Raw genomic sequence first — 72,089 nt, 5'->3', positions numbered from 1 at the left:
TAAAATATACTATACTGTAGTACATACCAACTGTCTTGGGCACATTGGTCCAGTCAGTGGTGGTATTGCAAGGATCTGTAAATAAAATAAGACACGTTTTAAGATGTCAGATGTGAACCATATATAAAAAAAGTCTAAATTAACTTTTTTCCAGATTGCGTCGTAATTGACAGAAAGTGAGTCTGTTCAAATGTAGACTTGAGGACCAAAGTACTGCTGGTTCTCATTCTGTTTAATCAGGAAAATGGCACACCAAGTGTGTGGACACTGGCCAATCAGTGAGCTTGACATCCAGGCAGATGTAATAGCTGGACTAGGGGTTGTTGTACCATCTCTAAAGCCTTGTTCACACTGCAGGCCTTAATGCTCAAATACGTTTTGGAATACTGACTGTCCAAACAGCAAGTTAAAAGTGACCAAAAAGGATGTGTGTGTGTGTTCAGACAGCAGTCATTTTCTGACATGGCTAGGCTAGTTTTAATAGTAATGACGAGTGTGTGCGCAGTGGTGTAGGCTGATTGATAGGGAGCACCAACACCACTCAGAGGTTACGCAGCAGACTCCTTTTGTCATACTGTATTCCATATAGGGCAGCCAGACCTTTATGAAAGTTGCCCAGTATACCCTTAATCTTGTAATAAATCAAATCTAGTGATACATTTCTGCCATCCGTTGTGACATTTTCGGAGGATAACCAAACTTCCAATTAATGGCAATGCATTTCTTGGATGCTTGGTTAAACAGTTGTGTTTGATAAGAGTCTCCAGTATCAGCATTTACAAGCAAACAAAACCAGGGCGAAGGAAGAATCTGTAGTCATGCGGAGATAAAATACATACATAGATGGACTCATCAGAACAGAGGACAGCAATTCAACCATGAAGGCCTGATTCATGCAGTCTCCTCTGAACAGTTGATATTGAGATGTGTCTGTTACTTGAACTCTGAAACATTTGTGCTGCAATCTGAGGTACAGTTACCTTATGAACTTATCCTCTGCAGCAGAGGTAACTCTGGGTCTTTTCCTGAGGTGGTCTTCATGAGAGCCAGTTTTATTATAGCACGTGATGGTTTTTGCAACTGCACTTCAAGAACCATTCAAAGTGCTTGAAATTTTCCAGATTGACTGACCCTCAGGTCTTAAAGTAATGGACTGTCATTTCTCTTTGATTATTTGAGCTGTTCTTGCTAATCTATGGACTTGGTCTTTTACCAAATAGGGCTATGTTCTATATACCACCCCTGCCTTGTCACAACTGATTGGCTCAAACGCATTAAGAAATTCCACAAATGAACTTAAGGCACACCTGTTAATTGAAATGCATTCCAGGTGACTACCTCATGAAGCTGGTTGAGAGAATGCCAAGAGTGTGCAAAGCTATCATCAATGTAAAGGCAGGCTACTTTGAAGAATCTCAAATTTAAAAATAAATATTTGTAATTGTTTTAACACTTTTTTTGGTTAATACATGATTTCATGTGTGTTATTTCATAGGTTTGATGTCTTCACTATTATTCTACAATGTAGAAAAGTCAAAATAAAGAAAAACCCTGGAATAAGCAGGTGTCCAAACCTTTGACTGGTACTGTATGTAAATAGGGTATTTCTATTGTTTTATATTTAATAAACCTTTTTTCGCTTTGCCATTATGGGTAGTGTGTGTAGGTTGATGAGGAAATTGTTTTAATCCATTTTAGAATAAGGCTGTAACTAGAAAAAGTGAAGGGGTCTGAATACTTTCCAAATGCACTGTGAGTGTATAATGGTTATTCTGAAAAAAGGAGCCAAAAAAAGTGAGCAGGTTGAGCACAAGCAGGCAGCAGTGAATGAGATGGAGGGCAGAACAGACAACGTTAAAGTGCAGCGGCAGCAGCAACAGACTTAGCCACAGGTTTGTGCAGGGTTGGTGGTAGCTAGCTAGTCTCCCTCGGCATAAGGGTTGACTAATGCGAATAAGCTAGCGTTAGCACTCAGCATCCTTACGCTATTGCGTTTCATGCAACAGAAAAGATAGACCGCAACAGAAGATTAGATGGAGAGACACCAAACAAGAAGCCGAGACAGCAACAGAAGAGTAGGACATGATTGAGAGAGGTACACCAGACACAGGAGGGATACCTAGTCATTTAACCCAAACCCCTGTGAATCAGAAAGGTGCGGGGACCACCTTAATCAACATCCACGACACCGGGGGTTGTTGTTGGGGTTTAACTGCCTTGCTCAAGGGCATATTTTTCCATCTAGCCGGTTCGGTAATTCGAACCAGCGACCTTTTGGTTATTGGCCCAATGCTCTTAACCACTAGGCTGATGGACATAAAAAGCCTCTGTTGTGCACAAATTTGTATACATCCCTATTAGTGAGCATTTCTCCTTTTCCAAGATAATCCATCCACCTGACAGGTGTGGCATATCAAGAAGCTGATTAAACAGCATGCTCATTACACAGGTGCACCTTGTGCTGGGGACAATAAAAGGCCACTAAAACGTGCCTTTTTGTCACAACACAATTCCACAGATGTCTCAAGTTGAGGGAGCGTGCCATTGGTATGATGACTGCAGGAATGTTCACCAGATCTGTTGCCAGATAATTGAATGTTCATTTCTCTACCGTCATTTTAGAGAATTTGGCAGTACGTCCAACCAGCCTCAACCGCAGACCACGTGTCAACATTGAACAGAGTGCCTATGGTGGCGGTATGATATGGGCAGACAACCTACAGACAAACAATTTTATCGATTGCAATTTGAATGCACAGAGATCCTGTGACGAGATCCTGAGGGCCATTGGTCGTGTCACTCATCTGCCGACCTCATTCAATTTTTCAATTCAATTCAATTCAATTTTATTTTATATAGCCCTTCGTACATCAGCTAATATCTCGAAGTGCTGTACAGACACCCAGCCTAAAACCCCAAACAGCTAGTAATGCAGGTGTAGAAGCACGGTGGCTAGGAAAAACTCCCTAGAAAGGCCAAAACCTAGGAAGAAACCTAGAGAGGAACCAGGCTATGAGGGGTGGCCAGTCCTCTTCTCTGGCTGTGCCGGGTGGAGATTATACAAACTATGCCAAGATGTTCAAAAATGTTCATAAGTGACAAGCATGGTCAAATAATATCATGAATAATTTTCAGTTGCTTTTCATAGCCGATCATCAAGAGTTGAAAAACAACAGGTCGGCGACAAGTGGCGGTTCCATAACCGCAGGCAGAACAGCTGAAACTTGAATAGCAGCAAGGCCAGGCGGACTGGGGACCGCAAGGAGTCACCACGGCGGCAGTCCCACAGCATGGTCCTCGGGCCCAGGTCCTCCGAGAGAAAGAAAGAGAGAAGGAGAAAATTAGAGAGAGCCAAGATTTTCAAAATGTTCATAATGACAAGCATGGTCAAATAATAATCAGGAATAAATCTCAGTTGGCTTTTCATAGCCAATCATTAAGAGTTGAAAACAGCAGGTCTGGGACAGGTAGGGGTTCCATAACCGCAGGCAGAACAGTTGAAACTGAATAGCAGCAAGGCCAGGCGGACTGGGACAGCAAGGAGTCACCACGGCCGGTAGTCCCGACGTATGGTCCTAGTCTCAGGTCCTCCGAAAAAGAAAGAGAGAAGAGAAAATTAGAGAGAGCCAAGATTTTCAAAATTTCATAAATGACAAGCATGGTCAAATAATAATCAGGAATAAATCTCAGTTGGCTTTTCATAGCCGATCATTAAGAGTTGAAAACAGCAGGTCTGGACAGGTAGGGGTTCCTTACCACAACAGAACAGTGAAACTGGAATCAGGCAAGGCCAGGCGGACTGGGGACAGCAAGTGTCCATCATTCCGGTAGTCCTGACGTATGTCCTAGGCTCAGTCTCAGAGAGAACGAGAGAATTAGAGAGAGCATACTTAAATTCACACAGGACACTGGATAAGACAGGAGAAGTACTCCAGGTAACCAACTGACCCTACGCCCCGACACAAAACTACATCAGAAATACTGGAGGCTGAGACAGGAGCGGTCAGGAGACACTGTGGCCCCCATCCGAAGAAACCCCCCGACAGGGCCAAATAGGAAGGATATAACCCCACCCACTTTGCCAAAGCACAGCCCGCCACCACTAGAGGGAAATCCTCAACCACCAACTTACAATCCTGAGACAAGGCCGAGTATAGCCCACAAAGGTCTCCACCACAGCACAAACCAAGGGGGGCGCCAACCCAGACAGGAAGATCACGTCAGTAACTCAACCACTCAAGTGACGCACCCCTCCTAGGGACGGCATGAAAAAGCACCAGCAAGCCAGTGACTCAGCCCCTGTAACAGGGTTAAGAGCAGAGAATCCCAGTTGGAGAGAGGGGAACCGGCCTGGCAGAGACAGCAAGGGCGTTCGTTGCTCCAGAGCCTTTTCCGTTCACCTTCACACTCCTGGGCCAGACTACATCAATCATATATATCCTACTGAAGAATAGTCTTCAGTAAAGACTTAAGTTTGAGACCGAGTCGCGTCTCTCACATGTAGGCAGACCTTTCCATAAAAATGGAGATTATAGGAGAAGCCCTGCCTCCCGCTGTTTGCTTAGAAATTCTAGGACAATTAGAGCCTGCGCTTGTGACCGTAGTACGTATTGGTATGTACGGCAGGACCACTGTCAAATAAGGTAGGAGCAAGCCCATTTAACGCTCTTATAGGTTAACAGTAAAAACCTTGAAATCAGCCTTGCCTTACCAGGGGAGCCAGTGTAGGGAAGGCTAGCACTGGAAATATGATCAAATTTCTTGTTCTAGTCAGTGATTCTAGCAGCCGTTATTTAGCACTAACTGAAGTTATTTTAGTGCTTTATCCGGGTAGCCCGAAAGTAGAGCATATTATGCAGAACCTAGAAGTAACAAAGAATGCATGATAATTTTCTGCATTCATTTTTCGACACAAAATTTCTGATTTTTGCAACCTTACGTAGATGGAAAAAAGCTGTCCTTTGAAACAAGTCTGATATGTTCGTCAAAATGAGAGTATCAGGTCAAGAGTAACGCCGAGGTCTTTCACAGTTTTATTTGAGACTTTTACAACCATCAAATGAATTGTCAGATAACAGAAAATCTCTTTGTTTCTGTGGACCCTAAACAAGCATCTCTGTTTGTCCGAGTTATAAAGTAGAAAGTTTTCAGCCATCCACTTCCTTATGTCTGAAACATCACTGTCTACGCGAGGCAATTTTGGGCTTCACCATGTTTCATTGAAATGTACAGCTGTGTGTCATCCAGCATAGCAGTTGAAAGTTAACATTATGTTTTCGAATAACATCCCCAAGAGGTAAAATATAGGTGAAACAATAGTGCCTAATAACGAAACCTTGAGGAACACCGAAATCATGACAGTTATTTGTCAGAGACGCCACTACAGCTAGACACAAACTATATCTTTCCACAGGTAAGATCTAAACCAGGCCAACAGCTTGTCCGTGTAGACCAATTTGGGTTTCCAGTCTCTCCAAAAGAATGTGGTACTATGGTCCCAAACAGCACACTAAGTCTAGTAGCACGAGACAGATGCAGAGCCTCGGTCTTGACCCATTAAAAGTCATTACCACCTTCACAAAAGTGCAGTCTCAGTGCTATGATGGGTCTAAAACAGACTGAAGCATTTCGTATACATTATTTGTCTTCAGAAAGGCAGTGAGTTGCTGGCGAACAGCTTTTTCTAAAATCTTTGAAGGATGGAAATTCGATATAGGCCGATAGTTTTTTTATATTTTCCGGAGTCAAGTTTGGCTTTTTCAAGAGAGGCTTTATCACTCGCACTTTTAGTGAGTTTGTTACACATCCGGTGGATAGAAGCTTTTATTATTATTTCAACATAGAGGGCCAAGCACAGGAAAGCAGCTCCTTCAGCAGTTAGTAAGAATAGGATCAGTAGCAGCTTAAGGTTTAGAGGCCATGATTATTTTCATTATCTGTGTCAAGAGATTATAGACTTAAAACACTTAAGTGTCTCTCCCGATCCCAGGCCCTCGCAGAGCGTGCAATCCAGGACAGCTAAGCCCTGGAGGAATACGCAGATTCAAAGAAGAGTCCGTAATTTGCCTTTCTAAATGGTCATGATCTTTTCCTCAAAAGACGTTCAATGAATTATTACTGCTGAAGTGAAACCATCCTCTTGGGGAATGCTGCTTTTTAGTTAGTTTCCAACAGTATCAAAAAAAATTTGGATTGTTCTTATTTCCTCATTAAGTTGGAAAAGTAGGATCGATCGAGCAGCAGTGAGCGGCTCTCGTACTGCACGGTACTGTCTTTCCAAGTAGTCGGAAGACTTCCAGTTGGTGTGCGCCATTTCCGTTCCAAATTCCTGGAAGCTTGCTTCAAACTCGGGATATTTCTGTATACCTAGGAGCTAGTTTCTTATGACAAATTTTTTTTCGCGTTTTAGGGTGCAACTGCATCTAGGGTATTGCGCAAGGTTAAATTGAGTTTCCTCAGTTAGTGGTTAACTGATTTTTGTCCTCTGACGTCTTGGTAGGCAGAAGCGATCTGGATAGGGCATCAGAGATATTTTTTGTCTGATGGAATTTATAGCACGACTTTTGATGCTCCGTTGGTTGGGGTCTGAGCACGATTATTTGTTGCAATTGCAAACGTATAAAATGGTGGTCCGATAGTCCAGGATTATGTGGAAAACATTAAGATCTACAACATTTATTCCATGGACAAACTAGGTCCAGAGTATGACTTGTGCAGTGAGTAGTCCAGAGACACATGTTGGACAAAACCCACTGAGTCGATAATGGCTCCAAAGACTTTTGAGTGGTCTGTGGACTTCTCCATGATATTAAAATCACCAAAAATTAAATATATCTGCTATACTACAATGCTGATAGGAATTCAGGAACACTCAGAGAGGAACGCTGTATATGGCCCAGGAGGCCTGTAAACAGTAGCTATAAAAAGTATTGAGTAGCTGATAGATTTCATGACTAGAAGCTCAAAGACGAAAAGCCATTTTTTTTTGTAAATTGAAATTTGCTATCGTAAATGTTAGCAACACCTCCGCCTTTCTGGATTGCACGGGGATATGGTCACTAGTGTAACCAGGAGTGAGCCTCATTTAACACAGTAAATTCTATCAGGCTTAACCATGTTTCAGCCACATCACATCAAGATTATGATTCAGTGATTAGTTCATGACTATGACTGCCTTTGAGTGAGGGATCTAACATAAAAACCCTATTTTGAGATGTGAGGATCACGATCTCTTTCAATGATGGCAGAAGGAAGGTCTTTATCCTTATAAGATTGCTAAGCAACACCGCCATGTTAGTTTTGCCCAACCTAGGTCGAGGCACAGACACAGTCTCATGGGTATGGCTAGCTAACTACACTGACTGTGCTATTGGCAGACTCCACTAAGCTGGCAGGTTGCTAACAGCCTGCTGCCTGGCCTGCACCCTATTTCATTGTGGGCTAGAGGAGTTAGAGCCCTATCTATGTTGGTAGATAAGATGAGAGCACCCCTCCAGCTAGATGGATAGTCCGTCACTCCTCAGCACAGTCAGGCTTGGTCCTGTTGTGTGGGTGAAGTCCCAGAAGAGCCAATTATCTACAAATTCTATCTTTTGGGAGGGCAGAAAACAGTTTCAACCAGCGATTGATGCTGAGACTCTGCTGTAAGCTCGTCACTCCCCCTAACTGCGAGGCCAGAGACAATTACTCGATGCCGACACATCTTTCTAGCTGATTTACACGCTGAAGCTATGTTGCACTTGGTGACCTCTGACTGTTTCATCCTAACATCGTTGGTGCCGACGTGGATAACAATATCTCTATACTCTCTACACTCGCCAGATTTAGCTTTAGCCAGCACCATCTTTAGATTAGCCTTAACGTCGGTAGCCCTGCCCCCTGGTAAACAGTGTATGATCGCTGGGTGATTCGCTTTAAGTCTAATACTGCGGGTAATGGAGTCGCCAATGACTAGGGTTTTCAATTTGTCAGAGCTAATGGTGGGAGCCTTCGGCGTCACAGACCCCGTAACGGGAGGAGTAGAGACAAGAGAAGACTCAGACTCAGACTCGCTACATAATGGGGAGAACCGGTTGAAAGTTTCTGTCGGCTGAATGAGCGACACCGGTTGAGCATTCCAACAGCATTTCCCTCCAGAAGCCATGAGAAAGTTGTCCGGCTGCGGGGACTGTGCGGGGGGATTTATACTAACGTTATACTAACGTCATGTTTCACCATAATGCACGCCCCACGTCGCAATGATCTGTACACAATTACTGGAAGCTAAAAACGTCCCAGTTATTACATGGCCTGCATACCCAGACATGTCACCCATTGAGCATGTTTGGGATGCTCTGGATCGACGTGTATGACAGCGTGTTCCAGTTCCCGCTGATATCCAGCAACTTCACACAGCCATTGAAGAGGAGTGGAACAACATTCTACAGGCCACAATCAGCCTGATCAACTCTATGTGAAGGAGATGTGTCGTGCTGTGATGTGTCGTGCTGCATGAAGCAAATGATGGTCAAACCAGAGACTGACGCGTACTGATTCACACCCCTACCTTTCTTATTTAAGTATCTGTGACCAACAGATGCATATCTGGACTCTCATGTGAAATCCACAGATTAGGGTCTAACGAATTCATTTAAATTGACTGATTTCCTTATACCAACTCAGTAAAATCTTCAAAATTGTTGCATTTATATTTGTGTTCAGTATAATTAAAATCACAATGGATTCATTTTGAATGAAGCAGCTGCCTGTTAGCTGTCGAGAGTCAGTGGAGTAGCTAGCTAGATATTTTGTGCTAACAAGCAAACTGGAAGTATGGGAAGTGAATTAGATTTCTTCATCTTGCCAGGTAGCTAAGCATTTAGTGTTGTTTGCATTGTGCTGCACTTCCCACCCCATTTGTTTCATATGAAATGTACCGAAGTTACTTTTTCGTAGCAGTTTAGGAGACTGAGGTTAAGGTTAGGAGAAATGATCTAACCTGCTATGAAAATCCCTTTGTGACAAGTCCCCCCCTGCCTGGCTCCATTAGCTAGCGAACTAATGAGCAGGTGCACATTATCAAACTGAACCTAAAAGTTCCTTCAAGCGCAAAACTCCATCCCTAGATGTAAATGGTCAAGAGTATTCTTATTGCCAGATCTGTTTTCCGTGTCAGCCACTGCATGTGCTTCTTCAACAATTAAGTAAAAAAATAGAGGGCTTCCCGAGTGGTGCAGCGGTCTAGAGCCGTCACTACAGATCCAGGTTCGATCCCGGGCTGTATCACAACTGGCTGTAATCGGGAGTCCCATTGGGAGGCGCACAATTGACCCAGCATCGTCTGGGTTAGGGGAGGGTTTGGCCAGGGTAGGCCGTCATTGTAAGTAACAATTTGTTCTCAACTACCTGGTTAAAAAAAAATGTAACAAAATATAAAAAGTCATTTTCCCGATAAATATTTATTTAATGGGATCAAGTGACAGTATCGATCACATCTTTCATCTTTTCCAAAGACAGCTCAGTTAAATATTAACAAATTTACAATCATGAGGAATGTAAAAAAAATAATAATAATATCCCATCCCATCAGGACCTTCCCGAGTGAGTGAAAGGTGGCCAATGGCCATCAATGTCTTAACTTAGCCTGATCTGTTGGACAAGACCACACAAACAGATCTGGGACCCGGCTAGTCTTCACTGACCGTTGGTGACTCTTGGCCAGCTGGTGGTGGTCTTGGCTATCCAGACTGAATCACACCGTTTCACTGTCGCAATGACTAATTCGTAGATAATGGAGTGAAACATACAGAATTAAGCTAAATGCAGTCGGAATTTCAAGGCTAGGACTTGGTTGGCCATAGGTGGTCTTGGTTGTGGCTCAGCCCCAGGATAGGTCCATCATGACACCCACACTCATTTAGTGCTTTATAATTCATCTTTATCTGTTACCTGTATGGGAAAGAGGAAGGAAAAAGGTTAGTAACAGGACTTAGTGTGGATACTGGCCTAAACATAGTTGTTGTACTTAGAAAACATACCACTTCATCCTCATCTTGAATTTCCTCTTCTTCCTCAGCCTCCGCTGCCTCTTCAGGCTCCTCCTCTGGCTCCTCAACCTGTTCGTTGAGGTCTACGTTCATACTGAGCCGCAGCATGCGTTCAATCCTGTCTCCATAGGCCTTGGTGTCTTGAAGCTGGTAGCCTGAACGCAGCGTGGCCGTCTCAAACAACACCATGGCCAGGTCTGAGGCAGTCTGGTCCTCGGCGTCAGTCTACAGGGAGAGGAATACAAATAAGTTATGTTTACAGTTCGAGTCATTTAGTAGCAGTGTTAGGGAAGCTATTCTATAGAGTTTACCAAGCTACCAATTACTTCACACTGAAAGTTTAGCTTAATTAAAGCTAACCTTAAAAAGTAAACTATTTACCTGAAATTCTCTTTGAAAAAAGCAGTTTACGACATCCAAACGACTAAATTTTTAACCATCATATGTATATCGGAAATGTCAAGACTACAAATTGTCACTTTGGGGTCATATGTTAACAGAACGTGTAACAACCTAAACACCAAAAACAAATGGACTAAGTGAGAATTAGACAGGGCCCGGTTTCCCAGATAGTGATGGAACTTAGGCTTACGAGTGTTTTAAAGACTAATCGTTCCTACAACGTCCGAAGACTTAACATGCGTTTCCCTAAACACCACGCAGATAGAAAAGTCACTAAGTGAGTCATTGGAGCATGTGTCGATATTGATAGGTTCGGGAAAAAAGGGAACGCTGCCCTCTGATCCGCTTTCTCCATTAAAATCTTACCCTTACATTATTTCACAATACTGACGAGGGATCAGCTCCTAGAGAAAAACAACCACTATTAAAGTGGCTTATTACAATACAACAAAAAAAAAAGCACTAAATCACAGATTTGGCACATGTTCGGCTACACATGAAATATATTGGAGACAAATTACACAGACGTAGCTAAATAGAACATGAAATGCATTTCAATATGACTGAAATAGGCCTATATTCTAGCGTTTATATTTTAATTCAGCCATCTCAGTAAATTTGAATAATCTTTTTATAGGTTGGTTGTATTAAGACAGACAACTTTGTTTTCTAGTCAATTTTGTTCTGAAGTTAAGCAGACAGAGACATAGTATCACATGGTTTATGTTCGATTACGAGCATTTTCAAGCACAACGTTAATAACGATGATTTTGGGAAACCGCTCTGAGATTTAACGATGCTACTACGAAGGTTCTAACGACCAACTTAGCCTTAAATATGCTTTTGGGAAACTGGGCCCAGGTCTGATGCCAAAAAGGAAATTGCCTACTTCACAACTTTTTTAGCAAAAATTAAATATGGGTGTAGTTTGCTACACTGTTACATGGAGAGAAAAAAAATGAACTACTGAAAACACTACCTAGATATGAATTATGTTCAACTACCACCAAGCTACTGCAAAATTAAGTTAAATTACATGTAGTTCACTACTCCAACACTATTATCAGACACTTGTCGAGGGTGACACCCAGTTAGTGTATTGAACTAAAAACAGTAATGACTGCCCACAGATCACCAGACTGACAGCAACATGTACCATTTCAGTTGTCAGTGTCTATCAGTGAGCTCCCAAAAGTTTTGGGAGAGTGACATGTAATGGAAGGATAAAATGAGGTTAAAGCGCAGACTCCGCTTTAAAATTGGAGGCCATTCATATCGGTTGAACCATTTAGAAATTACAGCACTTTTTGAACCTAGTCAGCATTTTAGGGGACCAAAAAGTATTGGGACAATTTTACTTGTGTACTAAAGTAATAAACCATTGAGTATTTGGTCCCATAGTCATAGCACACAATGACAAGATCAAGCTTGTGAGTACAAATTTGTTGGATGCTTTTTGTCGTTTCAGATTTTGTGCCCAAATAGAAATTAATGGTCAATAATGTATTGTGTCATTTTGGAGTCACTTATTGTAAAGAATATATGTTTCCAAACACTTCTACATTAATGTTGATGCTACTATGATTATGGATAATCCTGAATGAGTGAGAGTGCGACGCACAACAAAAACGGTATCCTCCCCTGTTGTTGTAATGGTGAGATGTTAGCATTTCTTGGGGGGGTATGATGTGTTAAACTTTCTCACCTCATCATTATTCACGATTCAGTTAGGATTATCCGTAATCATGGTAGCATCCACATTGATGTAGAAGTGTTTAGAAACATCCTATTCCCAATAGAAGTGACTCCAAAATGAATACATTTACCGTTTATTTCTAAATCGTGCACAAAATCAAACAACCAAAACAAACACATTTGTAGAGTCAAAAGCTTAATTTAGTCATTGCATGTTATGAACATGGGACCAAACACTGAACTTTAATCCACATAAATGAAATTGTTCCAATACTTTGTCCCCTAAAATGGGGGGGGGGGGGGGCAATTATTTACAAAAAGTGCTGTAATCTAAGCGTTTCACCTAATCTGGATGAAAATACCCTCAGATGAATACTGAGTCTGCACTTTAACCTCAGTCATAACATCATTTCAAATTCAAAGTGCTGGAGTACAAAGAAAAAAAAAAAAAAAAAAGGGTACAGTCCCAATACCTTTGGAGCTCTGTATAATGGATCAATAATATTGTGTTATTACAGACATCACTCAACTGATGAGATACGTTCTCTGGCTTGGACCACATTGGCGCCACTCAATAATCAGGTTGAGATGCAGTATTATGAACACAGCTTCACAAGGTTGTGTGTACGTGGTACTTACAGAAATGCGTTTCAGCATTTCCTTGATGAGAGGGTGCTTTGGGTTGATCTCTAATGTTTTCTTCTGGCTTGCGTAATAACTGGAAATACAAAGCAGAACACAACATAAGAGATCAAGAAGGGTCACAAAACAAAGGGTGGTATTTAAAGTGAGATCCAGGTTTAACTCAAATATTCATGCAAGTCTCCCATTGACAGATTGAGCTTTTGTGTAACATCAACACTTCAGAACGCTACCCGAAGTGCATAGTGATCACTCACTTTGTGGACACGTCTTTCCCTGTCTGGTAGGCCTGTGCCTTCATGATCCTCTCCATGTTACCGGACCAGCCGTACTGGCTGGCTACCAGGGCACAGGGAGACTTGGTCAGCCTCTGGGACAGGATAGCCTTCTCAATCTAAAGAAAAAATAAAATTGGCAAATATGAAACAGTTTCCCACAATATATGACAAGTAGCCTAGTGGTTAGAGTGTTGGGCCAGTAACCAAACGTTTGCTAGATCGAATCCCCAAGCTGACAAGGTAAAAATCTGTCCTTCTCCCCCTGAAGGCAGTTAACCCACTGTTCCTAGGCAGTCATTGTAAATTAGAGTTTGTACTTAAGACTTGCCTACTAAAAAAAAAAAAATTACAATTAAACATTTCATCCCAAAACATTTAGGGCCGGCTTCACCATTGAGCATGTTTTTAATCATGACAAGGGCTGTTGCGGTGACCATATTACTGCCACACTGGCAGTCATGAGTCATATGTCTTCGGAAAGTATTCAGACCTTGACTTTTTCCACATTTTGTTACATTACAGCCTTATTCTAAAATGGATTAAATGAATACAAATCTTCAGTAACTACACAAAACCCCATAGACAGAGCAAAAGCAGGTTTAGAAAAAAACCTGAAATACCTTCACATAAGTATTCAGACGATTGGCTATGAGACTCAATTGAGCTCAGGTGCATCCTGTTTCCATTGATCCTTGAGATGTCTACACCTTGGAGACTACCTGTGGTAAATGCAATTGCTTGGACATGATTTGGAAAGGCACACCTGTCTATATAAAAAAGGTCCTACAGTTGGCAGCGCATGTCAGAGCAAAAACCAAGCCATGAGGTCGAAGGAATTGTCCGTAGAGCGCTGAGACAAGATAATGTCAGATAACAAATATGGGGAACGGTAGCAATACATTTCTGCAGCATTGAAGGTCCCAAGAACAGTGGCCTGCATTCTTAAATGGAAGAAGTTTGAAACCACCAAAATGCCTAGAGCTGGCAGCCTAGCCAAACTGAGCAAACGGGGGAGATGGGCCTTTGTCAGGGAGGTGACCAAGAACCTGATGATCAATGACAGCTCTAGAGTTCCTCTGTGGAGATGGGAGAACCTTCCATAAGTACAAACGTCTCTGCAGCACTCCACCAATCAGGCCTTTTACTGAGGAGTGGCTTCCGTCTGGCCACTCTACCATAAAGGCAAATGACAGTTTTCCACAAGGCAACGAAAGACTCCGACAATGAGAAACAAGATTCTCTGGTCTGATGAAACCAAGATTGAACTCTTTGGCCTGAATGCCAAGCATCACATCTGGAGGAAACCTGGCACCATCCCTACAATGAAGCATGGTGGTGGCAGCATCATGCTGTGAGGATATTTTTCAGTGGCAGTGACTGGAAGACTAGACAGGATTGAGGGAAAGAGGAACGGAGTAAAGTGCAGAGAACCTGCTCCAGACATCAGACCGGGGTGAAGGTTCACCACCTTCACACAGCCAAGACAACGCAGGAGTGGCTTTGGGATAAGTCTCTGAATGTCCTTGAGTTTCCCAGCCAGAGCCCGGACTTGAACCCGATCGAACATCTCTGGAGAGACCTGAAAATAGCTGTGCAGCGACGCTCACCATCCAACCTGAGCTGGAGAGGGTCTGCAGAGAAGAATGGGAGAACCTCCCAAAATACAGGTGTGCCAAGCTTGTAGCGTCATACCCAAGACGCTCGGCTGTAATCGCTACCAAAGGTGATTCAACAGAGTACTTAGTAAAGGGTCTGAATAATTATGTACATTTAATATTTCCATTTTCTTAACCTGTTTTTGCTTTGTCATTATGGGGTATTGAGTGTAGGTTGATGAGGAAAAAACAATACATTTTTGAAAAACACTGTAACCTAACAAAATGTGTAAGTCATGGGGTCTGAATACTTTCCCTATGCACCAACTGCAGTAAAATCCCACGTGACCGTTGAGTCACAGTAATGTATTTTTATGCACTCTGCACATGATTTGGTAGTACCCATCCTGCTAACGACCATCAGGTCCTTATGGCCTGGTACGTCGGGCTCTATTGTCCTAACCACCGACGTCAGTGCAAATAAAATCTAAACGTCTATCCACGAGTCAGAAGCTCTAGGGGCTGCTGTTGGTTCATTGTGCAGGGCGGCTTTTGGAGCTTAAGCAAAAATGTGAATTTGAATAACCTAGCAATTGTTTTTTAATAAATATATTAAGTGACATTACCTTCAGCTATACAGAAACTCACTGAGTTTCCATCTCCTCCCGCTCCTTTATTCCCTTATACAAAGCGCAAAGGGGCTCTCAGCAGTTTAGTGAAATATGTTACTGTCGTGATTCAAAATAAACGCAGCAAAACAATAAACGGCCTCACTGGCAACTGCGTATATTTCAGCAAACTCAACATGTGGAAAAATTTGTATGAACATAATTCAGCAATAGATCCAACAGGTCCCAGGAGTGCTCAATGGGAATGAGATCCGGGCTCTTCGCTGGCCATGGCAGAACACTGACATTCCGGTCTTGCAGGAAATCATGCACAGAACGAGCAGTATGGCTGGTGGAATTGTCATGCTGGAGGGTCATGTCAGGATGAGCCTGCAGGAAGGGTACCACATGAGGAGGATGTCTTCCCTGTAACGCACAGTGTTGAGATTGCCTACAATGACAAACTCAGTCCGATGATGCTGTGACACACCGTCCCAGACCATGACGGACCCTCCACCTCGATCCAGCTCCAGAGTACAGGCCTCGGCGTAACGCTCATTCCTTCGATGATAAATGCAAATCCGACCATCACCCCTGGTGAGAAAACCGCCGACTCGTCAGTGAAGAGCACCTTTTGCCAGTCCTGTCTGGTCCAGCGACGGTGGGTTTTTGTGCCCATAGGCGACGTTGTTGCCGTTGATTTCTGGTGAGGACCTGCCTTACAACAGGCCTACAAGCCCTCAGTCCAGCCTCTTTCAGCCTACTGTGGACAGTCTGAGCGCTGATGGAGGGATTGTGCGTTCCTGGTGTAACTCGGGCAGTTGTTGCCATCCTGTACCTGTCCCGCAGGTGTGATGTTCGGATGTACCGATCCTGTGCAGGTGTTGTTACACCTGGTCTGCCACTGCAAGGACGATCAGCTGTCCTTCCTGTAGCGCTGTCTTAGGCGTCTCAGTACGGACATTGCAATTCATTGCCCTAACCACATCTGCAGTCCTCATGCCTCATTGCAGCATGCCTAAGGCACGTTCACACAGATTAGCAGGGACACTGGGCATCTTTCTTTTGGTGTTTTTCAGAGTCAGTAGAAAGGCCTCTTTAGTGTCCTAAGTTTTCATAACTGACCTTAATTGCCTACCGTCTGTAAGCGTTAGTGGTCTTAACGACCGTTCCACAGGTGCATGTTCATTCATTGAACAAGCATGGGAAACAGTGTTTAAACCCTTTACAAATGAAGATCTGTGAAGTTATTTGGATTTTTACAAATGATCTTTTAAAGACAGGGTCCTGAAAAAGGGATGTTACTTTTTTTGCTGAGTTTATTTAATTTTCCAAATTAAGCACTGGCTAGCTGCAAGAACAGGGTTAGAGAGCCCATGGCATACAGTTTGGGCAGAATATCACCTGTCACAGGGAGAGCATGCTCCACAAACAGTTGTTGATGCATGGAGTGAAAATGTTTTTATTTCTCAGCTGCCTACCCGGCATCATTGAAACACACCGGCGGGAAAGAGTGCAGCCTCCATGTCTTCTTTCCCCTGCCCATTTGATAAATGGGCCAGTCTAAATCTAAACTCATTTTACATAATATAGAAGACAAAATTAAATTGAGATCAATCTGATTGGTGAAAAGATGATCACTTGCGAGAACAGCCCGAGGCAAGGAACAATGGTCTAGTCGCATCATGCAACCCATATACATTTTGATGAAGTTTGTATCATTCACAACTCAATTCACCAAATAACCAAATCTAGCCTATAGGACCCGTTTCGGATGATCACTTTTCCACTCAACATAGCCACTTCATATGCACACTCCACAGGAGGCTGGTGAGGGAAGAACAGCTCAATGTCTGGAATAGAGTGGTAGCAATTACTATGAGTCCATCCTCCCCACTTAAGGGGGGAGCTCCGGAATGTGAAACATACCCCTTCTATTTTATCCGGCTAAGTTCAATTATATGTGTGGAGGCCTGGAAATGCTAAACATGTTCATGAGAAGGTAAATTACTGTGAGATCGGCAGTCTTTTGCATGACAACCGGCTGACAAAACGTCATGACCGCCACAGCTCTAATCATGACTAAACAGTCTGGAAAAAAAAAAAAAAGAAGTTGTCTGAAGTCTGGTCTTTCGCATTCATGATCTGCATGTTACCTTGTCCTTGAGGGCGCTGTCCTTCATCCAGGTTGTGAGGGGTTCGTACTCCTTCTCCAGGACCTCCCTGGTCTCCTTTGCCTTGTCGCTCTCGTCAAACTTGATGCCCTCCTTGGCCACGTTCTGGAAGCGCTTACCGTCGAACTCTGGCAAGGCCTGGACACAGTACTCATCCACTGGCTCGGTCAGGTAGATCACCTCATAACCCTTCTTCAACAGACTCTCCACGAAGGGAGAAGACTCAGCCTGGGGAGAGGACATTCCACAAGGGAAGACGAGGTTAATGTTCCTAACCCTCGACTATATTACTCCTTACAGAGCTGCAAAACAAAAGGCCAAGGGGAAGGAGTCGTGAGCGAATTGGGACCAGCCGAGAGTGGTTGATTCAGATTTTCGGAGACAGGACTTTCTTCCTTACCCTCTGTTGAAAATGTCAGAATTCGAGGTAAGGGAGGAAAAGTCAAGGGAAAAGTTAGAGGCTAGCGTTTTAATTCATCCAGTTTATGGTCCACCCTCTACCCACTTCCGTGTAGCTGGTCCCACTTCTTCATCTGTTATACATACCATTACATCAGAGTCACATATACCTACAGTACACTCCCCTCTGTATGTACTTGGACAGTGAAGCAAAAACCTTTAAATTTGGCTCTATACTATATGGAGGGGAGTGTTCAAAGTCAAACTCTACCCACCTCCTTGCGGCTGGTCCCGGCCATGAAGTAGATCTTGTCCTGCTTGTCCTTCATCCGCTCCACGTACTGCTCCAGGCTGGCCAGCACCGTGTCGCTGTTGGAGGTCTGGAAACGTAGCAGTTTGGCCAGACGAGTCCGGTTGGAGTGGTCCTCGATCACGCCCAGTTTAATGTTGGTGCCAAACTCCTTCCAGAACTTCTCATTGTACTGCTCCTCTGCAATCTTCTTTATCATGTCCAGGGTCTTACGCACCAGCTTCTTACGGATGACCTGGATGGGAGGGGAAACGTAAGGGAGGAAGGGGCTTTACTTATGAAGCTCACATCATTAACCAATGTAGTGAATGATAAGTCATTTTATGTTCAAATCATCATCTTCTGTAAGCACCAAAGAGAAGAGATCTGACCAAAACATGTCAGTTAACAGTCTGAACCTGCTCATTTGAGATCGGAGAGGCTCACCTTGAGCAACTTGTGTTGCTGCAGGGTTTCTCTTGACACATTCAGGGGCAGATCATCAGAGTCCACCTAACCAAACAATCACATTATCATAAAATCAGAGAAACTTAAGTGTTAAATGAACTAGCATTAAACTGTACAGCAGGGTTAAATACATTTCTATCCAGTCAATTCAGATCGTAAACAAACGTTTTCAATTTCCTTTATTAAGCCAAGCCTCCATAGGCCCTAGAAGCTCCGTCACTCACCACTCCCCTGACAAAGTTCAGGTATTTGGGCATCATGTCATTGAAATCATCAGTGATGAAGACTCGACGGACAAACAGCTTGATGAAGTCGTTCTTCTTGGTTCCGTACTCGTCGAACATGCCCCTGGGGGCGGCAGCGGGTACAAACAGGATGGACTTGAAGGTGACCTCACCCTCGGCTGTGAAGTGGATGTGGGAGAGGGGCTCATCTGTGTCCTGGAGGGAAGATTGACATTTACATTTAAGTCATTTAGCAGACGCTCTTATCCAGAGCGACTTACAAATTGGAAAGTTCATACATATTCATCCTGGTCCCCCCGTGGGGAATGAACCCACAACCCTGGCGTTGCAAGCGCCATGCTCTACCAACTGAGCCACACGATTGTATTGACAAAATCAATACAATCCAAACACCAATCAAATGTATTGATTTATAAAGCCCTTTTTATATCAGCAGTTGTCAATGTTTTACAGTAAAATAAGACAAGACCCCAAAGAGAAAAAAATAAATGCGCATTAGCTAAGAAACTCAGTGGAAGGAAGAAATGTCAAAAGGAGGTTCAGACTGCATACCTTAGAGAAAGTCTTGTAGAAGGCTTTGTACTCGTCCTCCTCTACTTCTTTGGCTGGTCTCGTCCAGATAGGCTTGATGTCGTTCATCAGCTCCCAGTCCCACACGGTCTTCTCAACCTGGACGAAAGGAATGAAGTTGCTTCGGTATTTAAAAAAAGTCACTAATCAAAATCAAGTTGATGGCTTAGGTGTGCTAGTATTGGGATGGATCAAATACACTGAAGGAGAGTTTTGGGAAACAAAATAAAAACTCATGTTTTAACCTTCTTGGGCTTGTGCTCCTCTTCCTCCACTTCTACCTCTACCTCATCTTCAGTGTCATCTTTCTCCACCTCAGTGTCCTCAATGGGCTCCTCAACAGTCTCTGTCTGGGTAGAGAGAGAAGGGAACACGGCAATTTTATTTCTACAGCTCACTGCTATAAAAACACCATGGGTTGTGCCATTGACAACGAACTATGACGCCCTCAATTGTCTCAAATCCATCCTCTCCATCTGCACTGATCTGAAAACAGACCACATGAAAGCCAGTCTAATGATGAGCAACTACCATCAATGTTTCCAATCAGTGCAGATGAGGACAGGATATCATGTACAGTAAATTATAGTATAGTTCCACTCCTATACCTTGCTGGCCCAGATGTAGATGGGGAAGTTGATGAACTGTGAGTATTTCTTGACCAGGTTCTTGATGGTTTCCAGCTCCAGGTAGTCTGTAGCCTCCTCCTTCATCACCAACCTGGAAGAGTAAAACAAATGCTAAATGCAAGGCTTTGTACATCGATTTCATTAAGCTTCTGTCCCGTATGATCTTATCTTTCAATGCTACATAAGTAGTTCATTGGAATCATGGCCGCTGTATGAATACCATCACCTAGTATTCAAAACTGAAATACTTGGCGCACTGCCAGATGGGCGGGGTTTTCACTTTTGGGAGTATGCCATTGGAGGCACTTACGTGATGGTGGTGCCCCTGCCGAGCGTATCCCCGCGAGGGTCCTCAATGACAGAAAACTCATTGGAGTCAGACTCCCAGATGTGCTGTGTGCCGTTGTTGTGCTTTGAAGACACGATCACCTTGTCGGCAACCAGGAAGGTGGAGTAAAAGCCCACGCCGAACTGGCCAATAAGCTCAGAGGTGGACTGGCCCTCGGTTTCAATCTCCGTCATCTTGTTGAGGAACTCGCTGGTGCCCGACTTGGCGATGGTACCCAGGTTCTTAACCAAGTCCTCTTTGGTCATGCCGATGCCCGTGTCAGTGATGTGGAGCATGTTCTTCTCTTTGTCCATCTGGGGAGGAGAAAATTAAGAAGAAAGCTCAAGCTCAGAAGTCCTAATAGTATTCATCTTACGATTCCCAAGTCTTGTGGAATGGATCAGTCAAAAACATTGACAAAGTTAAGGCGTTTGGCTCCTCAATTCAGCTTTACTTGATTCCGTGCATCCTCTAACAGTCTCAAAACCCACTGGAGAAGGTCTGAAAGGAGGAACTTTGGACATTCTCCAGTACGGATTGTGAGTTGAGATTGAACCTGTGAAGACCATGAAAATCACCTTGATCTTGATGGTGAGCTCCTCATTGGCTGCCAGTGCATCCTCGTTGGTCAGAGACATCAGTCTGATCTTATCCAGAGCATCAGAGGCGTTGGATATCAACTCCCTCAAGAAGATCTACAACACACAAGGATTAAAGGATGGTTATGGTTGACTTATACCCATTTGCCCCCTTGGTTTAATTAAATCCACAATCTGTATTTAGGGACCGCTCTTTCAAAAGGATAGCCTACACAGTTCATATCAGGCAGGTGTGCCATTAGCGATACACATTATTCTGTAGGCTTACTGATGTAGCATAGTAGTTAGGCCAGTGGCTTCCAAACTAGGGCTTGGGTTACCTGATATAAGAAGTCTTAAATCATTGTAATGTGGTTAACCTTCATTTAAAATGATTCCAATCTAAAAATTAAAATTCAGCTTGTGAGCACCGTTAGATCATGGGGAAAGGCTACACTTGAATCATTCCCACGGTGAATGGCTAAACCCACTACGCTATGAAACCACACACTAATTGCAGAGACTGATATTACCGGCCGCAGTTGATTAGGGATGGTCATATGACCTTTGACTGTTCCAAGTACTGGCATGATTTTTTTGGAGGGCTACAAAATAAAATTTATATAAGCCATTTTTAGAAACGTAACATTTCACTACACGCCAACAATGCCTAATTTATCATAACAATTACAGATAACGAATCCTAATTGCCTCATTTTCAGTCAATAAAGTGTTATTTAAAATTAATTTATTGAAACTAATATCAACTGGCTATATTGTGGAACACGATCTTCAAAAAAGGCAGTAACGTCAGCAGTGTACCACTTGTAGAAGCCTATGGTTGTGCAATGGCATGGCCTTGTTTTGTAAATTTAACAGACAATCCGCTCTTATTTCCCGAGCCCTTATCACACCCAAGACACATTTTTTGGTGAAAAAAAATATGTTATACAGAATAAAATAGGTCAGACTAGACCGAAGTGATTCACATCTCATGTCAAGAACAGTTAATCAAAGAGTAATCATTTGAAACAGGGCTCAATTTGGAAAGTTGAAAGAAATCTCATGGTTACAAACCAAAAATCGGTCTTTCCAACATACAGACGATCGATTTAGTTAATTAAGCCTGTTCTGAATTTTCTAAATGGATTAACGATTCTACATTGAACACTATGGGGATGAATTATGGCCAGGACATCTGTTTGGTGATTAGGCCTAGGCTTAATGATTCTGATGAAAAATAGACTGTCTTTATCAAACTAATGTTTTAGCATATTTTCAGTGTGGAACCGGTCTGTCTAGTGGGGGGGTAATAGCCTAGGTTAACCAATTTGAAAATACCACTAGTAGTTGCAAAGTAGGGTCGCCACTAACATTAGTTACCACAGCCACGAAGTCATAAACCCTGTCCATTTCTACAATGTAGCTTCTTAACTTAACCACAGTGTTAACCTTAAGACCAAAACGCACATTATTGCATTTATAAATTTTTGGTGGCTGTGGTAACTAGTGACAACCGCAAAGTAGCCTAATGCCTCGATCACGCCGACAGAGTCATTGGCTGTGTTTGAATACCCACACTAACATACAGTATACTACATACTTAATGAGAACACACTACTGTTAATTCTTTAGTATACTGTAAACAAACGGTATCGTTTCAGTTGAGCATACTAGAGCGTCGCCTGTCTACCGGAAGTTGATGCTGTTGCTATGCAACCTCTGCTAACTTTTTAGCATAACAAATGACTAGCAAACATTTGACAATTTCAGGTGTGTACGTAAAGTCAATCTGTAGTGCTAGAGCGCGTTCTGGGCATTCGTTAATCCAGAGCGTTCAGAGCGCACACTGGCCGAGGAGTAGGGTCGGGCAGAGCATCCAACTGCAGTCAAGCACCCAAGCTAACTGGCTAACGTTGGCTAGCTACTTCCAGACAGAGAACACTGACCATTTTACACGCCATAGCAGAGCTGGTTAGGCTGTTTATGTTATCCAGAGCGTTGGTGACTTACTGTGCTACTGGCAACAATTACGCTTTTTTGCTGACGTTTACTGACACCAGTCATATTCAGAGTAGATGCTCTGAAACCGGAGTAGATGGCCAGAATTAACAATGTCCATCGAAACGGACAACGACTATACCACTTGTGAATAATCAAGTCAATAAAAATTGGTTAGTTAATATACTGCCTGGCAAGTTGATGTATTAGTATCCATCTAACGTTAGGTAACTAGCTAACATACCTGTACATACTGCTGTAGTGCTATGCGGTTCGTAAGGATAGTTTAGCTAACAAATTGTAAGCCAACATAACATTTGAAAATCAAGTCAATGAATTTGTAGTCGCTCAGACTTCAGCAGCATACTTCGTCATTTTCATCAAATCTGAAAACATTACATAAGTACAGACAGTGTCCTCTGTGTATAATTCGTATTTAGTACGACACCCGGAAACTTTTAACATACTATATCCATACTATGACCACTGTGCATACTAAAAACAAAAAACAAACGTCCTCTCCCTGTCAACGGCGTTTATTTTCAGCAAACTTAACATGTATTTGTATGAACATAACAAGATTCAACAACTGGAGCCAAACTGAACAAGTTCCAGACGTGTGACTAACAGAAACGGAATGTGTACCTGAACAAGGGGGGGGGGGGGGGGGAAAACAAAAAGAAAGTTTCTGCAATGCATCTCCTCATGGACTGCACTAGATTTGCCAGTTCTTGCTGTGAGATGTTACCCCACTCTTCCACCAAGGCACCTGCAAGTTCCCAAACATTGGGGGGGGGGGGGGGGGAAATGGCCCTAGCCCTCCGACCCAACATGTCCCAGACGTGCTCAATTGGATTGAGATCCGGACTCTTCGCTGGCCATGGCAGAACTGATAATAAGTCTGCCAGAGCAGAGGCAGTAGGTATGATCACGCGTTATATTGATAGGTACGTGAATTGGACCATATTGTCGCCCTGCCGGAGCATTCGAAAAATAACTAGTGCTTTTGGGTGTACGGGAAATGTGAGTAAAAAGTAGATTTTCTTCAGGAATGTAGCGGAGTAAAAGTAAAAGTTGCCAATAGTCAAGTACAGCTACCCCAAAACACTACTTAACAAGTACCAACGTATTTTTACTTAGTTACTTTACACCACTACAAATGACTGATTGGCTGAGAGAAAAGCATGATAAGATTGTGGGGGCTGTTTTGTTAAACTTCAGTGCAGCTTTCGACATCAATCATAGTCTGCTGCTGGAAAAACATGTGTTATGGCTTTACACCCCCTGCTATATTGTGGACAAAAAGTTACCTGTCTCACAGAACATGTTCTTTAATAAAAGCATCCAACATAATCCAGGTGAAATCAGGAATACCCCAGGTCAGCTGTCTAGGCCCCTTACTTTTTTCAATCTTTACTAATGACATGCCACTGGCTTTTTTGTAAAGCCAATGTGTATGTATGCGGATGACTCAACACTATACAAGTCAGCTACTACAGCAACTGAAATGACTGCAAAACTTAGAGCTGCAGTTAGTGTCAGATTGGGTAAAAATAAGTTCTGAAATATTTAAACTAAAAGCATCGTATTCAGGACAAAATCATTCATTAAACCTCAACTAAACCTAGTAATGAATGTGGAAATTGAGCAAGTTGAGGTGACTAAACTGCTTGGAGTAATCCTGGATTGTAAACAGTCATGGTCAAAACATGTTGATACAACAGTATCTAAAAACAGAAGTCTTTCCATATAAAGCACTGCTCTGCCTTAACACTATCAACAAAGCAGGTCCTAGTTGTGTCACGGGGGGTCATAGAAAAATTACAATTGGCTCAGAACAGGGCAGCACGGCTGCCTCTTAAAAGTACACAGGGCGCTAACGAAAATATGCATGCCAATCTCGCATGGCTCAGTGGAAACGAGATTGACTTAATCACTACTTGTTTTTGTAAGAAGTAGTGACACCCATGCATACCCCACAAGACATGCCACCAGAGGTCTCTTCACAATCCTTAAGTCCAGAACAGACTATTGGAGGCGCATAGTACTACATGGTCCTATTCCACATCAGGTAACTGATGCAAGCAGTAGAATCAGGTTTAAAAAACAAAAATACAGCTTGTGGAGCAGCGGGAACTGAAGACACAAAGGTACAGACACATACGCACACAAGCGCTACACACACGTACATTGTAATATTGTTGTGTGGTAGATATGTAGTGGTGTAATATTGTTATATGTACGGATTTCTCTTTTAGTGTTTGGACCCCAGGAAGAGTAGTTGCTGCCTTGGCAACAGCTAATAGGCATCCCTAATAAATACAAATCGGCATGCCAGACATGAGGATAACAGACTTCAACGTTTGACCAAAATCATTTAATAACTAATTAGTTAACAAGCTAGCTAACCAGTCAAACCACAAGCAATGTTTAGAATAGGCCACCTATTTAGTGTCCTTGTCTATCAAATTTTGTAGGCTACCTTACTTGCTCCTCCACCCCATCTGGCAACGGTCCGATTCGCATTGGCACAAGCCTCATGTGCGCAGAGTGGCACATATGGAGCTCTCTAGCATCTTGGAAGTGCACCTCAGTAGGAGTACCATTTGATGTTAAAAAATTGTTTGCCATGGTGGCAACAATTAAGCAGCTGCATTATAGAGGAAACAAATCTCCGGTCACATTTTAGACACTAAAATGTAATACATTTGAATGCCTTTAACTTATAACAATATCTAAAACACACAGGACGGCAGGTTAGTTAGCTCCTCCTCAAATAACATTAAATGGCTTCAGGATAAGGCTGCAAAATTCCTGAAATGACAGTTGGAGGATTACCAGAATCAGGAGGGAATAATCAGGAAGGGAACCCTTCAGCGGGGAATCCTCCAATTTTGGGGATGTTTTCATTATCTTTCAAGTCTACTTCACGATAAGGGCTGTTCCCCAGCCTGTTTGTGCGTGAGTGTTTGTCCCCAGCCACCGCCACTCACCTCCTTGTTCTTGTAGAGGGAGTTGATGATAAGTTTCATCATGCGGTTGACCTCTGCCTGGAAGACATGTTTCTCAGATTTCTCTCTGATCTCTTTTATCTGAGCTGCGTTCAGCCCGTCCAGCTGGATAGACTCCTCCTCCCTGGAGGAGGAGTAGAAAATTAGTGATATTGAAAGGATTAATTAAGCACTTAAGTCAATGACCACTGTCAACACATTTCTGTTCCCTAGATAATGCTTTCAACATTGCTGACAAGAATTTGATTTAAAGGGCTGATTCACAGTCAGCAATGTAGACCATGGGCATGACTCCTGGTCAAGAATCTACCACCAGGGGTATTTCTTAAATTTAACCTATATTTACCTAGGCAAGTCAGTTAACAAATTCTTATTTACAGTGAAGGCTGACCCCAGCCAAACCGTCAACTAACCCAAAAGACACAGGTTCAATTGTGCACCGCCCTATAGGATTCCTGATCACAGCCAGTTGTGATACAGCCCAGGATCAAACCCAGGTCTGTAGTGACACCTCTAGCACTGAGATGCAGTGCCTTAGAACGCTGAGCCACTCAGGGCCTTCTGAGGCCTAGTCCAAAAGGTCAAAGCATAGTGACATGTCAAAGTGTACGGTGTCATTTTCTGTCATCTGTTCAAATACTGTACACAGATCAAGGTTGAGTTCATTAGGGCACAAAACAGAAAAAGTTGTAAAGCATACACTTGTCAGTTTCCTTTCGGTGCCTAATGAATACAACCCAGCTGTGAGATGCTATGACCTCCCCTATGAATCTAGTTCCTCAAGTTTCTGACCTACCTCTGCACCACTTCGTCATCTGTTTTGGAACCATCTCTGCTTTTTCCCAGATCATCTTCCACAGTACCATCAATGTCAAGTCCATCCTCTGCTCTCACAGATGCTGAAATTAGAACAGAGTAGTTAAGAAAACACTTAAGTTAATGGACTTACCTTAAGGGCCAGCTATTCAGAGGCTGAATGTGTATCTAGTTACCTGTATCTAAGTATTTTTCAATCCAGCAAACTAATTGCATGCAATCTATAACTAAACAGCTTTATTACTTAGATGCATTTCCTGTATTCTGGTTACAACAAACTGAGATAACTAGGATGAACAAACCAAGACTAGCAGGAAATAAATACTGTAATCAGAGAGGGTGTAGCGCTATGGGGTTACTAGCTAACCAACTATAAAGCTAGGAAGAGGAGCGATGTTTGCTTGTACCTGTAAGGATACTTTCAGAAACACGTGTGAAGTGAACACATCTCCTTGAATCAATTCCAATGAATAAAAACGTTAATTCATACAAACAAAAAGCCCAAATGATATCCATATCTAGGTACCTATTCGTTTGAATTGCAAGGTTGCATTTTAGCTAGCCAGCCATCTAGTTTACCTGGCTACAAATGAAGGAACTCGAGTTCAAGAGCTAGACAGCTCATGTGGATGAATGCAGTTAATAACACAACATATTCCTCAGATACTCACCGAATGCTAAATGTGCACAGAGCAGCCCAATGAACCAAATCCGCTTCATTTTGTGAAATATGATTCAAAGAAGCCCAGCTCTTCAGAAAAAAGCCGGGATCAACACAATCAACGATGCCTTGAAAGGGAAGAATGACAAACTCGCACTCCCACCAAAAGCGCTCCGTTTAATACCCCCATAACGGACCAATCACAGGACAACACGCACAAACCTCAGCCAATAGCAGCAGGACATTTCACTATCTACAGGACATTTTTTCTCCCAATAAATGTCTTCCATGTACAATTTAACACGTGTCTTGTAACCATTAGCAAAATAATTATTTTTGTGGTTCTAGTTGAGGCAGCAAAGATTATTGCTCAACAATGTCTACGCATGTTGCTCAATCAGTGGTTGTAGATAATAACTTGTATTGTAATGATGGTTATTGATCAATGTTCTATTTATTCACTATAATGATGTTTTGTTCACTTACGGAAGCTCATAGCCTACCAAACATTCATAATGCAAAACATAAGAAACATTCATTCACGCAATAAAGAAAAGCAGAGCGATAGGATATTTTAGGGACATAAATCTATGCATATGCAGGAGGTATGAGCAGACATGTTTACCACAGTCAGCTCAGTAGCATCTAGGTTTCTGGGATAACCTGACATTTTTGATATGATTAATGGATAGATCATTGTATCTGCAGTAGACTGTCGGTTGTCTGCAGCTTCAACATCCAACCACAGGTGGTGGTCAGGAATAATTTTTATTAAGTGGTGATAATGCTGTGTGTTTGTGTGTGTGTGTGTGTGTGTGTGTGTGTGCATGTGTGCTTGCGTGTGTTTGTAGCCTATTTTGAGGAACATGAGCTGTATATATCCCTTCAATTACAACTTCTGAATTTTCTGCATGTCATGCCGTTCAATATTTTAGAAAATTGAAAATTGGTTAAATAGCTCTTACACAGCCTGGAGGTGTGTTGGGTCATTGTCCTGTTGAAAAACAAATTATGGTTCTTCTAAGGGCAAACCAAATGGGATGGCGTATCGTTACAGAATGCTGTGGTAGCCATGCTGGTTAAGTGTGCCTTGAATTCTAAATAAATCACTGACAGTGTCACCAGCAAAGCACCCCCACACCATCACAAATCCTCCTCCGTGCTTCACGGTGGGAACTACACATTCGGAGATCATCCGATTTCCACCAGTCTAATGTCCATTGCTTGTGTTTCTTGGCCCAAGCAAGTCTCTTCTTATTGGTGTCCTTTAGTAGTGGTTTCTTTGCAGCAATTCGACCATGAAGGCCTGATTCACACAGTCTCCGCTGAACAGTGGATGTTGAGATATGTATGTTACTTGAACTCTGTGAAGCATTTATTTGGGCTGCAATTTCTGAGTCTAATAACTCTAAGGAATTTATCCTCTTCAGCAGATGTAACTCTGGGTCTTCCTTTCCTGGGGCGGTCCTCATGAGAGCCAGTTTCATCATAGCGCTTGATGGTTTTTGCGACTGCACTTTTCAGTATTGACTGACCTTCATGTCTTAAAGTAATGATGGACTGTCGTTTCTCTTTGATTATTTGAGCTGTTCTTGCCATAATATGGACTTGCTCTTTTACCAAATAGGGCTATCTTCTGTCTACCACCCCTACCTTGTGTAACAGTATAACTTTACGTCCGTCCCCTCGCCCCGACCCGGGCGCGAACCAGGGACCCTCTGCACACATCAACAACAGTCACCCACGAAGCATCGTTACCCATCGCTCCACAAAAGCCGCGGCCCTTGCAGAGCAGGGGGAACCACTACTTCAGGGTCTCAAAGCGAGTGACGTCACCGATTGAAATGCTATTAGCGCGCAGCACCGCTAACTAACTAGCCATTTCACATCCGTTACACTCACCCCCCTTTCGACCTCCTCCTTTTCCGCAGCAACCAGTGATCCGGGTCAACAGCATCAATGTACAGTATAACTTTAGACCGTCCCATCGCCCCAGGCGCGAACCAGGGACCCTCTGCACACATCAACAACAGTCACCCACGAAGCATCGTTACCCATCGCTCCACAAAAGCCGCGGTCCTTGCAGAGCAAGGGGAACCACTACTTCAGGGTCTCAAAGCGAGTGACGTCACCGATTGAAATGCTATTAGCGTGCAGCACCGCTAACTAACTAGCCATTTCACATCCGTTACACATCCGTTACACCGTTACTCACAACACAACTAATTGGCTCAAACGCATTAAGAAGGAAAGAAATTCCACAAATACATTTTTACAAGATACACCTGTTAATTGCAATTCATTCCAGGTGACTACTTCATGAAGCTGGTTGAGAGAATGCCAAGCGTGTGCAAAGCTGTCATCAAGGCAAATTTGAAGAATCTCAAATCTAAAATATATTTTGATGTGTTTAACACTTTTTTGGTTACTACATGATTCTATATGTGTTATTTCATAGTTTTGATGTTTTCACTATTATTCTACCATGTAGAAAATAGTAAAAATAAAGAAAAACCATGGAATGAGTAGGTGTGTCAAAACTTTTGACTGGTACTGTACGTCTCGTGTCTGAGCCGTTGAATTGCAACTCCGCTTTGTCTCTTTACTGACGTTTTGCATGTTTGATTGCCTTACGGAGGGAATAACTACACTGTTTGTATTCAACCGTATTCCCAGTCACCTTGCCATGGTTAAATGCGGGTGTTCGCTGTGATGCCCCTCAGCCTGCAGTGAATGTCATTCATCAGAGGGATCCTGAGATACTATTAGTGAAGAAGGTAGACTTTGTTGCGTTTATTGCGCAAATTATAAATTATACTGGACAAACTAAAACATTTTTTTTAAATAATAGAAATCATTGTGAAGGTGGCAAAAATATTTTGGGATCTTCAGGACTTCACGGAGGAAACGTTACAGGGAATAATGAATGAAGAGTTTCCCCCCTCTCAGGTTCCGGAACCTGTGTTGGTATCTGAGTAAACATTTGAATCCGCTTCAAGGAGGAAAGCTTTAATTTTTGTTCCCCCTTCTCCTTCCCCTATTATTCCTGCATTAAAGTTGATCCGTTGTCACCCCATCCAATAGGTGGCGGCACGCACCTATAACGTTTGTTTGCAAAACGCTATAATACTTTTTAAGAAGAAGAATAAGAAGGTCTGTCATTTTGAGTGTTGACCATAGAGAATGATAGAAGCCTCTAAGTGGCCAAAATGCTATTTATGAGAATGGGTAGCGCCATTGAGGGCTTCCACCATTTTCACGTAGTCAACTGGGTGGTACTTCCAACTTCATTGGCTGACCCCTCCTGGTGACCCTGTTGGAATAATGTCCACCTGGGTCATCAGGAGGGATCAGCCAATCGTGAAGAAGAAACATTACTACACCATGGAGTCAGCCTCAATGGCTCTGCCCATGCCGTCGCAGACGCTATAATGACACAGATACAACAATTCGTCCTCTATCTATATCTACGGTGTTGTGAGTGGAACCAAGGAAGTGACGTTGCCACGGAAGAGCATGGACCGATTCGGTTTCTGTTATTACAGAAGAGTGCTCTAACCGAGAAAATTTACCTAGAGCCCACGACCTACACGCTGGTTACTGACAAACCGAAGGCGACTAGTCATGACGCCGTTGTCACTGTCCTTGTGTAGTCTGCTAAAAAATAATAAGTTGTTAATTTGCTACAACTACTTACATACGCACGGAACATCACTACACCTCGTCGATCGGGCGCCGCAGAAGACTCGACTCGCTCGGTTATTGGAAAGGAATTTCCGTGCAGTGTTCCGTGGTAGGGTCACCGGGAAGATTTTGGCGCAACAATCCGGTGCCAAAAACTATAGAGAGGCTACTATGTGTACCAGTTCCGCAAGTGGCCAGGACATGACCAACTGGTTGTGGTCTATTTACAACGAAACCAAAAAACAGACCGAAGGTAGGGCAAGCATTTGTTGAATTCAATGAAAACAAGTGTGGTTTAGGATGCAAAACAATATTGTCCAATAACTCATTACTCTATAGCATATTCCTTTGAAAGACGTTGTGTAACTTTCACTTAGCTAGCTACTGTACCAGGGGTGTCATGTCAATAATAAGTACTTATTGTATGCCAGTTATTGTACCAGTTAAAAACGGGTGCCTATTATTGTAGCTACCACTTACAAGTACTTATTATTGTACCAGAGACACTGGACATTTCACCTGCTGCTGACCACTGTCAATGGCACACTGTCAAAGGCATCCTGAACTGTTGTTGACTGACTGAATGGACATAGACTGTGACACTGGCATGTTGTTTTACACTGTGATTGCTTGCTGTCCCTCCCGTAGTCTCTGGAATACAGGCTTTTGAGACCCAGCAAATGGGCAGTGGACTCATCATGTCCAACATAGAAGGGGCCAGGGGTCACCAAGCTCTTGAAAACCCTTCTCTGTATGTTGGGTTTTTAGCCGTTACATTCACCGACATTTGGCTCCATGTGAACCACTTTTCCAACAATGTGTTTTAAAGTTTAGAAAAGTAAATGATAATCACTTTCAAACCGGTTTTGCACAGATCCTCAAGCTGTGTGCCACCAGTTGACAAACTACACCTCCCCAGTTACGCATACACACACAGGTGTTTGGAGCACACTATATAGTGCAGGTGGCCGCCTATGTCTTCCGTCTGTCTTCCGTAAACAAGTGATGTAACATGGAGATATGGCCATATGGGGACACTAACCCTAACCATATAAATGTGTGTAGTAATTTTAACCTTTTTTGTTTTTAATAATTTATTGCTTATATGAAAGTTTTGTTCCTTATGCTTCCAAAAACATACCTCAAGCGATACGTGTTAAAGTTTATAGCAAGCGTCGGGGTTCTTAATTATTCCTTGCCCACGAACAGTCGACCACCCATCAGAGATGATTGCAATACAATCTGCCTTCTCTATGATTTGCTTGACCTTCACTTGAACTCTGTTGAACTCTGCATCCGGCAAATGAGTAGATAAAGCATGTCTGGTTGGAGAGGTGTATGATGGGCGAAGAACATTTAGAAATCCTTTCTAATACACATTGCCTGTGAGCATCAGAGGTGAACCAGTTGCATACACAGCTGGAGAAAGACATTCATCAGCATTTCTCTGACTACGTTCCTCCGTCGAGTCAAAAAAACTTCTGATTCCAGAAGGACCATGAGCTGTTGCTATCGATAAGGTGTCTGATTCATAATTTTCACCTTGAATAGAGGTAGAGGGACTTTTGTCAGAGGTTGCTTGTTGTGAGCGCTGGGGGAACTTTATGCACTTGGCCAGATTCTGCAGCTTTGTTGCATTCTTCACATATGATTTGGCACAGCATTTGCAAATGTACACAGCTTTTCCTTCTACATTAGCTGCAGTGAAATATCCACACACATCAGATAGTGCCTGTTGCATTTTCATGTAAAGATGGAAAAAATTAGTAAAAAAACACATACAATTTCAGCAGTTAGATTAAACAACTCTTTTGTAAGATAAATGTTTTAAAATGAAACACTCCTCAGTTTGCAGGCTCAAGCAAGCTAAAACCCACATGGTAGCAAAAAACTAACTAGCAGAAATTGTTAACAAGTTAGAAAGGATTTAAACACACTTTGCTGTAGGCTACAATTTACTAGTTAACAAAAAAAATTATGTATGTCATAAAAAATATTCACCCCACCCAGTATTGTAATCAAAACTTACCAGAAAGCATGCAGTCCTTGGCTCAGACAGTGTAGTAGTGGGCTCAATAGCATCTCATTAGTGTGCAAGATCTTGAGAATCAGCTGTACATGTGATGGGAGAATATACTGTGCATGCAGAGGGTTGCAATTCCATTGAATTAGGGATAGTTTAACCAAAATATGCCACAGACCTAGAACTGCCTTATGTGTAAGCCCACAAAAAAAGGTTAACTGTTATAAGCTAACTTTTTTTGATGAATTTAAGCAAAATTTAAGCTTAACTTCCCACGGAAATTTACCGTAAGGTTTCTGACCCTTTGCAACTCTAGTCATGAAGGGCATTGGAAAGAGAGGCCTGTATTAATTTGCAGAGTCAGTGGAAATAGATTTAGCTTACATTGATACAACACAACTAGCAAGAAAGGTTGAGTATGCAATGTAAAAATGCATGTGTTCCTCTTCTTCACCCTTTTCTTCCTTCTATTTTAGCCTTGATCCCAGTGATATCTAAGAACAGTGTGAACCCCAACACTATCTTTGCCAATAATGAGATGAGTCTGCACGATATAGAGATCTATGGGTTTGACTATGACTACACCCTGGCTTTCTACTCCAGACACCTCCACACCCTCATCTTCAACATCGCACGGGACATCCTCATCCAGGATCACAGGGTACGTAGTCTGTTCCTCCAGTCTAGGCTGAACTCAGATCTGTAGCAGAGGGGTCTTTCATGTGACAGGGATGAAGAGGTAGAGCAGAGGAACAGTAGCCTGATCCCGGATCTGTTAGTGTTCTCTTGACAACACTTATGTTAATTGTCATACCAAGTTTGTGCCATATTGCCAATTGCTCACTGGGGCCAAGGTTGGCTTGACAATGAATGGCAAGATAGCACAAACTGATCTGGGACCAGAGTCTGTTCCTCTAGCATGCTGTCCCAGATATGTTTGCGCTGTCTTATCAGTAGGACTTGGCAAGACAGCAGATACAAAATAGCCAAATGTTATGGTCATTGTCATGCCAAATCTATTTGTGCTGTGTAGCCATCTCCTACAGTCATTGTCATGCCAAACTGCCACTGGCATGACAATAACCATATGTGACTTGTTTCAGGAAACTAGGCATATTTTCGCAGGAGAGCCATTTGAATGCGTTTTTTGGCAGAAATGCCTTTCGAACATGTGAACTTTCATGTGCCTTAATAACAAACATGTATGCCTTCTGTAAATATGAATGAATTGTTCAATTACGACCCTAGTTGGTTTAGCCACAGAAAAAGGCAGCAACCTTCCCGCTAGCCATGATTGGCTGATATAACGAGTGGGCTGGACATGCCGAGAGATGAGTTCGGATTGGTCTGCCATGTAGAACCCTTCTGTCTATTTGAGGTGGTCATGTGTAGGTAATCCTGTCTAACGCAGCTTTTAAAAACATATATTGCACAGTAGAACTGCATACGTGTTGCTCTCCACTTTCTGGAGGACCGAGTTTTGAAATCAGTGGAATTAGAGTATGATAGCTAAGGAGATAAAGAAAACGCCTGTCTCTGGATTACATCTTCAAACTAAGGGCAACCATGGCATCCGTGGCAGAGAGGGAAGTGTCCATCCATGTATACGGATAAGATTTTCAGATAATACACGTTTCTAATTTTGTCAGTCGTTTTCATTTCATGTTAGTGTACTGTTAGTTAGCTAGCTGGTTGGCTGGCTGGCTCGCTAGCTAACGTGTATGATCTGTGTAGCAATATTATTTGTATCTCAAAGCCATTTGCTTTGCTAGTTATAGACTGTTAGCTAGCTAACATTGAACTTGGTTGTTTAGCTACCTGCAGATTCATGCAGGGGAGTAACGTCATGATTTGGAATTATGGTTAATTGTTTAGCTAGCTAGCAACACGTCTTAACAAAAGACTACGCTATGCAAGTAGAATGTTAATGATGTCACTGCAACAACTGTTGATAGACTTAGCCAGAGCGAATTTACCAGATATTTACTACGATTTCAGAGCACTCTCATCTGAGTGTACCAGAGCACAGAATAACTGACAAATTTACGAACGCTTACCACCCTTTGAATATGGCCGGTGTCAGTAAACGTTGGCAAAAAAGCTTGAATTGTTGCCAGCAGCACAGTTGCAGTCACCAACGCTCTGGATAGCATAAAAACTGCCTAACCAGCTCTGCTAGGGCAAGTTAAATGGTCAGTGAGCTCTTCTCTTATTTGTGTCTGGAAGTAGCTAGCCAACGTTAGCCAGTTAGCTTGGTGCTTGACTGCTGTTAGGACAGAACGCTCAGATCAACCCTTAAAGAGATGGGTGGGGATAAAGCTTAAGCGGGTGTGAACAATGCTGAATGAGTGTAGACAAAGAAGAGCTCTCCTGTAGGTGTACCAAAACATTCAAAGGACATTTTCTCAAAAGTGAGGTTACAACTTTCAAAGCAGAATTACCTTCCCATTGTTCCTTAACTGTAGTGTATGATATACCATTGTGTAGCTCTGAGTCTCTACTTTTATCAAATGTAAAATAAAAAATAAAAAAACATATTTTGCTACATAAGACCAAATTGAGCCGGTTGGTCACATATGAGTTGGTAAGAAGGCAGAAACAGCTCCTCTAGTCCTTGGCATGCAAGATCATAGGAGTTGACAAGACAGCATTAACATATCTGACCAGGTTTCTTTTTCTCTGCTTTTCCTCTGCTCTTTCATGTGACGATGAAATCTGCTCCAGATACATAATAATCATAGTAACAGAAAGCTATTTTATTAGTAACAGAAAGCTATTTTATTCTGTTGTACTTGACAGACCACAGTCAGGCCGCGTCTTGTTCGTAACCTTGACAATTCTCCCCCTCCATTTGATTCAACACTCACAACTTTTCTTCCACAGTGAGATATTCTATTTGGTGTCGGTGTCACCCTATTCAAGTTGACAAATAATTTTTTTGTAGTCGTGGGAAGTTCTCTGGAGTCTCTTACCTTTCAATTCCTTTCAAGGTCTTCTATGATGAGTTTTTCTTCAATGATTGAATGACACTGACTTTTTCAGTAGACTCTGCACACTTCTCAATTAGTTGATATGAGACATTTGTGTTCCACTCAAAGCTCTGATAACATCTATTTTCATTCCTCTTTAGTACCCTGAGGGCCTGCGTGAGTACGAGTACATCCCAAACTTTGTTGTCAGGGGACTGCACTATGATGTCCAAAAGGTGAGCATGGTTGATGTTATAACATGTTATGTATAATGAGCGACTGGGCATTTTTACATATGACTCTGGTGGGATGTTAATTACTTAACTCACGGACCAGACCTGTGTGGAAGCACCTGTTTTCAATATATAGTACATATACACAAAAGTATGTGGACAACCTTTTCAAATGAGTGGATTCAGCTATTTCAGCCACACCTGTTGCTGGCAGGTGTATAAAAGCGAGCACATAGCCATGCAATCTCCATAGACAAACATTGGCAGTAGAATGGCCTTGCTGAAGAGCTCAGCTACTTTCAACGTAGCATGCCATCTTTCCAACAAGACAGTTTGTAAAATTTCTGCCCTGCTAGAGCTGCCCCAGTCAACTGTAAGTGCTGTTATTGCTGTTACTGTTATTGAAACGTCTAGGAGCAACAACGGCTCAGCCAGTGAAGTGGTAGGCCACACAAGTTCACAGAGCGGGGCCGCGTAGCGCATAAAAATCGTCTGTCCTCGGATGCAACACTCACTACCGAGTTCCAAACTACCTCTGGAAGCAACGTCAGCACAATAACTGTTCGTCGGGTGCTTCATGAAATGGGTTTCCATGGCCGAGCAGCCACACACAAGCCTAAGATCACCATGCGCAATGCCAAGCATCTGCAGGAGTGGTGTAAAGCTTGCCGCCATTGGACTCTGGAGCAGTGGAAACATGTTCTCTGGCGTGATGAATCACGCTTCACCATCTGGCAAGTCCGACGGTCGAATCTGGGTTCGGCAGATGCCAGAACCCTATCTGCCCGAATGCATAGTGCCATCTGTAAAGTTTGATGGAGGAGGACTAATTGTCTGGGGCTGTTTTTCAAGGTTTGGGCTAGGCCCCTTAGTTCCAGTGAAGGGAAATCTTAACGCCACAGCATACAATGACATTCTAGACGATTCTTGAATGGCCTTCAAATGACCCCTGACTTCAACCCCATCGAACAACTTTGGGATGATTTGGAACGCCAGCTGTGAGCCGGGCCTAATCGCCCAACAGTGCCCGAACTTACTAATGCTCTTTTGGCTGAATGGAAGCAAGTCCCCACAGCATTGTTCTAACATCTGGTGGAAAGCCTTCCCAAAAGAATGGAGTCTGTTGTAGCAGCGAAGGGGGAACCAACTCCATATTCATTTCTATGATTTTGGAATGAGATGTTTTACGAGAGGTGTCCACATACTTTTGGTTATATAGTGTTTCCTGTATTTTGCCAGTTATCTGTATCTGTTATAAGGCTTTATATCACTGCTTGTGTGAATATTACATTTCTGATTGGCACTTGTCAGCCAATCTTTTTCTAATTTGTGTTAATCAATTATTTGTTCCAGGCATTACTGATGAAGATAGATGCCTTTCACTACATCCAGTTGGGGACAGTATACAGGTATGTACTATCAACACCATCACAGTTTACAATCAATAAGCAAAAGTACAGTCAATAACACTATAGAAAAATCTATATACAGTGTGTGCGAATGGAGTAAGGAGGTAAGGCAATAAATAGGCCATAGTAGCGAAGTAATTACAATTAAGCAAATTAACACTGATAGATGTGCAAGTAGAAATACTACTGTGCGAAAGAGCAAAAAAGTAAATATAAACAATATGGGGATGAGGTAGGTAGTTGGATGGGCTACTTACAGATGGGCTATGTACAGCTGCAGTGAGGGAGATATGTCTCCAACTTCAGCGAATAATTTTTTTAATTTATTTTTCTGCAATTTGTTCCAGTCATTGGCAGCAGAGAACTGGAAGGAAAGGCAGTCAAAGGAGAAGTTGGCTTTGGGGATAACCAGTGAGATATACCTGCTACGGGTGGGTGTTATAGTGACCAGTGAGCTGAGATAAGGCGGGGCTTTACCTAGCAAAGACTTCTAGATGACCTGGAGCCAGTGGGTCTGGCGACGAATATGTAGCGAGGGCCAGCCGGCGAGAGCATACAGGTCGCAGTGGTGGGTGGTATATGGGGCTTTGGTGACAAAACGGATGGCACTGTGATAGACTGCATCCAGTTTGCTGAGTAGAGTGTTGGAGGCTATTTTGTAAACGACATCGTCGAGGATCGGTAGGATAGTCAGTTTTACGAGGGTATTTTTGGCAGTGAGAGTGAAGGAGGCTTTGTTGAGAAATAGGAAGCCGATTTCTAGATTTCATTTTGGATTGGAGATGCTTAATATGAGTCTGGAAGTGTTCTCTTGTCACATGTAGGGGTCTTCACCCGGTGCCAGACAAGGAGGTGATTGCCATGTACGAAGGCTGCCACGTTCCTCTGGAGAATATGAGTGACTTTTATGGCAAGGTAGGGCTCATCTCCTCTACCCTTCCACATTCACTATATACAGATAAGCCTCATTTACCGTGATAAACTTACCCCTTTACATTTTGCAGCAAGGCCACTCTGTTTATCCCAGTCACTCCGGTCATGAACTTTTTGCACCCCTACAGTCTGGCACACGATACTGTAGTATTACGTTTCTACCCTGTAATCAGTGAACCCAGAAGCAAATCTTACATGTGCTAGCTAACTATATACAAAATGTACTTCTGTGGGCAGAGGTTAGGGATACACTTCTGTTTTGCATATCCTAGTAACACCCTCGCTTTACTTGTGTCTTGACCTATCTGATCTTTAATAATCTCCCCTCTATCCTCCACAGAGTTCCCATGGCCACACTATGAAACAGTTCATGGATATCTTCTCCCTTCCAGAGATGAACCTACTGTGCTGTGTTAATGACTACTTTATGAAGCACAACATCGACTACGAGCCTGTGCACCTCTACAAAGACGTCAAGGTAAAGAGACCAGAACAGTGGTGTTCCAAAGACACCTTCTTTGGACTGGAACTGCAGCCGGTGGGAGAAACCCTCATAGGGAGGAGGGGCAGTTTCCCAGACACCGGTTAAGCCTAGTTCTGGACTAGTTAGAATCATGTTCAATGGATAATCTCCTTTCAAAATGTGCTTTACTGTTCAAAAAGGTTTTAAATGAAATAAAGATCAGAAAATGGTCAGAAATTTTACCTGATGGTGGAGCTCTAAACATGCGCAAATTCCCATAGGAACACAGCAATTTTAAAGTGCAGAGCTTCTGCCTTCATTTTTCATCTTACAGGAATGATATTCTACTGTACATGTGAGGAGAAGGCAGAAGGCTCTACCTATCCTTTGACGTAAATAACCCCTGTTTGATTCCCAGGTCGAAACTTAAGTCCAGTGTACCTAATTTAAAACAGCATGTTAAATGTGCAACCAGAGGGAAAAAACTTTAGACCACCTTTACTCCACACACAGAGATGCGTACAAAGCTCTTTCTCACTCTCCATTTGGCAAATCTGACCATAATTATATCCTCCTGATTCCTGCTTACAAGCAAAAACTAAAGCAGGAAGCACCAGTGACTCGGTCAAAACAAAGTCGTCAGATGAAGCAGATGCTAAGCTACAGGACTGTTTTGCTAGCACAGACTTTAATATGTTCTGGGATTCTTCCGATGCCATTGAGGAGTACACCACATCCTTCCCGCAGTGACTGTATGTACATACCCCAACCAGAAGCCATGGATTACAGGCAACATTCGCACTGAGCTAAAGGGTAGAGCTGCCTCTTTCAAAGAGCAGGACTCTAACCCGGAAGCTTATAAGGAATCCCGCTATGCCCTCTGACGAACCATCAAACAGGCAAAGAATCAATAAAGGACTAAGATCGAATCGTACTACACCAGCTCCGACGCTCGTCGGATGTGGCAGGGCTTGCAAACTATTACAGACTACAAAGGGAGCTAAACAACTTGTATGCTCGCTTTGAGGCAAGTAACACTGAAACATGCATGAGAGCATCAGTTGTTCCGGATGACTGTGTGATCACGCTCTCCGCAGCCGATCACAAACAGGTCAACATTCACAAGGCCGCAGGGCCAGACTGATTACCAGGATGTGTACTCCGAGCATGCACTGACCAACTGGCAAGTGTCTTCACTGACATTTTCAACCTCTCCCTGTCTGAGTCTGTAATACCAATATGATTCAAGCAGACCACCATAGTCCCTGTGCCCAAGAACACCAACCTGCCTAAATGACTACTGACCCCTTCGACTCACGTCTGTAGCCATGAAATGCTTTGAAAGGCTGGTCATGGCCCACATCAACACCATTATCCCAGAAACCCGAGACCCACTCCAATTTGCATAGCGCCACAACAGATCCACAGATGATGAAATCTCTATTGCACTTCACTCTGCCCTTTCACACCTGGACAAAAGGAACACCTATGTGAGAATGCTATTCATTGACTACAGCTCAGCGTTCAACACCATAGTGCCCTCAAAGCTGATCACTAAGCTAAGGACCCTGGGACTAAACACCTCCCTCTGCAACTGGATCCTGGACTTCCTGACTGGCCACGCCCAGGTGGTAAGGGTAGGCAACAACATCTGCCACGCTAATCCTGAACACTGGGACCCCTCAGGGGTGCATGCTTAGTCCCCTCATGTACTCCCTGTTCACCCATGACTGCGTGGCCAAACACGACTCCAAGACCATCGTTAAGTTTGCTGACCACACAACAGTGGTAGGCCTGATCACCGACAATGATGAGACAGCCTATAGGGAGGAGGTCAGAGACCTGGCATTGTGGTGCCAGGACATCAACCGCTCCCTCAATGTGACCAAGACAAAGGAGCTGATTGTGGTCTACAGGAAAAGGTGGGCCGAACAGGCCCCCATTCTCATCGACGGGTTTGTAGTGGAGCGGGTGAAGAGTTTCAAGTTCCTTGGTTTCCACATCAACATCGAACTATCATGATCCAAACGCACCAAGACAGTCATGAAGAGAGCACGACAACACCTTTTCCCTCTCAGGAGACTGAAAAGATTTGCATGGGTCCCCAGATCCTGAAAAAGTTCTGCAGCTGCACCATCAAGAGCATCCTGACCGGTTGCATCACCGCCTGGTATGGCAACTGCTCGGCATCTGACCGTAAGGCGCTACAGAGGGTAGTGCGTACGGCCCAGTATATCATTGGGGACAAGCTTCCTTCCATTCAGGACCTACATACTAGGCGGTGTCGGAGGAAAGCCCCAAAAAATTGACAACGACTCCAGTCGCCCAAGTCATAGACTGTTCTCTCTGTTACCGCATTTGCAAGCGGTACTGGGGCGCCAAGTCTAGGACCAAAAGGCTCCTTAACAGCTGTAATATCTGTGTTGTGGAGAAATTACCAGTTAGTAGACGGGAGTACAGTTAGTTTCCTTTAGTCAAAAAACTTGTGCTCTACAGCCCCCGGCCCAATAGTGCGCATGTGCATTTCCTATTAGGTGTAGTAACATAACACTGCCGTAATACATTACTGTTTAGTAACTGCATAGTAACTAATATGAACAGCTGTAGATCACAAATACTACTACAGCTTCTACCCCCAAGCCGAAAGACTGCTGAACAATTTATCAAATGGCCACCCAGACTATTTACATTGACACCCCTCCCCATATGAGTTTTTTTCACTGCTGCTACGCACTGTCTATTATCGATGCATAGTCACTTTACCTATACCTACATTTTAAAAATGACCTCGACTAACCTGTATCCCCGCACAAATTGTTAACAGAATTACCCCAAAATCTGTTACAGAAAGACTGCAACTGAATTAGTAGGCACAAACCACCGTTTGGTCACCTGTTACTAGCCTCCCTTCCACTGGCATACTGTTACGTTCAGCTCAATGTTTTCTTTCACTTTCTGTCACATGGTGGTCAAAGCAAGAGTGTGAAAACAGTCTGGACAACCCCTCCCTCTCTCTCTCTCTTCTCCCTCTCCAGTTAGTGTCACTTTCCCCGGCTCTTACTGTCACCAACCCATGAGCCCCTTTTTTAAATTCCATTTACTCTAATCAGCCCTCTCACCCACTGAGCACTGACTGACACCGGACGTCCGTTGAAATTTAGTCCACATCTGAACCAGTCAATGTCTGTTTCACATGTTTATACACCACAGAAAAGTCAAGTAGTTTAGTACAGTTAGAGCACACTTTAATTTACTGTACTGAACTCTACTTTACTGTGCTGTACTGTGATGTCCAAACTTGTGAAACATAGATGTCTATGATTAGTACAGGTATGGTCCAGTCCGGACCAACCAAATTTTGTCCTGTTTGGGTGCGGAGCTCATTAGAATAATACCCCAGTATGCAAAAGAGGATATTACATTTTTCTACCTATGTGTACCTATTCAGGATACATCACCATGAGGAGACTGATATTCATAATTATGCATTTCTGTATTGTACAGATCAGGGACCCATGATGTCATTCTGTTACCGGGTGTTAATCCACTTCTCTTGCTGTTGCTCAATAATCAAAATAGATTTTTTCAAACTCAAATGTGTCATATCATAGATGACCCCCTATTCTTTCTGCAGATATTTGAATCTTAATGCGGAGTAGATATTTAATGCTTTTTGGAAAACGTGGTCACATAAAAAAAACTGCAGGAGATTTTACCATCAGTCTGTTACTTTACGTCTGCACTGTTCTTCGAGTAAATGTGTTTTTGTCAATGTAGTATGGTTTAACTTTCTTTCTGTCCCTCTCACTGTTTGTAAAGTGCTGTATTTTGTGAAAAAGATTCCTCCTGCCACAAAATACAACCATTGTAACATCTCATCCTCTTTCTGTGTTGGCAGGCAGCGATAGGAGATGTCCATGTGAAGGGTATTATGTATCGAGCTGTAGAGGCAGATATGGGTAAGGATAACAAGGATCTCTGCTTAGTTCTCTAAAATAGTTCCTTTATGATCATTGGAGTGAGGGGAGTGTATGCTCTGATTTGGGCAACCCAGTCTGTTATGCTATATGTGGTATCTTTACAAATGATCTCAGGTGTTTGTGCTACTGTGTATGAATGTCTGTGAGGAGAGTTCTACGTCAAGGTCATTGCCATTGCTCGTATCTTCAAAGAGATTACTATGAAATATTGTTATTGTAGTTCCTAGATATAATGTATTTTCTGTAGACAATAGTAATTGTCTGACAGTGTAGCTCAGGGTATACTGTATGTTCACTACCCCTCTATATCTTTCTCTTTCTTTTCTCTCGCTCTCTCTCTGTCTGTAGAGAACTATATTTCCTATGGGGAACAGACTCACGCTGTGTTGAAGAAGCTCTATGAGGATGGCAAGAAGATGTTTCTCATCACCAACAGCCCCTTTGACTTTGTGTGAGTGTCAACCTGTGTTCAGGCGTCTTGTGGTCCTGTGTGGCTCAGTTGGTAAGACCTTGGCACTAGCAAACCGCAGTGTTGTGGGTTCAAGTTCTGAAGATATCACATACAAAATGTTTTATCACTGTACTGTAAGTTACTCTGAGATTGTCCGTCAGTACTGAGCTAGGCTTTACAACCACGACATTTATTAGATTCACGTGGAGGCTTGACCCAAATCCACTGGTCTAAATCAAAGAGCTTTCATCACCTACTCATGTCATGGTTAGAGGAATGTTAGCTACAGTCTTGTTAGCAACATTCAGTCCTCACTGTGATGAAATGGCAACGTCTTGAAACAAGACTGATTAAAAAAAAATAGAACAAACGGTTGAGGAATTACCCTCATGAGTGTGCAGATATGTTTGATGCTGGCAGAGTGTGCTGTGTGAATTCTAATATAAAATCTAATCTGTGAATTCCCAGGGACCGGGGAATGAACTACATCGTGGGGAAGGACTGGAGAGATTTGTTTGATATTGTCATTGTGCAGGCCGACAAACCAGGCTTCTTCAACGACAGGAGGAAGTAAGTGTTGGAACGACATAAAGACCTTAACTTCTGTTATGTCCCTTTTGGTCTCCACAGGTTACCTACGTAAAGACTTCATAACACGTTAATAAACCATACATGACACGTTCACAAGCAGTGCATGAGCGTTCCGTAAATGCTTTATGTCAACAACCGCAAGTTGAAGTCCTCGTGAAAGTAAGTACTCTTCAAATAAAGTGTTAGCGTTTTTCTTCCTCTGTCCATCCTAGGCCCTTCAGACGAGTAACAGATAAAGGGGTGCTGCATTGGGACAGGATTCACAAGCTGGAGAAGGGGAAGATCTACAAACAGGTACAGGACAATTCACTTTAGCTATTGAATGTGAGTTAAAACTCCTTTGTGGGGTCTATGGAATTATTGCATTTTCCTTTGATACAGGTATGTGTTTGTTTCAGGGAAACCTATACGAGTTCCTGAGACTCACTGGTTGGAGGGGGTCCAAGGTGCTGTACTTTGGAGATCACATTTACAGCGACCTGGCTGTAAGTGCAACAACAATTAGCAAATGCTTTAGCTACAACGAGCACTCATTCAAAGTGACAACATTTCGACATACAGTACAAATACAATGTACGTCATAAAAGTAACTGGTTATTTGAGGTGTTATGCTTCTCCCTGTAGGACCTGACTCTGAAGCACGGCTGGAGGACAGGAGCCATCATCCCAGAGCTGAGGAAGGAGATCAAGATCATGAACACTGAGCAATATGTCCACATGATGACCTGGCTACAGGGCCTGACTGGACTCATAGAGCACATGCAGGTAGGTGGGGGCGGGGAGAGGTGTGTGTGTGTGGGGTGTGTTGAATACTGAGAAGTACGTCCACCTAATGACCTGGCTACAGGGCCTGACGGGGCTCATAGAACACATTCAGGTATGTTGGTGTGGGTGGTAGCTCTATGCCTACCTACACAATTGTAATCAGTAACTTAACTTTTGGATTGCCCAAACTCAGTAAAGTAATCTGATTGCTTTCAGTTACTTTTGGATTACTTTTGCCTTAAACGATCCCCTCCCAGAGGAAGTTGGGGCCACTATTTCAACATAGTTTTCTGTCCAATTGATGAAATGCACATTTAGGTTCCACCTGCGAAGAATGACGAGGGCTGCTTATACATATTCACGAATGTATGTGGGAATTTCCGCGTGGAGTTGATAAACATCAACAAATTGGACACTGACAGCTGTCAGTGTAGCTAGCTAACATGCTAACCTTATCTAGCTATCTTGCTAACCTTATCTCCCTAGCTAATATTATGTTTGTTTTTTTACTACACCATATTCAAAAGATTAGCCAGCTGGCCCTTTGGCTGGTCCTGGAGCTGAATTTGTCATAAGCATTGATTTAGGCCATCCCTGGCGAAGTTCACCCTATCTTTTTCCAAGATGGCGTAGCAGTGCAGACGTGGTTTGTCGTCCTCTCGTGTACTTTTTGTATTTTTCGTCTTTTTTTTGGTATTTATTTTCAATCTCTTTTCCATTTTTTCATTAAATATACCTTCCGGTATATCACCCAATGTGATACGGATCCGCTATTTTTGTTTTAGACCTTATAGCCAGAACCTCCATCAGAAGCTAGCCATCAGAAGCTAACCAGCTAATTAGCTACTAGCTATTTAGTCATTGCTAGCGGCCTTTACCTTCTGCACAGACACCAGCTGTTTTTTAGCCTGGATAATACTTGCCAGCCTGCCAGTATTGGACTGTTCTCTCCACTACAACGCCGGATTCCTGCCGTAAACCCTGGACCATTACTCCTGATCATCACAGCTAGCTAGCTGACACCGAGTGACCCAGCCCCAAAGCTAGCCCTGAGCCAGGTCCACCTCCCAACCTACTCAGTGATCACTTGGCTACACAGCTGATGCCTCCCGGACTCTACTCCAACACGGCTAGAATCCACTACTCCACCGGATCCTTGCCGTAAGCTCTGGACCTTTGCATCGGATCATCGCTACTAGCTAGCTGCTACCGAGTGGCAAAAGTGGCTAACGCCCCTGCCCTGAAGCTAGCACCAGTTAGCCGTGAACCAGGCGCTTCTCCCGGCTAGCAAACAAAATTACTACAACTACAATACCTCTCTCGCCATCTGGCCTGGACCCTTTGTCGACACGGCGCCCCGCCGTACCACCACGACTGATCTGCCGACGTAACTCCATCCGCTGTGCCCTCAACCGGCCATTGCCGGACGTTGGAGCAGACGCTTCTACTTACCCAGCCTGCTAACTTTAAACACCATGTCTCCCACGTGCTAGCATAGTAACGACTACCCCGCAGCTTCCCTGTTCCATCTATTGCTGTTCACTGGATCCTATGATCACCTGGCTACATCGCTGATGCCTGCTGGACTGTTCATTAATCACGGTACTCCATTTAGTTTATTTTTTGTTTATCTGTCGGCCCCAGCCTGGAACTCAGGCCCTGTGTGTAGTTTACCGAACCACTCTGCCCATTCATCGCCATTTTACCTGTTGTTGTTGTCTTGGCTGATTAGCTGTTGTTGTCCTACAATCTAAACTAGATGCCCTCAATCTCACACAAATTATCAAGGAAACCACCAGGTACAACCCTAAATCCGTAAACATGGGCACCCTCATAGATATTATCCTGACCAACTTGTCCTCCAAATACAATCAGGGTCTCAGCGATCACTGCCTCATTGCCTGCATCCGCTATGGGTTCGCGGTCAAACGACCGTCCCTAATCACTGTCAACTGCGAGCAGGTCTTTCTAGTCGACCTGGTATCGACCTGGTATCCTGGAAGGATATTGACCTCATCCCGTCAGTTGAGGATGCCTGGTCATTCTTTAAAAGTAATTTCCTCACCATCTTAAATAAGCATGCCCCTTTCACAAAAACATCCTGTGGCGGACTGCACTAGCATCGAATAGTCCCCGCGATATGCAACTTTTCAGGGAAGTTAGGAACCAATGTACGCAGGCAGTTAGGAAAGCAAAGGCTAGCTTTTTCAAACAAACTTGCATCCTGTAGCTCTAACTCCAAAAAGTTTTGGGACACTGTAAAGTCCATGGAGAATAAGAGCACCTCCTCCCAGCTGTCCACCGCACTGAGGCTAGGTAACACTGTCACCACCGATAAATCCACGATAATCGAGAATTTCAATAAGCATTTCTCTACGGCTGGCCATGCTTTCCTCCTGGCTACCCCAACCCCGGCCAACAGCTCCGCACCCTCGGAGGCTACTTTCCCAAGCCTCCCCAGCTTCTCCTTCACCCAAATCCAGATAGCAGATGTTCTGAAAGAGCTGCAAAACCGGACCCGTACAAATCAGCTGGGCTAGACAATCTGGACCCTCTCTTTCTAAAATGATCCGCCGCCATTGTTGCAACCCCTATTACCAGTCTGTTCAACCTCTCTTTTGTGTCATCCGAGATCCCTAAAGATTGGAAAGCTGCCGTGGTCATCCCCCTCTTCAAAGGGGGTGACACTTTAGACCCAAACTGTTATAGACCTATATCCATCCTGCCCTGCCTTTTCTAAAGTCTTCGAAAGCCAAGTTAATAAACATATCACTGACCATTTCGAATCCCACCTAACCTTCTCCGCTGTGCAATCCGGTTTCCGAGCCGGTCACGGGTGCACTTCAGCCAGGCTCAAGGTACGATAAAAGACAGTACTGTGCAGCCGTCTTCATCGACCTGGCCAAGGCTTTCGACTCTGTCAATCACCGTATTCTTATCGCAGACTCAACAGCCTCGGTTTCTCAAATGACTGCCTCGCCTGGTTCACCAACTACTTCTCAGACAGAGCTCAGTGTGTCAAATCGGAGGGCCTGTTGTCCGGACCTCTGGCAGTCTCTATGGGGGTACCGCAGGGTTCATTTCTCGGGCCGACTCTTTTCTATGTATATATCAACGATGTCGCTCTTGCTGCGGGTGATTTCCTGATCCACCTCTACGCAGACAACACCATTCTGTATACATCTGGCCCTTCTTTGGACACTGTGTTAACTAACCTCCAAACGCGCTTCAATGCCATACAACACTCCTTCCGTGGCCTCCATCTGCTCTTAAACGCTAGTAAAACCAAATGCATGCTTTTCAATCGTTTGCTGCCCGCACCCGCCCGCCCGACTAGCATCACTACTCTAGACGGTTCTGACTTAGAATATGTGGACAACTACAAATACCTAGGTGTCTGGCTAGACTGTAAACTCTCCTTCCAGACTCATATTAAACATCTCCAATCCAAAATTAAATCTAGAATTGGCTTCCTATTTCGCAACAAAGCCTCCTTCACTCACGCCGCCAAACATGCCCTCGTAAAACTGACTATCCTACCGATCCTCGACTTCGGCGATGTCATTTCCAAAATAGCTTCCAATACTCTACTCAGCAAACTAGATTAGGTCTATCACAGTGCCATCCGTTTTGTCACCAAAGCCCCTTATACCACCCACCACTGCGACCTGTATGCTCTAGTCGGCTGGCCCTCGCTACATATTCGTCGCCAGACTCACTGGCTCCAGGTCATCTATAAGTCTATGCTAGGTGAAGCTCCGCCTTCTCAGCTCACTGGTCACCATAACAACACCCAACCGTAGCAGGTATATCTCACTGGTCATCCCCAAGGCCAACACCTCCTTTGGCCTCCTTTCCTTCCAGTTCTCTGCTGCCACGAATTGCAAAAATCACTGAGACTTACATTCCCCTCACTAACTTTAAACATCAGCTATCTGAGCAGCTAACCGATCGCTGCAGCTGTACATAGCCCATCTGTAAATAGCCCACCCAATCTACCTACTGCATCCCCATATTGTTTTTATTTACTTTTCTGCTCTTTTGCACATCATCATCTGCTCATCTATCACTCCAGTGTTAATTTGCTATATTGTAATTACTTCACTACTATGGCTTATTTATTGCCTTACCTCCTCACGCCATTTGCACACACTGTATATAAAAAATATATATATTGTGTTATTGACTGTACGCTTGTTTATTCCATGTGTAACTCTGTGTTGTCTGTGTCGCACTGCTTTGCTTTATCTTGGCCAGGTCGTAGTTGTAAATGAGAACTTGTTCTCAACTAGCTTACCTGGTTAAATAAAGCTAAAATGTTAAAAATTCAATAAAAAAATCTTTGACTTTTTGTATTTTTTCACAAACATCCTTTCTGAATTCAAAAATAATCCAATAATTAATCATCTATTTTTTTTTAAATATCTATAATCTGATTACAATATTTTTGCTGGTAATGTACTGATTACACTTAGTTTGTAATCAGATTACATGTAATCAGTTACTCCCCAACCCTGTCCCTACTTCCCAGCTCCACAGATATGTATTCTCAGTATGTCTCCTCTTCTCCCTCCGTTCCAGGTCCACAGAGACCCAGCGTCGCAAGCTGTTGTCCAGGAGTGGATCAAAGAGAGAGAATCTATGAGGTACCATGGGGAATTACTTGTAATGTGCATAGAGCCTTTCAAGAATCTCAAGAGAAACATTATATAATTTGTGATGAGTCCTCTTATTTGTTCAAAGTCTAGAAGTTATGCTATAGATATTTTGATAATACTTTCTTTGAAAGGCACCTATAGTACATAAGGACTTCATAACACATTTATACTCTATATAAGAATTCCATATGAATGTAGCTACCCTTCAAATAAAGTCTTACTGATATTTTTCTTGACGTGCAATGCAAATGAGCACTGTCACTTGATAACAAATATCTTACGTGTTTTATCATACAACAGATCGCAGACTAAGGACATCTTCAACAGCCAGTTTGGGAGTCTCTTTCGAACGTACCACAACCCCACCTACTTCTCCCGCCGCTTGTCTCGTTTCGCTGACATCTACATGGCCTCCCTCAGCTGTCTGCTGAACTATGACTTCCAGCACACCTTCTTCCCTCGCCGGACCCCCCTGCAGCACGAGTCACCCTTCTGGCCCGAACAGACCAGCGCCGGAGCCCTGAAGATGCCCTTCATACCCCACAGGACCACGACTGAAGAGTAGAGAGGGGTAGGGTTTCAGTGTAACACCCCATCCGGACCTGCTCAAAGTAGAGGAGGACGGGTTTCATTGCGACACACTCCGTTCGGACCTGGTCTGGACACAGAGCTTCCTGTGGGCCCTATTCAGAGTTGAGATTAGTGTGCGCAACTCAGTTTTGCGCCGATCATTCATTCATTCATGTAAATTGGAGACTGGCACAAAATTGTAAGTTAAGTGCATTGTCTTCAAGTCAGAATACTGTCCTGAGATGGGTTCTGGACATTGCTGACTTGGACTTCAACCGTTCATTACATATTTAGGGCATGTGGACAGGCCATTCACTAGATACTGTACATACTCCATCTCATATGCTGGCTTTTTCACAATAACTTGAATACTGCTGCTCCTCTTTAAAATCTTGTCATGACATCTCACTATTACACGTGTAGGTTTCATCTATCTATAAAGATTTAGGACGTTAGATAATATATAGTAAGTACATACCCTCTTTAATAGTTCTGCAATGTTTCAATGCAATTCTATTATCATTAAGAGAACCGCTAATAGTAGAGTTGCTTAGTATACCAAACGCAAAGTATTACGTTTGATGAATGTGCTTGACAGACATACAGTATGTAACCAAATGGAGATTTACTTAGATCAGCAAGCTTTCACTTTCATCCAAACAAGGTCAAAATATGTCATTGTGATCTCTAATTTCTTAGTAAGTATGTGTGGGTGTGAGGGAGAGCGCAAGAGAGTATGATTTGTCCGTACAGAGTGAATAGCGTTTATTTTATAGCAGTCTTGAAAGACGTCGGGTCATTATCTGTAACAGTCATGGTAATCATACATTTATGTAAATGTATGATATGCACTTGTTAGTTAGCTGTGTATTAAGATGCTCTTGGCCTTAACTATATACAGTATCTGTAAATAAGGGGAAGTTGGTTATAAAGGGGTAATAAGGGATGACCACCTAAAACAGGTGGTCTCTGAACCTGTAAGCACAGAGAAACACAGACTCCTGATATTATCTAGCACAGGAGTTTTTGTGTGGAGTTGAATTGTTTGAAAATATGACATGACATTTTCGAAGACATGCCTTACGCGTCTGTCACTAGAACTGCACTGTAGATCATATATTAGTGATGCTTTAGTTTAGAATATATTATTCCCTGGTAATAAGGGAGATAGGCCTACCCTAAAATCATATTTCTCACAAAGGCTTTATTGTTATTAGTAGTCCTTACTAGTTCAGGTACTAAGCACATTAATAGCACTCGGACACAACCGACATAACTCCGTTTATTTTTCATAGAAAAGGGTAATATGCTGTATTTCATTGACAAATGTATTTATCATCGTCCAGTGTTGCTTGGCTATCTTTTTTGTTTGTTTTCATAAACATTGTGCTTTAAAAAATATAAAAGTGTATTCAAATCATTTATTTTGCATTGAAATGTTCAGAAATTAGATGTATTTGTTTTTGGGGGAAACGAACAAGAAAATGACATTGTTTATGATCATCGATGAGGCTTAATGTTTTAGAAATCTATTGTTTAAGATATACAGTGTGGTCTGAAATTATTGACATCTTTGATAAAGATGAGTAAAAATGACTTCATAAAATAAATTATTAAATTCAAATACTGAGCTATACTGAACAAAAATATACATGCAACAATTTCAAAGATTTTACTGAGTTACAGTACATATAAGGAAATCAGTCAATTTAAATAAATGACTTAGGTCCTAATCTATGGATTTCACATGACTGGGAATACAGATATGCATCTGTTGGTCTCAGATAACTTTTTTTTAAATGTAGGGGCTTGGATCAGAAAACCAGTCGGTATCTGGAGTGACCACCATTTGCCTCATGCAGCACGACACATTTCCTTCACAATGAGTTGATCAGGCTGTTGATTGTGGCCTGTGGAATGTTGTCCCACTCCTCTGCAATGGCTGTGCGGAGTTTGTGGATACTGTCGGGAAATGGAACACGCTGTTGTACACGTCGATCCAGAGCATCCCAAACATGCTCAACGGGTGACATGTCTGAGTATGCAGGCCATGGAAGAACTGGGACATTTTCAGCTTCCAGGAATTGTGTACAGATCATGGGACCATGCATTATCTTGCTGAAACATGTGGATGAATGGCACAATGGGCCTCAGGATCTCATCACGGTATCTTTGAGCATTTGAATTGCCATCGATAAAATGCAATTGTGTTTGTTGTCTATAGCTTATGCCTGCTCATACCATAACCCCTCCGCCACCATGGGGCATTCTGTTCACAATGTTGACATCAGCACACAGCTTGCCCACATGACGCCATACACATGGTCTGTGGTTGTGAGCCGGTTGGACGTTCTGGCAAATTCTCTAAAATGACATTGTAGGTGGGTTATGGTAGAGAAATGAAAATTAAATTATCTGGCAACAGCTCTGGTGGACATTCCTGCAGTCAGCATGCCAATTGCACCTGTGTAATAATCATGCTGTTTAATCCACTTCTTGATTTGCCACACCTGTCAGGTGGATGGATTATCTTGGCAAAGACGAAACGCTCACTAACAGGGATGTAAACAAATTTGTGTACAAAATTTGAGAGAAATAAGCTTTTTGTGTATGGAAAATTTCTGGCCTCTTTTATTTAAGCGCATGAAACAAACACTTTTACATGTTGTGTATTTTGTGTGTGTATATTGTATGCCAAAAAAAAAGGGAAATTATACTAATAAAATTGCTCAGAGAAAGATTTTGTTTATCGAGTAAAACATTCTCTCAAAGGTAGGGGTCAAAATTATTAAGACCCCTGTTTTCAATACCTTTTTAATACCTCACCTTGCGAGGATAACGACACTGAGCCTTTTTCTAAAATGTTGAATGAGTTGGAGAACACATTTGGACGGATCTTAGACCATTCCTCCATACAGAATCCTTCCAGATCATAGATATCTGTTGTCTGCGCTTATGGACTACCCTCTTCAGTTCAAACCACAGGTTTTCAATTGGTTTCAAGTCTGGCGATTGCAGCCATAGCAAAATGTTGATTTTTGTGACCAATTACCATTTCTTTGTGGATTTTGAGCTGTGCTTGGTGTTATTGTTTTGGTGGAAGATCCACTTGCGGCTAAGTTTTAGCCTCCTGGTAGAGGCAACCTATAAGGGCACAAGGCGAGACCCAGATGCAGACAAGGGAGGCAGATGGTTTGAGTCTTTGATATTTATTATATCCGCAAGGGGTAGGCAAGAGTGGTCGTGGACAGGCAAAAAGTCAAAACCAGTTCAGAGTCCAGGAGGTACAGTGTGGCAGGCAGGCTCGAGGTCAGGGCAGGCAGAATGGTCAGGCAGACGGGTACAGCGTCCAGAAAACAGGCAAGGGTCATAACCGGGAGGACTAGTAAAAGAGAATAGAAAAGGCAGGAGCACGCTGGTTGACTTGGAACATACAAGACGAACTGGCACAGAGAGACAGGGATAAATACACCAGGGATAACAAGCGACACCTGGAGGGGGTGGAGACAATAACAAGGACAGGTGAAACTGATCAGGGTGTAACACAACTGGGTTTTTGTCTAAAATATCCTGGTACTGGATAAAGTTCATGATGCCTTTGACTTTAACTAGGGCCCCAGGACAAGTGGAAGCAAACTAGCCCCATAAAATCAACCATAACATCATCCACCACCATATTTTACAGTAGGTATGGGGTTCTTGTCTGCTCATGCATTCTCATTTCGACACCAAACCCACCACTGGAGTGTGGCCCAAGAGCTCTATTTTCATGTCATGCCCCCTAGTTGATTCTCAATGTGAATTTACTGTGCCTTCAGAAAGTATTCACACCCCTTGAATTTTTCTACATTTTGTTGTGTTACAGCCTGATTTTAAAATTAATTACATTGAGATTTTTTTTGTCACTGGACTAGACACAATAACCCATAATGTCAAAGTGGAATTATTAAGTAAGCATTTTAAGATGAAATGTCTTGAGTCAAGTATTCAACCCCTTTCTTATGGCAAGCCTAAATAAGTTAAAGAGTAAATCTTTGGTTAACTTCTTAGTGATCCCTTCACGCGCCAATCCTGTTAACGGGATTGATTTGACAACACCCAGTGAAATAGCAGAGCGCCAAATTCAAAAACAGAAATACTCATAATAATCATTCATGAATCATAAGAGTGTTATACATCGGTTTAAAGATGAACTTCTTGTTAATCCAGCCACAGTGTCAGATTTCAAAAAGGCTTTACAGCGAAAGCAAACCATGCTATTATCTGAGGACAGCACCCCATCAAACAAACACATGAAAATCACATTTCAACCCGCCAGGCGCGACACAAAAGTCAGAAATAACTATATAATTCATACCTTACCTTTGAAGATCTTCTGTTGGCACCCCAATATGTCCATTAAACATCACAAATGGTTATTTTGTTCTATCAATTCTGTCATTATATCTCCAAAATGTCAATTTATTTGGCGCGTTTGACTCAGAAATACACCGGTTCCAACTCGCGCAACATGACTACAAAGTACCTGTTAAACTTGATCCAAACATTTCAAACAACTTTCCTAATCAATTTTTGGTGTTTTAAACGTAAATAATCCATAAAATTTAAGACGGATTAAACTGTGTTCAATACCGGACGAAACAGTACACTTGGCTATCCACCCAATTAGGAAATGGCTACTTCTTCATTCTCAAAGGAAAACATTCAACCAATTCCTAAAAGAATTGACATCTAGTGGAAGCGATAGGAACGTGCAAGCAAGTGCCTTAGAAATCTAGGATCCACATAGAAAATACATTGAAAAAGAGTGAACTCAAAAAAAGAAATCCTGGATGGTTTGTCCTCGGGGTTTTACCTGCCAAATAAGTTATGTTATACTCACAGACATAATTTTAACAGTTTTGAAACTTTTGAGTGTTTTCTATCCAAAATCTACCAATTATATGCATATCCTAGCTTCTGGCCTGAGTAGCAGGCCAGTTGTTACCTTGGGCACACTTTTCATCCGGACGTGAAAATAGTGCCCCCTAGAATTAAGAGTTTTAACATTACATTACATGTTACATTTGACATTTAAGTCATTTAGCAGACGCTCTTATCCAGAGCGACTTACAAATTGGTGCATTCACCTTATGATATCCAGTGGAACAACCACTTTACAATAGTGCATCTAACTCTTTTAAGGGGGGGGGGTGTAGAAGGATTACTTTATCCTATCCGGTATTCCTTAAAGAGGTGGGTTTCAGGTGTCTCCGGAAGGTGGTGATTGACTCCGCTGACCTGGCGTCCGTGAGGAGTTTGTTCACCATTGGGGTGCCAGAGCAGCGAACAGTTTTGACTGGGCTGAGCGGGAACTGTACTCCTCAGAGTAGGGAGGCGAGCAGGCCAGAGGTGGATGAACGCAGTGCCCTTGTTTGGTGTAGGGCCTGATAGAGCCTGAAGGTACGGAGGTGCCGTTCCCCTCACAGCTCCGAGGCAAGCACCATGGTCTTGTAGCGGATGCGAGCTTCAACTGGAAGCCAGTGGGAGAGACGGGAGGAGCGGCCGGGGTGACGTGAGAGAACTTGGGAAAGTTGAACACCAGACGGGCTGCGGCGTTCTGGATGAGTTGTAGGGGTTAATGGCACAGGCAGGGAGCCCAGCCAACAGCGAGTTGCAGTAATCCAGACGGGAGATGACAAGTGCCTGGATTAGGACCTGCGCCGCTTCCTGCGTGAGGCAGGGTCGTACTCTGCGAATGTTGTAGAGCATGAACCTACAGGAACGGGTCACCGCCTTGATGTTAGTTGAGAACGACAGGGTGTGTCCAGGATCACGCCAAGGTTCTTAGCACTCTGGGAGGAGGACACAATGGGAGTTGTCAACCGTGATGGCGAGATCATGGAACGGGCAGTCCTTCCCCGCGGAGGAAGAGCAGCTCCGTCTGCCGAGGTCAGCTTGAGTGGTGATCCGTCATCCACACTGATATGTCTGCCAGACATGCAGAGATGCGATTCACCACCTGGTTATCAGAGGGGGGAAAGGGAGAAGATTAATTGGGCTGTGCTCGTCTGCATAGCCAATGATAGGAGAGACCATGTGAGGATATGACAGAAGCCAAGTGACTTTGGTGATAGCGAGAATAGGAGAGGGCCTAGAACAGAGCCTGGGGGACACCAGTGGTGAGAGCACGTGGTGCGGAGACAGATTCTCGCCACGCCACCTGGTAGGAGCGACCTGTCAGGTAGGACGCAATCAAGCGTGGCCGCGCCGGAGATGCCAGCTCGGAGAGGGTGGAGAGGAGGATATGATGTTCACAGTATCAAAGGCAGCCGATAGGTCTAGAAGGATGAGAGCAGAGGAGAGAGAGTTAGCTTTAGCAGTGCGGAGCGCCTCCGTGACACAGAGAAGAGCAGTCTCAGTTGAATGACTAGTCTTGAAACCTGACTGATTTGGATCAAGAAGGTCATTCTGAGAGAGATAGCAGGAGAGCTGGCCAAGGACGGCACGTTCAAGAGTTTTGGAGAGAAAAGAAAGAAGGGATACTGGTCTGTAGTTGTTGACATCGGAGGGATCGAGTGTAGGTTTGTTCATAAAGGGATGCAACTCTCGCTCTCTTGAAGACGGAAGGGACGTAGCCAGCGGTCAAGGATGAGTTGATGAGCGAGGTGAGGTAAGGGAGAAGGTCTCCGGAAATGGTCTGGAGAAGAACAACAAGTAACAAGTCACATCTCATCTCTGTACCCCACACAAACAATTATCTGTAAAGGCCCCTCATTCGAGCAGTGACTTTCAAACACAGATTCAACCACAAAGACCAGGGATGTTTTCCATTGCCTCACAAAGAGGTGCACCTATTGGTAGATGGGTACATTTTTTTAAAGCAGATATTGAATATCCCTTTGATTATGGTGAAGTTATTATTTACACTTTGGATGGTTTATCAATACACCCAGTCACTACAAAGATACAGGCGTCCTTCCTAACTAAATTCTCGGAGAGGAATGAAACTGCTGAGTGATTTCACCATGAGGCCAATGGTGACTTTAAAACAGTTAGAGTTTAATGGCTGTAATAAGCGAAAACAGTAACAACATTGTAGTTACTCCACAATACTAATCTAAATGACGGAGTGGAAATAAATATGCCTGTACAGAGTAATATATTTCAAAACATGCATCCTGTGTGCAACAAGGCACGAAAGTAATACTGCAAAAAATGTGTCAAAGCAATTCACTTTTTGTCCTGAATACAAAGTGTTATGTTTGGGGCAAATCCAATATAACACATTACTGAGTACTACTCCATATTTTCAAGCAATAGTGGTGGCTGCATCATGTTATGGGCATGCTTGTAATCGTTAAGAACTAGGGAGTTTTTCAGGATAAAAAATTAACTAAATGGAGCTCAGCACAGGCATAATCCTAGAGGAAAACCTGGTTCAGTCTGCTTTCCATCAGACACTGGGAGAGGTTTTCACCTTTCAGCAGGACAATAATCTAAAAAACAAGTCCAAATCTACACTGGAGTTGCTTACCAAGAAGACAGTGAATGTTCCTGTGTCCGAGTTACAGTTTTGGCTTTAATCCGCTTGAAAATCTATAGACCTGAAAATGGTTGTCTAGCAATTATCAAGAACAACCAATTTGACAGAGCTTGAAGAATTTTGAAAAGAGTAGTTGGCAAATGTTGCACAATCCAGGTGTGGAACACTCTTAGAGACTTACCCAGAAAGACTCCGCTGTAATCTCTGCCAAAGGTGCTTCTACAAAATACTGAATCAATATTTATGTCAAATAGATATTCATGTGTTTCATTTTCAATAAATGTGCAAAAACTTCTAAAAACATGTTTTCCAGTTTTACAAACATGTTTCATTATGGGGTAGTGTGTGTAGATAGGTGATATAAATATTTTGTTCATTTTGAATTCAGGCTGTAACAAAAACATTTGGAATAAGTCAAGGGGTATGAATAATTTTTTTATTGACCCAGTGCCTGAATATACACTACTGGTCAAAAGTTTTAGAACACCTACTCATTCAAGGGTTTTTCTTTATTTTTATTTTTTTTTACATCATAGTGAAGACAACTATGAAATAACACATTGAATCATGTAGTAACCAAAAAAGTGTAAAACAAATCAAAATATATTTGATATTTGATATTCTTCAAATAGCCACCCTTTGCCTTGATGACAGATTTGAACACTCCTGGCATTCTCTCAACCAGCTTCATGTGGTAGTCATCTGGACTGCATTTCAATTAACAGGTGTGCCTTGTTAAAAGTTAATTTGTGGAATTTCTTTCCTTCTTAAAATGGATTTGAGCCGATCAGTTGTGTTGTGACAAGGTAGGGGTGGTATACAGAAGATAGCCATATTTGGTAAAAGACCAAGTCCATATTATGGCAAGCCCATATACAGGACTTAAAAATGCAAGTTTAATTTGATCGAGTTAACTCAATGTGTTGAATTAGGTTCATGGGGGTTTATTCAGATCTTTGTAGTTTTGTGGTTGTGAATCCAGGGCCATATTCATAAAACATCTCAGAGTAGGAGTGCTGATCTAGGATCATTTTTGCCTTTTAGATCATATTGAATAAGATTACATGAACAGGACCTGGACCTGATCCTAGATCAGCACTCCTACTCTGATATACTTTATGAACACTCCTCTTCCTCAGGTCTGGTGTCTATGTCCACGTTGACCCTGCTGGCATACGAGCGGTACAACGCGGTGTGTAAGCCCATGGCAGGCTTCAAGATGAACGTACGTCGGAGCTACCAGGGGCTCCTGGGTGTCTGGCTGTTCTGTTTGTGCTGGGCTGTGGCCCCGCTGCTGGGCTGGAGCTCTTACGGCCCCGAGGGGGTCTAGACATCCTGCTGTCTGGGCTGGGTAGGAGAGGTCTCTATAATGTCATATAACTTGTTATAAGCATGTATGAACCTTTTATCATGCTGGAGCTCCCACCCCAAGGGCGTCCAGACATCCATCCTGGGCTGGGAGAGAAGAGGAAGGTAACACTTTATTAAAAGGCTTGGTAACTTTATATAAGCATGAGCCTTTATAATGTCTTGTAACAACACATTTGTCCAGACACCCTGCTTCCTTGGCTGGCAGGACTGGTTGGTAACACTGAGTACTTTTCAGACCTTTTATTGAAAAGGTAAGGCAGTGTAGATTAGAATGAGGAAAGTGAGGAGAGTTTGCCACGAGCGCATGTAGGCTATGTGTTGAAGGTCATGGTTGGTAACACTTCTTAAAGCATCCAGGTATAATGTCTTATAACAGGGCTTATAATGTGTTATGTCTCTCTAGGTCCTGGAGCAACTACAGCTACCTCGTCCGCTACACACTGCTGTGCTTCCTCCTGCCTGTAGCCAACATCATCTACTGCTACACCAAGGTCCTCACATCCATGAGCAAGGTACACATAAATATTGTCCATCAGTCAGCTCCACAACTCTCTCTGTCTATATGCTGTTGCAATTGAGCTGGGGATGAGGTCAAGTCCCCATGTCCCTTAGAGCCCTCACTGTGTTCTACAGGAGCACCATCGAGAGCATACTGTCGGGCTGCATCACAGCCTGGTACGGCAACTCCACAAATGCGGACCGCAAGGCGCTTAAGAGGGTGAAGGGATGTAAACAAATGTGTGCACAACATTTGAGAGAAATACGCTTTTTGTGCGTATGGAACATTTCTGGGATCTTTTATTTCAGCTCATGAAAGATGGGACCAACACTTTACATGATGCGTTTATGTTTTTGTTCGGTAGTTCAGGGCCTCCGGAGGGAAATCAACTGTGTTCTACTGTATGCTCACTAGTATGTGAATGCCTGTCCGGTTTCCTGTCCGGTAGCCCTGTCCGGTTTCTCTCCCTCTTCTTCCAGCTGAAGAGGAGCTCCAGTGTGGAGCTCCAGGAGAATACTTTTTGTAGTGGAAAATGAAACATTTGTGTTTCTTATTGGACAGTTCCATGTAGTTCCTCCTTTTTTCAGTCTGTTTTCTTCCGGTAGATACCTAATGAACACAACCCTGTCGTGGGGTGTTGTCTTCTTTTTCATCTTTCTATTCCTCTCCTTCCTCCTTCTCCCCCAGCTGAACCGTACTGTGGCGTTGCAGGGAGGGCGTCCCAGCCTGGAGGAGAATAAGCGAGATGTGAGGATGGTGTTGACCATGATCGGGGCTGCCTTCATCTGCTGGTCTACTCTACACAGCCCTGTCTGTGGTGGTGGACCCAGAGCTCCACATCCCTCCACTGTTGGCTACCATGCCTATGTACTTTGCCAAGACCAGTCCTGTCAAAAACCCTATAATCTATTTCCTAAGTAACAAGCAGGTATGTGTAGGAGTGCCAGAAAAACACTAGAGTGAGGACACGCCACATCAATTGAGTTTCTAGATTATTGAAGGAGACTGCTATATATCAGTTCCAGTGGAGGCTCCCCAGAGGAGGAAGGGAAGGACCACCTTCCTTAGTGAATTTCATAAAAATGTACATGGTAAAACATTTATAAAGTTATAATTGTTAGATAAAACTATATTAAATATAATCACGTCACCAAATAACTGATTGAAACACAGTCTACATTATCCCGAACAGCACTCTGTAGGGTAGCACCATGGTGTAGCTGGAAGACAGCTAGCTTCCGTTCTCCTCTGGGTACATTGACTTCAATACAAAACCTAGGAAGCTCATGATTCTCACCCCCTTCCATAAACTTACACAGTAATTATGACAACTTCCGGAGGACGTCCTCCAGAGCTCTTCCAGCATGAACTGACATGTTGTCCATCCAATCAAACGATCAGATAATGAATCTAGTACTGAAAGCATACGCTACAGCTAGCTAACGCGGCAGTGTATAAAATGAGGTGAGTAGTTGACTCAAAGAGAGAAGGACAATAGTTAAACAGTTTTTAACAAATGCATTTCTTTCAAAATGAAGGAGAAGCAAGTGAGAAAGAGAGAAACTTTCAGTTTCACTTACTTAGCAAGCAGGTACAGCTAGCTAGTTTAGCCTACTGAAACACCCTGCTCAAACAGAGGGATTATATGTTAGCTAGCTGGCTATGACTCTCCAACACAACACTGGAACTCTTCCAAGTCAAGGTAAGCTTTTGGTATTACTAATGTATTGCCCCTTGTGCACGCCGGTGTAACTGCTTACTGACTGTACACTAACGTTACTGCATGATTGTAGCAGATTTACTAACAAGCTATGGTGACTATGGCATTACTTTAGCTAATATGGTGACAACGATGTAGGCTGTTTGTAGAGGTTTGGCTGGGAAAGGTTGTTTCGCATGGTCACATACAGCTGATTTGTTGTGCATTGAAGTCCACAAGTGAAGGGAAGATAAGGAATACAACGTGGCTGTTAACTCTGTTTACGTGTGATCAGGGGTGTATTCATTCCGTCGATTCTGTTTCTTAACTATATCACTATATTATCTACATTCAGGCAAGAGTGTGCAAGGCGGTATTGAATGTCGCTGTCTGTCACCTCAAATCTCTCGACCTGTGTGCTCCTACAATTGTAAACTTTCATTCATAGGCTAGGTTGTAGCAACCTCATGATGGGTATAGGGAACATTTTGGTTTCATGTAGTTGCCTAAACCTATTGATGTTACATTGAGCTGGGTGAATGGAATCTGAATGACAGTCTTCCAATATGCTGTAATAGAAATAAGGCCATGCTCATGAATTTTTTTTTCCCTCGTCTCAAATGGCACTGAGCGCCGCTGATCAGTTCCCTGTGGTCTTAATTCAATTAAGATATACATTTACATTATTAAGTAGATGACATTCTTATCCAGAGCGATTTACTATCAGTAATGTCTTGTGGATTGTCTGGTGTATTGAAGATTGTATGAATTTATTCATAGTTTTTTACCAGACATTTTGTACGTGGTTTGCAAACAGTTGGCATCTGTCTGTACTCCCTGTAGTTCCGTGATGCCACTCTAGAGGTCCTCTCCTGTGGACACTGCATCCACCACGGCCCGGCCACCGACACCCTCACCATGCACTCAATGACCCTGATGAGAACCGTGGGCACAGGGAGCCGAGGGATCAGCATCCACAGCAAGGTGCTGCCTCTGTGAATCCTCTCTCCTTTGTCTCCTCCATCACTCCACCGGAAACAGAAATAGGAACCTAGAAGTATCACAGTGGTCTGGGTACATCCCGGCCCGGCCCAATCAAGGGGGAGAGGAGAGAATAGCTTCCTCCTCATCCTCAGGCCATATAAAGTAGTCCCCATACAATTCCACTTCATTTAGTCTCAGCAAGACCTCAAGCCACACAAAGTAGTCCCAACCCTGCAATTCCACGTCAGTCATCAGCCAAGACCGCCTCCTCAGTGCTATCAAAATGGGAATGAGCGCGCAACAGATCAGTGTACTGTCTACACTCGGTCTGTTGTTTTTCTGAAATAGTTTTTCTGAAATAGTTTTTAATCATAACAACAACATCTTTAACTATTGGAAGTTCTGATAGCTAAGGATTCCTCGACGTAGCTGGCTTTTTCGGCTTGGTCTGCAAGTTTGTGTCCCGGATTCCTGCTAAAAAAAACAGTTAGCGGTTAGCCATCATGTTAACAGAGCAAGATAACGCTAACAGTGCTAGAGTCAAAACACCAGTGGTATTTGTGTCTTTGTCTGGGCTCAAATGCGCTAGGTGTGAGATGATGTCTATGCAAGAGGAGGAAAATAAGGTGTAACTAATAAATTAACATTAATTATTTGTCTGTTCCAAATGTATCATCAACCAGCATAGGGAAGAGATTATCCAGCTATTTCAGATGCCAGAAAAACAAGATGTGCTTTCTAAGTACTTTGATTCAACCCAGGGGTCGGTGAGAATTTTAGTTCTGAATGCCTCCTACAGCCAAGGGGTCGATGAGTCGGGCGGTACTGACCTGCTCCAATCCACTGGACAGATGGTAAGCTCAACTCCGCAGCAGGTAGCCTAGTGGTTAGAGCATTGGACTAGTAACTGAAAGGTTGCAAGATCAAATCCCCGAGCTGACAAGGTAAAAATCTGTTGTTCTGCCCCTGAACAAGGCAGTTAACCCACTGTTCCTAGGCCGTCATTGACAATTAGTTTTAAATAAAGTTAAGTAAAGGTTAAAAACAATCTGGGGAGAAGTGCCTTGGTCAGGGTGACCAAGAACCCTATGGTCACTCTGACAGAGCTCTAGAGTTCCTCTGTGGAGATGGGAGAACCTTCCAGAAGGACAACCATCTCTGCAGCACTCAACCAATCAGGCGTTTATGGTAGTGGCCAGATGGAAGCCACTCTTCAGTAAATGCCATATGACAGCCCACTTGCAGTTTGCCAAAAGGCACCTAAAGGACTCTCAGACCATGAGAAACAAGATTCTCTAGTCTGAAACCAAGATTAAACCCTTTGGCCTGAATGCAAAGTGTCACGTCTGGAGGAAACCTGGCACCATCCCTATAGTGAAGCATGGTGGTGGCAGCATCATGCTGTGGGGATGTTTTCAGCGACAGGGATTGGGAGACTAGTCAGGATCGAGGGAAAGATGAACGGATCAAAGTACAGAGAGAACCTTGATGAAAACCTGCTCCAGAGCGCTCTGGACCTCAGACTGGGGCGACGGTTCACCTTCCAACAGAACAACAGCTATAAACAAACAGCCAAGACAACGGAGAAGTGGCTTTGGGACAAGTCTCAATGTCCTTTAGTGGCCCAGCCAGAGCCCGGACTTGAACCCGACCAAACATCTCTGGAGAGACCTGAAAATAGCTGTGTAGCGACACTCCCTATCCAACCTGACAGAGCTTGAGGGGATCTGCAGAAAAGAATGGGAGAAACTCCCAAAATACAGGTGTGCCAAGCTTGTAGCGTCATACCCAAGAAGACTCGATGCTGTAATCACTTCCAAAGGTGATATGTAAATGTCATATTTTATTTTTTATTTTTAATACATTTGCAAAAAATAAATTAAACCTGTGTTTGCTTTGTCATTATGTGGTATTGTGTGCAGATTGATGATGGGGGAAAACAATTTAATTAATTGTCTGTAACATAACAAAATGTGGAAAAAGTCACGAGTTCTGAATACTTTCCAAGTGCACCGTATGTCCAGAGTCATATTCTTGTTAGGTTGAGAGAGGATCTCACGTCAGATGATGTGGAAGTAATATGGCTACAGGTTCATCTGCCTCACCTAAAGCCTATTCTCGTAGGAAGTTAATATAGACCACCAAATGCTAAAGATCAGTAATTGGACTATATGTGTGAAATGTAGGATAATGTATGTGATATCAACAGGGAAGTATATTTTCTGGATGACATAAATATTGCAAACAATTTAGAATCCTCCAACCTGATAGCCTACTCCCAACCGTCATGTTGTACATCGCCATATTTTCCATTCCATCCTAACAGAATGGGTTTTGTTTTTCATGGAATAGAAACACCATAATATTATTCAAATTAATTTAGCAAGTACCAGTCAAAAGTTTGGAATCATCTACTCATTCCAGGATTTTTATTTGTACTATTTTCTACATTGTAAAATAATAGTGAAGACATCACAACTTTGAAATAACACCAATCTCCCGTGTGCCCTGCATTCTGTAGTACAGACATGGCCTGCTCTCCCTTTTGTAAAGAATTAGGCACTTTCCCATGTTAACTACAGTATGTATTGTAGACTGCACAGTAGCCTAATGAACAAATATACACATTTGGTTAATAATGCTAAAAAATATTCTTTCAAAATGCAGATGTTGATTTAGTTATGGATCCATAACGAATTACTATGGGAATAAATGTTACTGATTTACATAAATATTGGAACAAAGTTGTCTAATGAAGGCAAACTATTTAGAATCCTCCAATCCTGTAGCCTACTCCCGTCACGTTGTACAGCGCCATATTTCCATTCCATCCTAATTTAAACCCTGAGTGTTTTGTTTTTCATTTTTCTCTGAATAGAAACACCATAATATTAAGCCAAATTTCTTAAATCAATCCTATATACTATGTTATTACAAAAAAGGTTTTAAATCATCTGGTAATGCCAATACGGAATACTATCAAATGCTTCTCAAAGATGCCCTCTGGTGGTCAAACTAGCAATAACTTGCAGTAACAGAACAAAGGCTGACAATTAAATGACGTGCCACAGAATGCTGCGGCAGCACGCAAGGTGTGCCGCAGTATGACACACTTTTAAAGGAGGAACCACTGCACAAAGGGAATCCCAGCTGCGTAACGCAAGCCTACCAGACGGGCTGGCTAAATGCTTTTTATGCTTGCTTCAAAGCAAGCAACACTGAAGAAAGCTTGAGAGCACCAGCTGTTCCGGACGACTGTGTGATCACACTCTCCGTAGCTGATGTGAGTAAGAACGCAAAGGTAACCTTCCAAAATACCGCCCCATAGCACTCAAGTCTGTACCCATGAAGTGCTTTGAAATGCTGCTCATGGCTCACCATCATCCCGGAAACCCTAGACCCACTCCAATTCGCTTACCGCCCCAACAGGTCGACAGATGACGCAATCTCAATTTCACTCCACACTGTCCTTTCCCACCTGGACAAAAGGAACACCTATATGAGAATGACCCTGGGACTAAACATCTCCGCAACTGGATCCTGGACTTCCTGATGGGCCGCACCCAGGTGGTAAGGGTAGGCAACAACACATCTGCCATGCTGATCCTCAACACGTGGTCCCCTCAGGGGTGCGTGCTCATTCTATCATCATTGAGGTCCAACGCACGCCAATGTTAAGTTGCAATACTGAGTTTAAGAGTACCTAGGGGTTATATATTTTTATTTCTGTATGTTGTGTAACTGATCATTCATTCTTATTACACGGGAGAACATTCTAGAAACAGTAGTCTAAGCTTGAAATATTTACTAGTAATATCGCTAGCGTTTTGCATTTTCCCCTAGTGAGTCAATATCATACAAGTTAATTTACTGAGATGGTCTTTTCACCACTATGCTCATGCCAATCTGAATCTTTGGTGAGAGGGTTACACAACAATATGTACCTAAAGATCTTATAGTACTCTTAGCATTGTTGGCTTCCTTACACATCAAAAAATCCTCACCCTTTGCCAGATCAATAAAGTGTTTATGCCTCATTAGTTTTGGCTGTGCCCCTCAGTGTGTGTCAAATCAAGAGGGGTACCAGGCTCTCAGGTAATATAAAGTGTGTCCTTGTTTGGGTACCAGGCTGGCTGGCTGCCTCTCAGGTGGGTTAACAGCTGTCACACATTTTCAGCAGTTAATGAACACTGAGGTGTTACCTGCTGTGCTGTGGGACCTAGACCAAAATGTGGACCAAAATAAACAGGCTTTCTACTGCTATGGTTCAGTCTCTCTAGTGTTGTTACACGGATCAGTTGAGCTACAGGCAGGCGTGACAGAGCCTTACTTCATCCCCTGTCTCTTAATCACGTGTGTGTGTCTGCCTGTGTTAATCAAAGACTCCTGGTCTGTCTCTGTAGGCCCTCCACCCTGGACCAACCAGTGGGTCTGTCAGGCCCTCACACGCCCTCCAGCCCCCCTGGATAGACAGGCTAGGAGACCTCATTATTACCCTGTACAGAGTCTTACTCACTGGGCCAAGTTTCACAGCCTGGGGTCCATCTATGGCTGCGCTGTGTCTCAAATGGTACCCTATGGGCCCTGGTCAAAAATACTGCACTATATAGGGAATAGGATGCCATTTGGAAAACAGCCTATGTCAAGAACTTCACAGCCGGGCATCAAGGGCTAAAGTTATGAAACCAATACAACGAGAGAGAGAGTTTGCGTTTCACTTGTTGTCTAGAATGAACACATAAGCATTAGATAACTTGTGAACTCTCTAAACTGCAATGAAACCAGTACCACCACCATTATTATAAACATCAGCTGTAAGAAATAAATTAAGAGACTTAGCTTGGTCTTATCGAGTGTTTTAATATAACTATTTATTTATTCTATCCGCTGCACCAAAACACACAATTCAATTTGTGAATTTTTCACCTTCTCCTTATCAATCTATATATTTTGTCCATAATAGGATCAATTAAATTCGCAGTGTCCTCTTCAATTTACATCTTCACATCATGTACCATTTTATATTTATTTATCTCCCCCATCAGTCTCTCATGTTGTCACTCACAAACCTCATGAGTCTTAGACACATTCAATGGGAGCATGCAAAATGCAAAACTCCACCAGTTATGAACAGAACTACTATATTATGTGTTACAACTGTCTTAACTAAACCTAGAAATCAGAGGAGTTATGGTATAAGGGTGTTTTATGAAGATACCACTGAGAAATATATTTACCAACAATGTACAGCTTGTACTATTTTAACACAGTAAGTCTACCTAGGTCTTGCTTTTAAAGAATGTTTAAAAAAAGGACATTATGGCTTCTGTTTCTTAACCCATTGGCCTCTTTTGACAAGTATTCAAATGCAACCGACCTTAAAAGGGGAATTTCAGGATTTTACAGCTGATGTAAAATGGTTCATCACCCTTGTAGTCTATGGGCAATTGTAATCCATGGTTTGGTTTTCATTAAACAGCCACTACAAACTTCAGCTAACTTTAGCCACCACAATCAATGGAAGTGATAGGAGCATGTGAGCATGTTCTAAAATGCTGAACTTCCTCATTAATAGTTCATGTCTAGATCTTCATACGTAGGAAGATAGGACAGTGATTTCTCTCCAGGTTTAGATTGACACATCTACATGGATTCTAGTAGTGGCAGTGCTTTCCTATTTGTAATAACTTATTTATACTATACAACTTTATTTCTACCTGGTAGCTAACATCTACTTTTTATAACTTCAATGAACGTCAGTTGAGGTAAAAATTAATTCTGAGAAATTGTTGTGAAATTGATGCTACATCAATGTTCCTATCAGTAAGTCAGGTACGCACTTACAGTCAAGCTATACATCGATGGAGAACATCAGAATTTAGAATATCAGAATTTCACTTTGAATATTTCACAAACAGTTTCAGTACGGGGGAAAATATACTCATCAAGCTGACCCACCGCCAAACCGGTCATGCTGGAGAATGTTGCAGGCAGCAGAACGTTCTCCACGGCGTCTCCAGACTCTGTCACGTCTGTCACATGTGCTCATGTGCTCAGTGTGAACCTGCTTTCATCTGTGAAGAGCACAGGGCGCCAGTGGCGAATTTGCCAATCTTGGTGTTCTCTGGCAAATGCCAAACGTCCTGCACGGTGTTGGGCTGTAAGCACAACCCGCCACCTGGTGGACGTCGGGCCCTCATACCCCCCTCATGGAGTCTGTTTCTGACCGTTTGAGCAGACACATGCACATTTGTGGCCTGCTGGAGGTCATTTTGCAGGGCTCTGGCAGTGCACCTCCTTGCACAAAGGCGGAGGTAGCGGTCCTGCTGCTGGGTTGTTGCCCTCCTACGGCCTCCTCCACGTCTCCTGATGTACTGGCCGTCTCCTGGTAGCGCCTCCATGCTCTGGACACTACGCTGACAGACACAGCAAACCTTCTTGCCACAGCTCGCATTGATGTGCCATCCTGGATGAGCTGCACTACCTGAGCCACTGTGTGTGGGTTGTAGACTCCGTCTCATGCTACCACAGAGTGAAAGCACCGCCAGCAAACTCAAAGTGACCAAAACATCAGCCAGGAAGCATAGGAACTGAGAAGTGGTCTGTGGTCACCACCTGCAGAACCATTCCTTTATTGGGGGTGTCTTGCTAATTGCCTATAATTTCCACCTTTTGTCTATTCCATTTGCACAACAGCATGTGAAATTTATTGTCAATCAGTGTTGCTTCCTAAGTGGACAGTTTGATTTCACAGAAGTGTGATTGACTTGGAGTTACAGTGTGTTGTTTAAGTGTTCCCTTTATTTTTTTGAGCAGTGTATAAAGCACATATTCAGATTACAAATGTGTTCTGTGCTGTGAAGGTAAAGGAAAAAAAGGCCTACCTTAGTTTTCAAAACCTCCCACAATCACTTTCCCCATGTCAAGTCCATTTAACTCCTGAGAGTCTACAGCATGTGGCTGTGATGTTTAGCCTCCTAAGAATGTTCGTAAAACTATGGCTGTAGTGTCAAAACAAAAATCAATTTGGAGTGTTAACCTGGGTGTCCTCTTTAGCCTTGTCTTCAATTCTTGCTGCCACAAAAAAACAAAGAGCCCCCCCCAAAAGTTTTTTGTACATGCCTGAATCAAGGTGCATTTGACCTTGATTCAGGCATGTACAAAAAACTTTTTGGGGGGGCTCTTTGTTTTTTTGTTTTTTCATCTGATGCATAGGATGTTCATTTACTGTAAATTCCACCCATTCTTTTGCTAGTTTAAATCCCTCCTGTTGTGTCTAGACTGAAGATCCCATACCTTTTTGCATGTTGTACAGCCCAACTTTGAATTCTGCATGACAAGCCAAGGGTTATACGTGGGCTTGTTCTTCATCTGCAAATTGCACCTGCTCCGAGCACTTCGTCGATGGATGCACTTACCCCCTCCCCCCCAACTCCCCATCTCCCTCTCCCACTGAGTCTGACTTCAGTAGGGAGACGACTAGGCTATGTGACGTGATTACGTAGGGACCTCTTCACTAGCTGACCACCACTACCAAGACCTGTGTCAAGATTAGTTTCTTACCCCACTGGCCCTCCCCATAACGTCTATGTACAAATAAGAGAGCAGGTCTGGAATCTGTGTAGCAGGATAGGATGATTACATAGAAGGATCACCGCACTTTTACATGATGGTCTTTCTGGGGGGCGGGAGAAATAACGAGGAGGCAACTTGATTTAATGCGGATCGCTTTTATTAGAATGTCTACAGTGCGAACAGTGAAATAATTAATAAATCATGCCACGAGGGATACCGGATCTTGTCAAATAAGTGTCGGAAACAAAGAAAGTCAAATCTTGAGAGGTGCCAGATCCTGTTCCGGCAGCACCCGGCTCAAATAAGCACTGGATGGAAGGTCCCCGTAGAGATGTACCTCGGACTCAGAATGCATGCCAAACAAGACTAGACGATTAGACTATAGCTGGTGGTGTGTGTGTACTAGCTGCTCAGCAGTGGTCATTGTACAGATGTAAGATCTTAATTTGAACAACCTTTTGTTGCTGAGAGATTCCTGTGTCGCAGGAAATGCAGATGAGCTTTGTGATTTACAGAAATTCACTGAAAAACCGCACTAACACACAGTTATATTAACAGTATTCCAATTTGAATGTAGTCTCATTTCGACCAGCTAATAACATAACCACCGATCAAGTAACTTTGCGGACTAAACGTTCAAATCCTGTTGCTGCAGGATTATTTTTCTGCGACAATACAGGTCAAATTAGGATCCTGCATCTGTACACATGACCCTTTGACAGTCAGCAGCTCAGCCCAGTAGCACTTGACAACAGAAAGGCCATGATGAGAAATGGTTTTGCTACTTCAGGTGAATGAAGCTAATAACTGCAGGTGTAGAGAACAACAGTAAGGTTGCATCCTACATGGCACCCTATTGCCTATATAGTGCACTACTTTTGATCTGGTCAAAAGCTGTGCACTGTGTAGGTAATAAGGTGCCATTTGGGACGCACCTAAGGGAATAACCATGGGGGGCATGTCATTATTACACAATTCCACAGTGCACATGATCCATACTGTGTGTGTGTGTGTGTGTACCTGTGTGTATGACAATCTTTCCATCTCCTTAGCAACCCCCTCTCTCCCTTGACTCCTCTCCCCTCTAAGGACTGTATTAATAACCAGGGCCCATTTCTCCTGATGAAACATTCATGGGTGTTTTTTGTAAAAGGAGTTCAATGTATCTCTGCTGCTGCCAAGGCAATCAGGATCACTCTCAGGAGCTGGGAGAAGGGACAAGCAGCCTTGACTCCATCCATACCCAAGCTTGTAGCGTCATACCCAAGAAGTCTCGAGGCTGTAATCGTTGCCAAAGGTGCTTCAACAATGTCCTGAGTAAAAGGTCTGAATACTTATGTAAATGTGATATTTCAGTTTTTCTGTTTTTATTTCTAAAATCCTGTTTTTGCTTTGTCATTATGGGTTATTGTGTGTAGATTGATGAGGGAAAAAACGACTTAATACATTTTAGAATAAGGCTGTAACCTAACATAATGTGGAAAATGTCAAGGTGTCTGAATAATTTCCGAAGGCACTGTATATGTATTTTGGACTCTGACATTGCTCGTTCTGATTTTTCTTAATTTCTTTCTTTTTCCTTTTACAGTATGTGATTGCTAGGTATTATTACTGCACTGTTGGAAACAGAAAAGCACTTTACTGCACCTGCGATAACATCTACAAACTGTATGCGACCAATAAACTTTGATTTGATTTGACCAAATCATCACAGGTGAATTACAGACAGTGAAAAGTAAAATATTGTTTGCAGGTGAGGTGAAAAAACCTGTGAAATTACTATTGAAACAATTGTTTACATTGACACTTTTTACAACCAGGAAAGGACAAGAGAGGAGGGTAGACAAGAGACAGCAACAGAAGAAGGCAGACAATAGAGATAGCAACAGATGACATGGAAAAAGCGATGGAGAGAGGCAGAGGAGGGGTGAATACATAGTAGACTGTAACACTTAAAGCTGCTCTATGGATTCTAATTACTGCAGTGTGTGTTTGGGTGTGTGTGTGTGTGTGTGTGTGTGTGTGTGTGTGTGTGTGTGTGTGTGGTGTGTGTGGTGTGTGTGTGTGTGTGTGTGTGTGTGTGTGTGGTGTGTGTGTGTGTACACTGTGTGATTCTTTAATCAGTTTGGCTCATTGGACAGGTCAGAGTCTATGTTGGAGAGGTTTTTGACATACACTCTAGATGTATGTGCTCCAGAGTAGAGAGACCCGCGGTAGTTACTTTAACTTCTCTAGGATAGGATAGCATCTAGGATAGCATTCGGAATTTTGGATGAAAAGCATGCCCAAATTA

At 43.0% G+C, this 72,089-nt stretch overlaps 2 protein-coding genes and 1 pseudogene across 2 annotated transcripts; 2 read left to right on the top strand and 1 right to left on the bottom strand.

Annotated features, from left to right (window-relative positions):
* Positions 1–9,420: 9,420 nt before the first annotated feature.
* LOC111952440 (endoplasmin) lies at positions 9,421–27,569 on the bottom strand. The gene is made up of 16 exons (XM_023971105.3): positions 27,425–27,569; positions 26,734–26,836; positions 25,920–26,061; positions 20,926–21,042; positions 20,330–20,661; positions 19,999–20,110; positions 19,636–19,740; positions 19,373–19,489; positions 18,800–19,015; positions 18,555–18,620; positions 18,094–18,363; positions 17,402–17,647; positions 13,022–13,158; positions 12,762–12,840; positions 10,017–10,250; positions 9,421–9,927 (listed from the first exon to the last, which is right to left on the bottom strand). Exons 1-16 carry the CDS (start codon positions 27,471–27,473, stop codon positions 9,904–9,906), a joined length of 2,349 nt encoding a protein of 782 aa, XP_023826873.1. The 5' UTR covers positions 27,474–27,569; the 3' UTR covers positions 9,421–9,903.
* Positions 27,570–30,831: 3,262 nt separating this feature from the next.
* On the top strand, positions 30,832–52,883 carry nt5dc3 (5'-nucleotidase domain containing 3). Its single transcript, XM_023971737.3, has 14 exons — positions 30,832–31,351; positions 33,598–33,782; positions 36,252–36,326; positions 37,677–37,732; positions 38,557–38,647; positions 39,006–39,143; positions 43,027–43,087; positions 43,457–43,559; positions 44,028–44,129; positions 44,363–44,444; positions 44,549–44,635; positions 44,775–44,915; positions 49,497–49,561; positions 49,874–52,883. Exons 1-14 carry the CDS (start codon positions 31,039–31,041, stop codon positions 50,136–50,138), a joined length of 1,764 nt encoding a protein of 587 aa, XP_023827505.1. The 5' UTR covers positions 30,832–31,038; the 3' UTR covers positions 50,139–52,883.
* Positions 52,884–56,986: 4,103 nt separating this feature from the next.
* LOC111952251 (pinopsin-like) lies at positions 56,987–66,691 on the top strand (annotated as a pseudogene).
* The last annotated feature ends 5,398 nt before the right edge of the window (positions 66,692–72,089 follow it).

Source organism: Salvelinus sp. IW2-2015, linkage group LG26, assembly GCF_002910315.2.
Source record: "Salvelinus sp. IW2-2015 linkage group LG26, ASM291031v2, whole genome shotgun sequence".
Lineage (NCBI taxonomy): Eukaryota > Metazoa > Chordata > Actinopteri > Salmoniformes > Salmonidae > Salvelinus > Salvelinus sp. IW2-2015.
This window is presented reverse-complemented; position numbering and strand designations above follow the sequence as displayed.

Excerpts from the sequence above, each read along its gene's own strand:
- nt5dc3 (XM_023971737.3), top strand. The coding sequence starts at position 31,039 with ATGACGCCGTTGTCACTGTCCTTGTGTAGTCTGCTAAAAAATAATAAG. Across the intron at positions 33,783-36,251 it reads TCCTCATCCAGGATCACAGG|TACCCTGAGGGCCTGCGTGA; the intron begins GTACGTAGTCTG and ends ATTCCTCTTTAG. Across the intron at positions 49,562-49,873 it reads AAAGAGAGAGAATCTATGAG|ATCGCAGACTAAGGACATCT; the intron begins GTACCATGGGGA and ends ATCATACAACAG.
- LOC111952440 (XM_023971105.3), bottom strand. The coding sequence starts at position 27,473 with ATGAAGCGGATTTGGTTCATTGGGCTGCTCTGTGCACATTTAGCATTC. Across the intron at positions 19,741-19,998 it reads TCTACATCTGGGCCAGCAAG|ACAGAGACTGTTGAGGAGCC; the intron begins GTATAGGAGTGG and ends CTCTCTACCCAG. Across the intron at positions 17,648-18,093 it reads CCGGGACCAGCCGCAAGGAG|GCTGAGTCTTCTCCCTTCGT; the intron begins GTGGGTAGAGTT and ends TCCTCTCCCCAG.